General features: G+C 41.5%; 3 protein-coding genes and 1 pseudogene across 4 annotated transcripts; all 4 read left to right on the top strand.

Moving 5' to 3' along the window:
• The first annotated feature begins 2,495 nt into the window (after positions 1 to 2,495).
• LOC307046667 lies at positions 2,496 to 7,367 on the top strand (annotated as a pseudogene). Its single transcript, XR_013810533.1, has 5 exons — positions 2,496 to 2,846; positions 2,976 to 3,050; positions 3,397 to 3,475; positions 3,882 to 4,065; positions 4,193 to 7,367. The product of XR_013810533.1 is annotated as an uncharacterized misc_RNA (transcript).
• A 5,307-nt stretch (positions 7,368 to 12,674) lies between these two features.
• Positions 12,675 to 20,299, top strand: prpf3 (PRP3 pre-mRNA processing factor 3 homolog (yeast)). The gene is made up of 17 exons (XM_079692924.1): positions 12,675 to 12,853; positions 13,594 to 13,747; positions 13,928 to 14,058; positions 14,354 to 14,521; positions 14,627 to 14,713; positions 14,829 to 15,088; positions 15,199 to 15,317; positions 15,408 to 15,595; positions 15,713 to 15,879; positions 16,012 to 16,094; positions 17,910 to 18,053; positions 18,141 to 18,240; positions 18,370 to 18,483; positions 18,590 to 18,708; positions 19,118 to 19,195; positions 19,291 to 19,346; positions 19,433 to 20,299. Exons 2-17 carry the CDS (start codon positions 13,603 to 13,605, stop codon positions 19,583 to 19,585), a joined length of 2,112 nt encoding a protein of 703 aa, XP_079549050.1. The 5' UTR covers positions 12,675 to 12,853; positions 13,594 to 13,602; the 3' UTR covers positions 19,586 to 20,299.
• A 562-nt stretch (positions 20,300 to 20,861) lies between these two features.
• Positions 20,862 to 39,450, top strand: rprd2b (regulation of nuclear pre-mRNA domain containing 2b). The gene is made up of 10 exons (XM_079692360.1): positions 20,862 to 21,092; positions 27,466 to 27,595; positions 27,729 to 27,934; positions 28,051 to 28,103; positions 28,217 to 28,343; positions 29,777 to 29,952; positions 32,536 to 32,848; positions 33,221 to 33,469; positions 34,733 to 34,900; positions 35,038 to 39,450. Exons 1-10 carry the CDS (start codon positions 20,906 to 20,908, stop codon positions 36,981 to 36,983), a joined length of 3,555 nt encoding a protein of 1,184 aa, XP_079548486.1. The 5' UTR covers positions 20,862 to 20,905; the 3' UTR covers positions 36,984 to 39,450.
• A 1,885-nt stretch (positions 39,451 to 41,335) lies between these two features.
• tars2 (threonyl-tRNA synthetase 2, mitochondrial) lies at positions 41,336 to 52,966 on the top strand. Its single transcript, XM_079692361.1, has 18 exons — positions 41,336 to 41,520; positions 43,017 to 43,192; positions 43,294 to 43,408; positions 43,709 to 43,830; positions 44,289 to 44,397; positions 44,856 to 44,920; positions 45,005 to 45,083; positions 45,709 to 45,855; positions 45,951 to 46,049; positions 46,543 to 46,712; positions 46,793 to 46,955; positions 49,259 to 49,396; positions 49,870 to 49,947; positions 51,315 to 51,415; positions 52,042 to 52,143; positions 52,237 to 52,309; positions 52,450 to 52,564; positions 52,689 to 52,966. Exons 1-18 carry the CDS (start codon positions 41,437 to 41,439, stop codon positions 52,829 to 52,831), a joined length of 2,079 nt encoding a protein of 692 aa, XP_079548487.1. The 5' UTR covers positions 41,336 to 41,436; the 3' UTR covers positions 52,832 to 52,966.
• The last annotated feature ends 10,220 nt before the right edge of the window (positions 52,967 to 63,186 follow it).

The raw sequence follows: 63,186 nt of genomic DNA, 5'->3' as shown, positions 1-63,186 counted from the left end.
ATATGCTTGGCTGCCCCAGCACATTCAATTAATTAAGGAAAGCTTTCATTATTTTACTATGTGACATTTTGATAATGCCATGGTCTGTGTGGTGACGTTCGGCTGTACCCAGTTTTAAAAATGTTGTCAGCCACTAAATGATATTCTCTCTCGACACATAGGTCAAAGTCGAGTATTGTAACAATCATGTGAGCATTGGTTTAATGTGTCTGGGTGTATTTTACACACATTCCTTGTTTATCAGGCTTTTCCCCCCAACAACACAAATGCATCTATGCTTTTGTGTTGTCGGTGTGTTGTCATGCTGTTCTACTGTTAGTTACTGCTGCATTTGTTCAATTATCACAATATATTGTCACATATTGTGCATGTTGTGCCTGGCCGACGCCGTAGTGCGTGGCGTACGTGTGTTTAGACCACAACAGCTCCTCCTCGCTGTAGTAAACATGGCAGCCTGTCCCGAGACCACGCTCACGGACAGCACATGAGTAGGAAGAGGCGTGAGGGCCCGTGTGGCCGACCAATCAGCGGCTAGTAGAGCAATCACTGGCTGGAAAGCTCAGCCAATAGCGATCGACACTGCCGGGCCATCAGCCAATAGAATGCGCGCAAAGCGTGGGCACGTGGATCTGGGCACATGTTGACGCTCGTAAACTGCCGAGAGAAAGACCCAGCAAAGACACAAACCGAAGAGCTGCCGGCCGGGAGGTGTGTGTGCGTGTGTGAGAGAGAGAGGGATAGAGAGGGAGAGGGCTGAGGCTGGACGCCCCGATGCTGCTCCAGCTACGGAGTGTGTATTGACGGATCTGTCGTTTTAAAGCCGGAGATAGAGCTGTTTACTGTAGTTTTTGACAGCGGCTGTCTTATCTCACATTGCTGAAGGTGAGTAGCTCCTCGGACTTTATGTTTTTGTGTTTTACGGCTGAGTTGGTTGGCTAGCCTAAAGGAATTTCCTGCCCGGCTGTATCCTGTATGAGCTCCTGATACAATGTGTCAAAATAGCCAAAAGCAGTTCATTCTCACGTGGATTTGTTCCATGCATTGCTTTAATAAAAGATCATTACTATGTCATCAGGGCTTTAATGTTGCCATAACATTATAATAAAACATCTCTTATATAACTGATACATTTGTTGGCATGTCATCCCGGTTTATTTCTGAAATGTTATATGCTTCATAATAAATGTACGGAACATTTCGTATCATGATATTTTAGTTTATGTTGGCGGTGCGCAGACAGGCAGCCAACACCTGAGACGCAGCCTCATGGTTTGTACCTGTGCAGACTTTACACAGACAAATGCACCATCACTCCCACCACACCCCCCTCTATACTCACAGCACCATACCATCCACGCTCACAACTAAAACACATAGGGCGTGGAACATTTTGAAATAAAATTGAAATGTAGCTTACTTCCACTATTTGTTTCAGTTGACTCGTGCAGATGCATGTAAACAACGTGACATTTGGTTTTAAGAGGAAGCAGGTGGCTTAGAAGGAAGCCAACCATCAGATGGAAATAAAACATGAACGACATTTTGTTGTAATCTTGTATAGAATTATCTATACCTGATATTGGGACATTTTGTGGGTTAGTTAATGCACCTTTCATCGGATACAATCACAAACGTAAATATCTCTTAGTCCCCTTTGTCTTGGAGCGAGTTTAGTTATATTTCTCAAATTGATGAAAGCTGTGTTAGTGTGTATATTATTGTTTTTACATCTCTAATTTCCCCCTTTTATTTATGTTGGTGGGATGAAAGACCAGCAAGCACTCAGATTTTAGACAGAGTGGAAAAAAGCGAAATATAGATGAGAGAGAGGGAGGCACATGGCCCGAGATACAGAATGTAAAATGTGAGTAGGAGAGGAAGAGGAGGAGGAGGGGGGGGGGGGGGGGCTGGTCTGTGGAAGAGGAAAGGAAGAGGAGCACCAGGCTTGTGTGCATAACGAACAGGATGAGCTGAAGGGAGAGCAGAGATGAGAGGCATACAGAAATATACCCGTAGAGGAAGAGGTTTGTGTGTGAGTGTGAATCCAAGGGGGGATGGAGAGTAAGCCCGAGACAGAGAGGAGGGGCGAGAGAGGGAACCGGAGGCAGTGAGCGAGAGAGACTATTCTGATTTCACTACTTACACCCCATCCCCCTCACAGTTTACTCTGCTCTACAGTCTCCTATCTCCTCAATGGGAGCCAGACATGCACTACCATTGTGTGCCTACTGCCTACTCTCTGCACCATGTTTAAACTAGGGCACCAGGATACCCACCATTTTGGCTAATTATTTTTGGTAGCGAGATAGGGGAGAGTATAAAAAAGAGAAAGCCCGTTCCTCCTATGATCTTGTTTCCGTGCCTTTTACTTCTTCTTGGTCTCCATGTGCCCTGCCCCTCTCTCTACTAACAACTACTCAGTGTCCAGCTAAGCCTTTTTTTGTGTCTTCTCTAAGCCTAATTGAGTGTTATGATAACCCTCTGCCCCAACAGCAATGCAGTCCCAGGGCAGCACTTCCTCTCAGCCCTCCATCGATTCCCTGAGCTCCGGTGACAGCCTCCTGTGCAGCGACTCGGAGCATGCCGAAGACGGAAAGCGACGTCTTCCTGGCGGCTGGCTCTCCTGTCATCATCGGTGGCGTGGGCGGGGCTAAGGCCAATGGAGACGGAGGGTCGGAGAGTCCCGGGGTCCCAGTGGACGTGTGATGGCTCTACAGATAAAGAGGAAGAGGAGGAGTTGTACAAGTCGGAAAAAGGCGGCAAAGCAGCTCGCATCAGATTGGGACCAGACAGATCCGTCAAAACAGAATCCAAAGTCACAGGGAGACTTGCTGTTTGCTCAAAAGGTAAGTGACTGATGAGAAGAGGGATGACAGAACAATGTGTGCACAGGAAAGCCCGATAGACTGATTCAGACAGCAAGGACTGACTCAAACCCAGGAGTAATCTATCTTCTCTTCTGCTTCCTCTGTGAGTGTGCTGAGCTACAGGGTTTTGTCAGGCCCTGCTGGAGCTGCTGAATGGACTGAAGAGGGGTCGATTCGATCAAGGTAGCATTCTTTACATCACTGCTTTCAGTCAAGCATTGTGTGCCGCCTGGAGCTAGGGTTGTAGATGCTGAACATGGGTTTATGTGATCTGAATGGCCTCAGACCATCCAATGGAGAGTGTTCTTTTGTACAGCATTCTGTATTGACCCATCCTAATGATGTGGTCCAAAGTGCAGCGTGTGTGAAGCGACAGTCTTGTGGCTGACTCATCAGCTCACGAGTTTACTGATATTACAAGTGAAAGTGTATGTGATTATACTGTGTGTCTTCACATGCATGCATTTTTTGCGACTATGGGGTCTTGCATTGCAAATACCTAATGTGGGATTATGTTTGTGATTGACAGGTTTAACTACTTTCCAGCAGAGCGTCGCTATGGATCGTATCCAGAGGATTGTGGGTGTTTTACAGAAACCCCACAGCGGGTAAGATGCTTTCCACTATGTCCCACTATCCAACCTCAGTGTTAAGAACTATCTGCTACTTATTGTAATCTTGCCTCTGCATCACTAGGCACCACATCAAAGTTGGATTGTAGCATGTTAATGATAATCAAATTAAAGTTATAACAAGAAGTTTACTGTGAGGTAGTCCTGCATTTCAGGCCCCATCCTGGTCAATGTTTTATTGAACAGTTATCGGGATGGGTAGAGTTACAGCATTCACTGGCAGTGCAGAGAAACACCAAACCTTTAGAAATAGTGTATCTAGATGTATATGCAGGACTGTAAAAGACCAGATGTTTTCCTATGCTACTACTCAATAGCATTGCCATCTGTTCCTCACTGTCGTCTTTTTTTTTTTTTTTTTTACTTGTCCTGTGTTTTGTAGGGAGAAGTACCTGAACACTCTGCTCCAGGTTGAGGTGATGCTGAAGATTTGGTTTCCGCAGATCCACACTCAGCCTGTCTCTGCAGGCACCAGCGTCGTAGCGTCACTCGCTTGCTCCCCTCAGGAAACTCCCCCCGTCACCCCGCCGCACAAGTACAGGGATCAGTCACACATTCCCGTCAAGGTGAGAACACACACATTCCTGGATGTGCAAGAGCCTACTTGTGCACACGCATAAACCTCCCTCTCTCACAACACCACAAATTAAATTAAATATTCACTTGCAAACTACTTTCATGCTCATTTTTCAGAAGCGCAGACTCAGCTGGACGGGGACGGACTCCCCCACCCCTTCCCCGGTGCTTTTCAAGTGCTCTCGTATCAGTGTGGAAGAGAAGAAGGTGAATCAAGAGTGTGATGAAAGGAAGAGCCCTCTTTCTTCGTCATCGGCACCTGATGCAAACCCAGACTCACCAGTGGCGGACCAGCTAAATGGGGACACAAAGGGAAAGGACAGTGACAGAGAGGAACTAGGCAAACAATTAAAATACAAAGCAGGGCAAAACTCCGAGCCAAGCCTGACGTGGGTCCACGTTGCCCCCATCTTTTCCCCCCGGAACCCCTGCACTTCACATGAGGGCACAACAGTGGGAGGAAACAATGAAAACAAGCCCGTAAACGCCATCCTACTCCCGCCCAGGAGGAGGGGCCAACCAGCCACACAAGACAGATCCGTCACTTCTTCCTCCGTCGCCAAGCACCCCAAACATCTGAAGAAGCCGAGCCAGCCTGTCACTGGGCAACAGAGTGGGAGTGATACAGCTGAGATATGTCAGGGTCAAAGTGTGGCTCCTCAGGTCACGCTCACTCCTTCGCCCGAGGTGTGCCCCACCCCCTTAAAGACCTGAAGAAGATTTTCACACTACCGGGCTAAAAGCTGCCGTGGGAGGAAGAGGAGAAGAGGATGAAGATGATTATAGATGCATTAATGGGAGGAAGGGGAGGAAAGAATTATCGGTGATAAATGTTGATGTTTGATCATACATAACAACTCATCAAAACCTCCATTGAAACTAGTATCTCAAACAACAAGACAAAATGTGTTTATGAGGAATCAGATCTAGTAGAGTTGATAATCACAACTACGTTATAATATTAACATTTGCACAAAAACAGTTGTGGTTGAGGCAGATAGGAAAGAACATCTAAAGCTAAACGGCTATTACCAGCTTATTGAGTGATAATCTAAAGGAGAGATTTGAAGAATTTTAAGGAGCAGTTTCTCCTCAGCTTACAAGCAATCACTTTACTTAAAGATGACTGACAGACATCTTAACCGAGGCACACACTTTATCCAAAATGTTATGATGTCAATTTTCAGAATGAGAGCTTCCAAGGTTATTGTGATGAGGTAACTTTAATCCAGAGTGAGTGACACAGGGTGAGCTGAATCTAAGGCTAGTCACATTTGACGTTACATTCACTTGTAGATAGAGTTGAGTCATCCGGCTGGAAGAGGGATCGTGAGTTTTTTGTCATTGCAAATCTTGTAGCTAGAGATTTGAAAAACACAATGTACAGAGCGCAGCGTTATACTGTACATGTGGTCGGTGAGAGTCTTTGGAAACTGGAAAAAATGACGTCATTGATTCATGAATGTAATCCTAGAAATGTCTGGGCATAGCATGGAGAGGTGTGTCATCACAACGATCAGATCTCAACTTTTCTTGTCAAGCTGTTGATCAGAAGTTTCTTCCCGGTCCTCGACTGCAAACTAACTCATGTCATAAAACTCCAAGAAAGACTTTTAAACACCAGCCAGAGGAAAAAACAAGGACCACTCAAAGACATGCGACTCTCGAGTCCCACAGTTAATTTATTCTGGTGTTGATCAGACGCTGCATTTAGTTATTGTTTGTGTTTATTTATTGGGCAGCTGATATCGCCTGCTGTGCTCATGCACAGGTTGGCTTACAATTGTATTGAGTGGATTTGGAAGATGCTGTTGAAAGTTGTTTTTTTGCTATCATAACGAGAGAGAAAACTTGAAACGCTTTGATTGGACTATTGGACTACTGTGCCTTTTTACCAAATAGGATGTGTTCAGAAAAGCATTTGGTGCTTTCTCAGTGCATTCATACTGCATTTTGATTGTTTGCTTGTATTTCACAAAACCAGGACAAATTCAATCCTGAAAGCCAACATGTAGTCATTTTCATCTTGCTTCCAAATGTACACACAGCATCCAGACCTACAGTATCATCAACTATATTCAAAACCAGAGTCTAAAACTCCATCCACAGTTACATTAACTGCCTACATCTTCAACCTTTATACACACACTAACTGTGGTGTGCTGATATTTGTAGTATTCTCAGGGGCGTCCCTCCCTACAGGAGCGTGGGGCCTCACCTCGCGGAGGGAGCCTCAACTGAGCCGTAAATGCGGCGTACCTAATATACGTTTATGCGGCGCAATTAGTGTGGCGCAGCACGGCTCCACTAGCACCCCCGTCTGTTGACGCTCGCGAAACAGAGGGCCATCATCTAACTTTGCGTGGGGCCTCAACTTGGCCAGGGACGGCCCTGAGTATTATTAAGCGGAGCCTTCCTTTGGTGCTTTTCTTTGGGTGCTCTTGATAAACTTGAAAAAATACAGAGAAATTCTAAATGTAAGAGAGGAAATCTTTATTTGTACCACCCTCTACTGCTGCTATTGTTATTTGGATTCCAGTCCTAAGTTAGATGTTCGATAGGAGAAATCTGGAAATCTCTATCAATATTCTTCTCAAGTAGGAGGGGATTAAGCGATGTGATTGGATTTACCTATATTGCAAAAGTATTGTAAATATTTAGAAAAACATTTTTTAAATTGGTATGAGTGTGAATTGGAAATCTATGTACCTTTTTCTTCCCTAAAAGTGAAGACGTGATCACAGAGCCACTGGCAGCCTCCATTTTCCTGCCAATGTTTGTGGACTTAGGAGTGTACCCTCACAGACCCAGGGTCAGCGACTAACCCCATCCCGTCTGCAAACGTGACGGTACGATGAGCCAGACGCTGACTCTTGATCCGAGGCGGGGGGTGTCCCCCTCCCCACTCCTGTTTTTATACGGTTGTGGTATGACAGAGAAACCAATTGCACTTATTTTACATTGTTTGTGTCCTATTTTCATGTGTGTTTTCTACTGCAGCGACCACTGCTGATTGGCCAGAAATAATGTCTTATTTTAGCTGCCTTCGTTCTTCCTAAACTGTAAAAGCTGACCGTAGTTCCCTCCCCTCCCCTCCCCCACTCTGCTGCATTCGTCTGACCTTGCCCTCTCTCCTTCAACTCCCTCAATCCCGTTAGTATATTTTCTTTCTTAACTAAACCCTGTCTTTATCTCTTCCCATCTTTACATGCTATTACTCTTCTGGCTACTTTTTCAATAATGATAAACAGGAAAAACTCTTTTAATAAATTACACATTTTGGAAATCTGAACTGTCTGTCATTTTGTGCCTGTTTTGTGAACTTTTATACATTTTATTTGTGTATTTTCTATTTGATGTATTATGTGAGTGAGACTCATATTTGGGAACGCAGCTCTCACTAAACAGATGTGTGGCACAGTGGGGGGGGCAGATTTACAGACTGTACATTTTGGAGTGAGGGAGGGCAGAGGGGTGATGAGGGGAAGGAGAGGGTAGTGAGAAGGAGGGGCGGCATGGTGTGAGACTACAGCCTCGGTAATCTGACTAGCACTAATGGGGGGGGTTCTGGCTGATCCTCCTACCAGCTGCTTCCCCCCGATGTAGTTTATATGTGTGTTGTTTATTCCATGATATCAATGAGTAAATACCTCCTGGTAGCAGAGAAGAGCCTGGCACGGTGGAGTCTGCGGTGCATTCCTGATGCAGTCTGATCCCCGGCCTGGTGTTTTTAGGCTTCTAAAATAAACCACAGGGTAAAAGTAAAAAATGAACCTCACCCATCACTCCCAAAAGTGCCCTGTGCTGCCGTGACAGTCTGTAAAATCTCTGTGTTGCCAGGGATAGATTTTCTATAGAAACACAATATTATGTCTTTGAATGCAGCTGTTAACTCAAAACACACACTGGGTGCCAGTAAATGTAATATTGTGTAAAGCCCATTCATTTTTTCACTTAAATATACTATAGGTTATTGGTGAACATCAGTAAAGCTGTCAACACAACGCTGTGACTATTGGTGAAAATGTAATAATTCATGGGAAACTATTTTGACAATTAACTAATTGTTTCAGTTATTTACTGAAGCAAACAATCAAATATTCTTTGGTTAAAGCATCACGGATGAAGGATTTGCTGCTTTTTTCTCTTATTGATATATTTGTAAACTGCGTGACTGGGATTTGGATTATGGTCTGAAAAAACAACAATATGGACTAATTATCTGGCTTTTTATATAGCAAAACATTTATATTTTAAAATAGAAACTCTGGTGTCATATGTGTAATCACATAGTAAATATGATTCACATTCCTGAATTAAAGACAGGAGACATTCACCATGTTCTTTCCACCTCAGCATCACATCCATGGATACAGCGTGCACATGGGCACGAGAGTGGCACATTTTAGGAGGGTGTGGTTTGATTTATCTCTGCTCATAGGGGATGAAGTCAGCCAAGCCGCATACACACTCATACACACATTTACACACTCATACACACATTTACACACTCACACACAAAAAACATGCCCATAGCCAGAATCGTAAACACGCGATTGTGCCCCCTCACGCTCTGACACAGTGACTGGCTGATTTTGTGATGGGCCTGTCTCTGACACACTGACTGCTACGCTACAACAACAGAGAGTGCCCTCCCTCCCTCCCTCCACCCCCCTGCCTCCCTCCCTTCCAACCCCCCCTTGTATCCATGCAGTTTTTAGCAGAGAAGCCCTTGCCCTCCATCTCCCCCCTCTACTACTTCTCTCTTCCTCCTTTGTAGGATGGAAATGAGGAGCAAGAGGAAAAGGACGGGGAGAGGATGAGTGTAGGGCACAGGGAGGAGAAACGACCTCACTCCTTTTTGGGCAGCACGAAGGACATTTGTTGTTTTTCCCACTAAATAATAATCATAATTTTTAGAAGCTTGACTCACTTGTTTTCACTGTTTTTAAATTTTGTTTGAAAACATATTTTATCTTGCTACTAAAAAACTAAAATCGATCATGCTGTGTTTGTCTATATTGCACCACCAGTATGCAGAGTAGACACCATCCATTGAATTTCTTTATTGAGTCATACATGTCTTTGGCTGTTTTCACTTCTGTGAGTATCCAGCCAGCATGTGTTGGATTAGCTGAGCGTGTGTGTGCGACTGTGCGTGCATCAATAGGATTGCACATAATGAACTTACTGCCCCTTTTATCCCTCGCTGTGTTGGTTTTGATTGTGGTTCCAAGTCCTCTTATTGGTTTTAACAACTTAATGATTTAGGGGTGTCTGTGCTGTTCCGCTGCATGTGAAATGTACGTTATGACGGGATTGACACAATGAGGTGCTTATTTACTTGTTCGGAGCTCCCCTCCTCCACATTAGACTCACTGAACTCCAGTCAAACTCACGAGGGGAAGCCACGCTGTGATTTTACTACTACACAGTCGTGCACCAGCAAAGGCTCACACACTTGCTCTTACTCACCCAAAGTCCTGGGGGGTTTAAGTGCTGGCTAGTCCCAAAACCGCCCCGATGCTCATTAAAATGGCACAGTGGCCAGCCCTGGGATGGAAATCTGAGCTTCATGGAAGTCATATCTTCCTCGCTTGAGCTCACAGCGATCACAGGCCTTGATATGTGGGGTTGAAGATGCTGCTCTGCCCCCTGTGGACCCCATCACTGTGAGGGGACACGATAAAAACAAGAGATAACAGGACGACATTCTCAAGGACGCACGTGTATCTCATGACATTTGGGGCACAGCCGAGCTACAGGCAAATAACATCCTCATCATTTTCTTTGCCCTGAATGTGTTCAAGGCAGCCTGCTCGTGATGACGCCATCTTACACGACTGCTCAATTATTCAAGTGCAGTGAGTGAAAAGGAATCACCAGATAGAATATACTGAGGAGAGAAAAAAAAATGCATAAAGTAGGAATATTTGGCAAATAAGTGAAGATAAAAGCTTACACTCTTATGACTTGGGATTCAATGCAAGCACGTGCACTCACACTGATACTCACTCTGAGGTCCTTCTTCTCGGCCCATGTGTGAAGTAAAGACAGCTGATTCCCCTGAGATTATACCTTCCAAGATGATTTACAGACCTTGTCAGATATAATAAAATAAAACTGGGTCAGCATGATGAAATATACCATAACAACATTTGATGATTCAAAAACCTGTCTGATGAAACAGAAGGAATATCTTACTTAAAATATGCACTTGTGTAATATTCATAGTGTGGCAATAATGAACATCCAACTGACATACCATGTTGATTTTGCACATTTAGGATTAAATTGTTCACCATATAAAAAAGGGACAATGTGGCCATATGGGACTCGAAAAAAATGCAGGCTAAATGGCATTCCAGTAATATATGAATATATTAAAATTATAATAGATTCATTCACACAGCTATCTCCACATGATACTGTAACACTTCAGTTGCACAAACAAATGGATAGCACTGCCTGTGTGTGTGTGTGTGTGTGTGTGTGTGTGTGTGTGTGTGTGTGTGTGTGTGTGTGTGTGTGTGTGTGTGTGTGTGTGTGTGTGTGTGTGTGTGTGTGTGTTGTTGTTGCTTTGTGTACTTATATAGAAATATCTGTGGCATTGTTATAATATGGGCTGAGGTGTTGTTACATAATACAGTTGGCTGGAGAGAGAGGGGCAGACAGTAGCTCAGTGTGTAAATGTGAGTAAAGGCGTTGTTTACTGGCCCGCTGACTGTTTGATCACAACCAGATTAAGGATTAACTATAGGTTCTTGTTGTTTTACAAAAATTAAGCTCATAATTGGAACGAGCATTTCCCAATTGAAAGACAAGCTCTATATACTAGGGTTGCAATTGCTGTCTCAAAGAGTGCTGAAATTATAATCAATTTGATATTGATCAATATTGGTTCTGGTTTTTAATACATAAAGATTTGCTGTAATTCTAAATTTAACATCATTGTAAATTGCATGCAAGATAAAATTCAATCTGAAGACAATTAACTTATTACTCACATTATTAAGTATTACCACCAATTACTCGACTTGGGTAGAACCAACAATTCAAAGCCCCCCACAAATTAATGGTCATAGTAATAAAGAAAAGTAGCAATTAGTCACATTTGAGACGTTTTAATCAGTTTAGCTTAAAAAGATACACTTCATCAATGATCAAAATAATCGTTGATGAATCTCCTCTCTATTGACCTCCTATCTTCTTTGACCATAAAGTCTGATTCCCTATTTAGGTTTTTGTTGGCACACACAGCTGAAAGGTCACAGAGTTAACTGGGTCCAAAGTTGTGTTTCTATACACAGAGGGGCCTGTGGTGGTAGAAAGCTCATATTTCAGCATTGAGAAAAAGAGTTTCACAAATGTCCTCCTAGTTTTCTTTGAAACTTAAGTAGGGTTTCTTTTGGGCCACCATATATGATCTCATGTACGAAATTGGCTGACCTCTTCAAACTGAGTAAAAGCTCAAACTAGTTATTCACAGAGGCTGGTGTAGCCTCAGGCGTACTGCAGTAGTGCTCAAACTACTATCAATGCACTCAGTTGACCTACATCATGCAAAGATAGAAAAAAAAGGGGGTGGGCCTACAGAGTAAGAAAAACAGAGATCACCTGATAGTGGGATAATGTTTTTAAAAGGGTTTTTCAATGACTAGTCTGTGTTTAATTTGGCTACAGCTACGTAATGTTTCACTATATTGGACTGATAAAAAGGAGATTATGGATATGTTTTATTTGATTGTAAACAAAGACTCGAATCATAACCTTAGTGGAGGCAGTTGGAAATGTGGAGTAGCCTACTCAAACCCATATTGTGGACTGTTTGCTTTAGTTTATCCTGTATTTTCCAGTTAATAGGCTATTAAATGCATTTAATCAACTTTGTGAAACAAACCAAATTACAACTCTGACAACCTTTGCATTACAATTATAATTAGACCTGGTTAATAGTTGCAACCAATAATAGTTATTACAAATGATTAATTATACTAAAATATCATACAAATATTAACTTTGAGTTATAGTAAGTACTGAGTTTTTTTTTGTAATTCTAAAGGTGTGTAGGCTACATGTGTTGCGGATATAGTTACCAGCTAAAGTGGTAGAAGTTAACTATGGTTTGTGGTTTAAAACAAACTTATGAGCTGATTCTAGTTTCCCCTTTCCCTATAGTTAACTTGCTAGCTAGCCAACTCACATTACATTACATGTCATTTGTTAGACGCTTTTATCCAAAGCGACTTACATACATAATACAATCAGTACTGTGGACAATTCCCACAGGAGCAATTTGGGGTGAAGTGTCTTGCCCAGGGACAAAACGACATGCTGACTGTAGTGGGACTCGAACTTGCCATATGGGACATTTCAACCTGGTTGTATTTGACAAATGAATGGATGAAGATCTCTGTCAATCCTACTAATACAAACATGTAACTATTTTGGGTAAATTAAACTTTTAAAAGATAGATGACTTTACTAAACACTGATTTTTCACCACATTCCTACCTTGATACTTTCCTCCATGTGCAGCTAGGTGGAAACGACGAACATTTGACCGAGAAGACTACGCAGAAATGGTCACGAAGAAATAACATTCTCCATTTCCGGTTCCGGGTCTTGAAACAGTAACGTCGTGTGAACGGCGCGACCAAACAGAAACTTTTACAGAAAACTTAAGCATTTTTGAGTTATTTACGCTACCGAAACCTGCTTGTTTCTATTTAAAGTATACAACGTAAACCCGATAGAGGATAAAGGCAAACTCAAAAGGTTTGTAACTCTTTATTTAGCAGTTATTTGCTGATTGTTAGTGGTTCGCAGACAGCACTATGCTAACATGAATTAGCATTTAACGTTAGCCGAGAAGTTGTGGCGGTTGTGATTGATTTATGTTGATTGTGTTGCTCATGTTTGCACATTTTCAGCCAGTCGACTCACAAACTACTGCATGCTTTAGACTGTTTGTGTGTATACATTCATATCATTATTGGATTGGATGTTTGTAAGTGGATGAGTGAGAGCGGATGTATGGTGTCCAGGGCATGCGTGTTCTGATATACCTACATTGTTTATGATTGGTTAAGGCTATATTTTACACTGCAAAAGAACGAAGGGAGATGTTTTAACTCCAGTTTGAATGGCAAAACACTGTTCAACCACTGTGGAGATTTAAATGTCAAAATTCAAGAAAGCTGTCTTGCATGCACATTTTATTATAGCATAGTCTACAGCGGTAAGCTGTAAACTGTAACTAGTGTTGAACAGTCAAAATTACATTCCTGACAACCATAAATCGTTTGAAAGATCTCCTTGATGCGTCATATTAAATGTATACCGATCAGGACTCTTGGAGTAGACACATGTTGCTGTTTTTATTATTATGTAGCCCTGTTAAGGACTCTATTAATACTCAAAGAGGGTTAGAGTTCACGGAGAAATAGGCTGATTATTTTGTTGATCAGCATTAACAAACAATTGTTATATATCATAAATGTTGCAATGTTTTGTAGGATTGGAAGATGTCTCTTCCCAAGCGGGAGGTGGAGGAGCTGAGGCCATGGGTGGAGCGGACTGTGAAGAAGGTGCTTGGTTTCTCAGAGCCCACAGTGGTTACTGCTGCTTTGCACTGTGTTGGAAAGGGACTCGACAAACGAAAGACTATAGGTAACTGTATTGACCTTTTTCATAACTAATGTGTTTTATCCAGATACTTGAAGATGTAATCAATATAGAATTATGACTTGTTTCCTTTTACACTTAACTACAAAGGTTACAAATAATTGAGACAATGATCTCAGGACTCCTACATTTGTGCACATTTGTTGACTCTCATTCTCACCTCAGACCAGCTGCGCCCCTTCCTTGATGACTCGGCCGGAGGGTTTGTGGAGCGTCTTTTTGAAGCTTTGGAGGAAAGCCGCAGTGCACGGGGCCACAAAGGATCAGGAGAAAAACACCGCAAGAGAGACCTCAAGGTAAGCAATACATTTCCCTTGAATTTGCTAAATCTGCATAATCCCAAAATACAAAATTGGATTCATAGAAATAGAAAAATGACAGTCACCACGTGATTTATATGAGCTGTTATGAAAGTGAGAATGTCTGTACACATGCATAGTTTGATTCCTCTCAAAACTCTGTGTGGAGATTATTGACAAAAACATAATCATATTTGATAAATATATATTTAATCATATAAGTAGACATAGTGTATCAACAATGTGGTTTAATGATGACGTTGTTGTTTCTCATTTGGCTGGTTGGTCTCAGGATGTATTTGGTGATGAATCTGAGCCGGTTGCAGTGCGAGAAACTCCAGAGATAGTAGATGTGCCAGCCCCAAAGAGGAAACGCGTCCCCCGCTTCGAGGAGGTGGAGGAGCCCGAGGTCATTCCTGCACCTCCAGCCGAGAGCCCGGGCATGCTCACCAAGATGCAGGTATAAGATTATCTTCTTATGACTGTTAGGATTATACCTGAACAAGTTGTTTTTATTCAATTTGAATTATTTTTTAATCTACTAACCTCTTCTCTGTACTGTTAGATTAAACAGATGATGGAAGCAGCCACAAAACAGATTGAGGAGAGGAAGAAACAGCTGAGCTTTACCTCTCCAGTCCCAGCTGCACATGTAAATAAAATGTTCCTTGTTTACTTGAAGACTTAAAAACAAGTATCAGTAATTTCCGACAATGTTTGTGATTTCTCATTGATTTGAGTGGTTTTCTCTTGTCACACCATTGTAGCAGATGGAAATCCCTCCAGTCTCTCGGCTTCTCGGCAACTCTGCTTCTGCAGCTGGAGGCGGGGGCTCGTCCATCGCCCCCTCCCAGGCTGCCAGCTTCATGAATGACGCCATCGAGAAGGCCCGCAAGGCTGCCGAGCTCCAGGCCCGCATCCAGTCCCAGTTGGCCATGAAACCTGGCATCCTCGGGGCCCTGGGTAACACTGGCCCTCACAACATGGTGGCACTAGCTAATCTTCATGCCATGGGAATTGCCCCACCGTGAGTAATGGGACAGTATTTGGGTTTTTAAACTCTACTTTGAAAATAAAAAACATTTGTTAATGTGACACTTTAAAATAGACTGCTTTCTCTGTTTGTCTCTTTTATAGAAAAGTAGAAATCAAGGAGATAAACAAGCCAACACCTCTTATTCTTGACGACCTGGGAAGAACTGTGGATGCTAGTGGCAAAGAGATTGAACTCACACACCGCATGCCTACTTTGAAAGGTAAGTTCAACCTTGTCTAATACCTGTGCACACACACAATCTTTATTTCTTGATTTCATGTTCTTCAATGCATTTTCCTCTGCTGTGTAGCAAACATTCGAGCTGTAAAGAGGGAGCAGTTCCGTCAGCAGCTGAAGGAGAAGCCTGGGGAGGATTTGGAGTCAACGTCCTATTTCGACCAGCGTGTCAATATTACACCAGCTATTCGTGCTCGAAGGGGCTTCAAATTCCATGACCAGGGGCGCTTCGAGAAGATTGCTCAGAGAATAAGAACTAAGGTCGGTCTTAACTCCAAAACACTCGCATATCAGCCGTGTTCTTGTTTTTTTTTGTAAAGGACATACAATTAAAAAAAAATAAAAAATGTTTGTCCCTCTTTGCACTGACCTCACCAGGCCCAGTTGGAAAGGTTGCAGAATGAGATTGCCCAGGCAGCAAAGAAGACAGGAATCCAGGCATCCACCAAGCTGGCACTAATCGCCCCCAGGAAAGACATGGGAATCGGAGAGGTGCCCAACATCGAGTGGTGGGACTCCTACATCACGCCCAACAACATAGACATGTAAGAAACTGCAGCTATCCTAAGAACTTGTCAGTTTGTAAGGTTAAATGTTACTGCTGTGTTTTCTCATTCAAGTTGTACCTTCAATCTACTGCAGTTAACTGACATGATTTCCCCCCTTATCTTATTAAGATCATCCGACACAGCATTTGAAGAGATGGAGCTCTTCGGTGTGACCAATCTTGTAGAGCATCCTGCCCAAATTAACTCTCCAGGTGAGTGTATGAAAGGTGAAAATAAGGCAGTTGAATGTGCTATCAACCAATGCTGTCCCATCATGGGGTGGTAGTTCACTCTAAGCCAGTGGTTCTCAACTGGTGGGTCGAGGACCCGTTTCGAGTGGGTCGCAGATGTGAGTGAAGAAAAATAAATAACTTTTTTGTTTGTGGAAAAAAGTCAAACTTTTATTTTGAAGGCCCAATTTTCTTACGCTGTTCATGCAGTAGGCGTTGGACTGGAAGTACCGGAGACCATCAACGGTTTTTATGTTTTTTTGAGTCTTCTGGCCAATCAGAATCAAGATTGTTGCCTTAAGTCCCCACGGAGAATAACTTTGCGGTAGAACTATTCTTTATACATCCATGGGTACAACTTCAGATAAAAATGAACACATAATGAGATATGACCCCCGGTTCGATGATTTACAGGTCACAGAACAATGGGAGCTATCTACCCTTACCCACAATTTAAAGTAATTCACACAGACTCTTCTCTCTGTGTGGAGCAGTAGGTTTCAGCCGTCAGAACAAAGTGAAAAACAAACAATGGCATAACATATTATTAATATGTCGGGTAGTAATAGATTTATTTATTTTCTTCTCAGAGTGTACCAGAATGCCTAGTTTATATGTTAGTATTTCTAAAAACCTCCTGGGGGAGAATAGACCCCAGACCCCCTTCTGGGGATGGGTTTTCAGCATGTGTGCCTTTTTTGTGTTATACAGTTCAGTTTTGATTCCATCATCTCGTTAAACCTTTTTTTAAAGCATACTTTAGTTCTGTGAAGGGATATGAGGGATATATGCACTGTACTTCACTTTAATTAACATTGTATGCTGAAAAGCGTATAAATTACATCACGATTTTTTGTTGAATAGATTTGAGTGGTTAAAAATGTCGGGTCGTGATTTATTGACAAAGGAAAAAGTGGGTCCCGTGGCCTGACTAGTTGAGAACCACTGCTCTAAGCGATAACAAATGGTTTCAGATAGGGATGTCCCGATCACCTTTTATGCTCCCGATCCGATTCCGATCATTTGATTTTGACAATTAGCCGATACCGATTTTTCCCCATCCGATCTTTATGCAATGCATTAAGAAGAAAAAAAAAAAAAAGCATTCAAGTCTCTTAAGGTTATTTTTTTATTTAAATTGGATATTCTATCCAACATGGATATAGCTTCTTTCTTTCACAGCAGCATTGGATCAGTTCAGTTGTGCAGCATTGGATCAAAACAAAATAAAGCTTATCAGTACTCGTTAGCTTACTGCTACAATTAGACACTGCGCCCTGCCCACTCTGTTGCCAGATTTGAGTGAAATAAGCAACCAGGTCTATGAAAACAAGCCACAAAGAAGCAACACATACATGATGTTGTGTCATTTGAAACCAAAACTAAGGCCTCAGGATGACTTTAAGACTTGAACATGGGCATTTTTGTTTTCTAACAATAAAAAAAAAAAAAGAAGGTATTAAAAAAAAAAAAAAGAAATCCCGATCCCCGATTTTTTTCTCCCGATTCCGATCTTTTGAAAATCACGTGATCGGCTCCGATCCCCGATCACGTGTTCGGATCGGGACATCTCTAGTTTCAGACTACATACAAAAAAATGTAAAAAAGTATACAATTGATGTCGCTCAGTAGTGTGTTTGTTTGTGTGTGTGTGTGATACATTTTTGAGTCTCTAATATTTGATTGAACATTATACACCTTTACACTGACTGGAAGCAAATACAACTCCTTTAAACTAAGTATTTATTTCAATTGTTAGAATATATAAATGTCTTTAAAAAACGTTTTGTCCCTCAGTTGATACAGATAAGTCGGTAACGTTGGGAGTTTACCTCACAAAGAAAGAACAGAAGAAACTGAGAAGACAGACACGAAGGGAGGGACAAAAAGAAGTTCAAGAGAAGGTTCGTCTGGGGCTGATGCCTCCACCAGAACCGAAAGGTACCCACACACAGATTACTGTTATAAAAAAGGTTTGATAATTAATACTCTCCAGAATGTAACTGATGTTTTCCTTTATTTCACTAGTGCGCATCTCCAACCTGATGAGAGTGCTGGGGATGGAGGCAGTCCAGGATCCAACAAAGGTTGAAGCCCACGTCAGAGCGCAGATGGCCAAGAGACAGAAGTGAGTTGATATGTTTACCTCCACACAGCTTCACTCTCTCCTCATTTCCCCAAGAATCCATTGTAACATTGTGTGATCAAAACAGTAGCTTTTCTTGGAGGTTTTCGAATATTTTCCTCCTCTTTGCAGGGCTCACGAGGATGCCAACGCAGCCCGAAAGCTCACATCAGAGCAGAGGAAAGAGAAGACGGTCAAGAGGTTAAAAGAAGACCTCACTGACGGTGTTCACATTGCAGTGTACAGGTGCGCATCAGCAGCAACAGACCAAATACTGTTTTTAGTACATTGTGCGATTTGTGTTGCAGAATAGAAGTTTGTCTAATTCAGATGTATTGCCTTCCCTGTACAGGATCCGTTATCTGCAAAATCCTGCCAAGAAGTTTAAAGTGGAGGCCAACGCCAACCAGCTGTACCTGACAGGGACAGTGGTTCTGCACAGAGATGTCAATCTGGTCGTGGTGGAAGGAGGTGAGGCAACTCAGACCTGTCAATGCAAATAAATAAATAGCCCTCTTTAAAAAATCTAATTTTTCACAAGTAAGGTTGTCTTTTTCATCAGATTTTACGCCGTATTTATCCATTAAAATGTTGGAATGTTTTTATTTTTCTGTTTATAATTGTCCCAAAGCTTTTTATTGTTTAGTCTTGCATTTGGTTTGCATTTCTCTCTTACCCCTAGAGACATGAAAGAAGAGTTGGAAGATTTGAAAAAAAGCATATGATTATTTTGACTTAAATACAATTCTTAGGATTCACGACATTTGAGTGAATAATCAGTTCATCAGAAGTATTTTCAATTTCATTAGGAAGCGTATTGAAGTTATCATTGGATTTCGCAAGGATCTATACTAAACAAATGTTTCTCTCTCCTCTTAAGGCCCTAAATCCCAGAAAAAGTTCAAGAGGCTGATGATGCACAGAATCAAATGGGTGGAGCACAACAGTAAAAGAGAAGGTAAGAGTAGCTTGACTTAATGTTGTGTGCTAGTTGTTGTGCCTTTGTTATTTTTTAAAGGAAAACTAAACTCTTTACAACTGTTTCTCCATTAGGACTTGATGGTGATGATGATGCAAAAAGAAACAACAAGTGCTGGTTGATTTGGGAAGTAAGTGTTCACAAAATCTTATACAACTTAAATATAGATCTTTTTTTGATTGTATTAAATTCTAATGGTTCATCTTGGATCTCCAGGGCACAGCTAAAGAGCGCAACTTTAAGGGGGAGATGAAGTTCAAGCAGTGCCCGACAGAGAACATGGCCAGAGAACACTTCAAGAAACACGGCACAGAACAGTACTGGGATCTCGCTCTCAGCCAGAGTGTGTTGGACGGCACAGACGACTGAAACCTCCATAACTGAACCTGAACCTTCTACAAGTCCCCGGACCCCCGGCCTCACAGCCGGTCAGCCCTCACTGCTGACCGGCTGCCTTCAAATGAGGACATACAGACTTAATCAAGAGACGTGAACATAGCAAAAGGCGGAACAATAAACCTGTGTGGATGTGTCTGCAAGAATGTGTGACAGATGAGTGAGTGTGTTTATGCCTGCGTCGGTGTTCATCTCTTTGTTGGTAGGCTATTCTGTCAGCTATTGTGATGTCTGTTATTGAATACAATCTGACAGATTGCACAATCTGACAGATTGCACTGTGTGATGAAATCACTTACCCAAGGCTTTTTTGTGATGATGAGCAATGTTGTCAGATTATGTTTTGACTTTTGTGATGAAGTCCCCCTGAAAATATTCCTTATTTCAGTCAAAGCATTTACTACAAACCTCTCCATTAATGAATTACAATACTGCTATTGCAATAACACATGTAGAGTAAACCAATGCAACTAGATGTTAAACCTGGAAGGAGTCATGGGTAATGTAACTACATTGTCATACAAGTACAACCTATTGAGTCATTACAGGTACATTTCACAGAATGTAAAGTTAATAAATCCCTACTTTTTTTTAATGTTTTTGAGAAACAAACAAATATTTAACTCACCTGTAGCTTCTTTTCTCTAACGTTACAGTCACAGCCTTGAATAAACAACGTTCAACCGACTCCTGCCTCTTCTTTCCGCTAGTTTGAATCAAGCCAATCATATTTAAGTTTTATAATTATCAAGTTATAGTCGGTACATACCTCATTAACAAAGCCCACTGCCACCTATCCTCAGCCACCCCATATACACTATGCATTGTATTAATGCACACTGCGAACTACATCTCGTTTTTGTTTATTTCTTTTAAGAACTGTCAACCTTCTGAATAATGTGTACATGCAAAGCAAGCTCTTTTAATGTCTGCAAAGCTCTCCATTTTTCGTAGCAGTAATGCTGCACATATTTTATTTCAGTATTCCTAGTATTTTATCATATAACAATAGTCGTTTTGATTTATTTTTGAATATTATTTTTTGTTGGTCTTTTTTCTTCCAGTTTATCTTCTTTAACTAACTTTGTTTGATGTATGCCCCATAGGCCTATACACCAAGGCAAATTCCTCGTATGTGTAAACCTACTTGGTGATAAACCTGTGTCTGATTGTGATTTATAAATGCAGTCAGCAATGCGTTTAAAATAAAGTGCAACATGGGGGCGTGTTGTTTTCCCCCTCCTGCTCCCGTTAGCTTCTTCATGCGCAGCACCACAGCAGACAGACTGAAAGATGGCGGCTGGTTCTGGGGCTGCTGGAGCCCGCAGCTCCAACGCTGGTCTGGAAGGGTCTTTGGACCGACGGTTTCAAGGAGTTTCCAACACTATGGAGTCAATACAAGGACTTTCAAACTGGTGCATTGAAAACAAAAAGCACCACAGCCTGGTCGTTCGCTACTGGATGAAGTGGCTCAAGAAATGTGAGTAGCTGAGCCTAAATCCGCTAGCTTAGCTCACTCAAGCTAATTCAAATGCATTTCTGCCTTGACTGTGATCAGCTTGCCAAATTCAGCTACTGGTGATAGCTTTGCGAGAAGTGCAATACACTGCTTTATAGATGCATTCAGTTTTAAAACGTCTAATCGATGTTTTCAATAAAGACATGCGCTGCAATCGTGGCGTAAAAATAGTCAGTAATGTTAGCTAAGCTAATGCTAACCATGGTCTCACTAATGGCACTGTTTACAGTTAGGCCTCCCGGGGTTCATGCTCTATTTTTTTCAAGAATAATTGCCATGCACCACACTGCTTATCTCAAAGGACTGATTCTGGAGATAAATGTTTTAGAAGGTGTTTAGTTAGATTGTATTACCAGTTTTAGTTTAAGATGTGTGCAGGTTCAGTAATGGTCGTCTAACATGCATGATTGTCGAAGCGACCAAGTGGCTGATAGTTTATGTAAACATTTTAAAAGTGTGAAGGGAAAGGGCACTCTTAATGAAATATGCATTTAAGCAGTAGACGATTAACCTAAGATTCCAGGAGCTAAAAACGATGTCACGTTGTAATTTAAAGTAGTGATACACTTGACAGCAGTACCATTTCATATTTTTTCAAACTTTTCCAACGTATTGTTACATCGGTTTCTTACCTACTGATAGTGTTTGAATGTAACTACGTACAATTACTCAAGTGCTTTACTTAGGTAGAGTTTTGAAGATTTGGTTGAATACGGCATTGTATCTTTCACCAAATATTGGAAGGCAATACTTTATATTTTACTCCATAGAATTTCTTTTTCAACATTAGTTCATAACAACTTTGCAAATGTTAGATGAATACAACATACGAGTACATTAAGAAGTATCATGATAGATTAACCCTGCACTAACAGCACTTTTTAATTTTTATTTAAATAGGCTATTTTGATGCTAATACTTTACTAAAGGGAATTTCTTTAAGTGCATTCTTCTATTTTTGACACAGTCTTTTGTTGTTGTGTTATACCACTGCCTGCTGAATATACTTGGAATATCAAACTGTTTTTAGTTATAGGTTTATCAGAATAGGTTTTTACTAACCACCATTTTGACCTGGTGTTTGAGTGCATAAAGTAATCGATAAGGACAAATAACTGTCATTTTGAAAGCCCCCAAAGTTGCCATTGTCTAAAATGGGGTCTTTATAAGAGTTAATTAAATGTACTACATTTGTAAAGCCACTGAACTGCTGTCTTGTATTTGGCTTGTGCCTCTAAACAGATTATAGTATAATCCATTTATCGCTTGTTTTGTGAAATCACAGGTAGTATCTGTTGCTTTGGTATTCTTAAGTACTGAATAGTATTTTTGTTGTTGCGATTAGGATTTATTATACAATCTTATTACTTCTAATTTCAGTATGTATTTAGTTATCTTATAGCAAGTGTAGAGAAATGTGCATGGCTTCCAACCTTACACCAGTTTTATAATATCACAAAAATAGTTTACAATTTTCTAGAGAATTATTTTGATACTGGTTTTTGCTGATTGTGGCCAGAACAACAAATGTTTCGCTCTAACTGTTGATTTTGGTAAATGCGGACTTACTGAAGGTTATATCTGCTTTATTTAAGCATTATTTATAATGTCTCGATAGTGAGACATTTGAAGCATTTTCTAATTAAATGTCGCAAAACTTGGTCTGTTGGTTTTTCCTCTTAATAATTGTCAGACTAGGACCTACTGAAACCGAAGAATCTTTTTTTTATTTAGTCATCACTTGCAGGTTTTTCAAAAGTTAAGATTCTCATCTGATTTTGGAAATAAATTCTAGTAGGAATGTTATTTAATTTGGAGAATTTATCATAGCTGTAAGGCTATACACCTTGGTTACCTTATTACACATTGTGTTTGAAGCAGGATCTTTTAAAATATTTATTGGAATGCATTGCTTTTGTTTCATGATGCAGATTTGTTGTTTTTGTATGTATTGAAGCAAAGACATTGATCATAACCTCTTACAGAAACATTTCCATATATGCCAGTCACCATTGTTCATACAGCTGAATTCTTGAGAATGGAAGAGTTGATTGGAAAATAGTGTAAGATGAAGGACAGAAATGACTAAAAACTTTGACCGTTAAAGTGGGAATTCGCACATTATTACTTTAATTGTATTAAAGTTGAAGTTGATTGCATATGTTTGCTGCAGGAACAACATCAGAACATTTTTTTTTCTATTATTGTACCCTGCATATCTTTTATAGGCTTCAATCCTAACATTTAGGGATATTAATGATAAATTATCCATAGTTTCAAGTTAAACCGCCAGTGCCTGTCGAATCATAATGTGGATTTTCTTATCAGTGCACATCGCTGCCTGCAGAGCACAGCATGATGAAAGCTGACGGCACACAGGGAATGACTACTCGGCTCTGCTGAGCTGTTGTTTCTCAGGGAGAGCGCTGCCAACCAACCCAGAGTCAATCTTTCTGGCTGTACGCTAGGACATGTTTTCATTCGAGCTAAAAGAATAACGCTATAAAGTAGGTTCATTTTGAGTAAAGACAATCTATGCTAATCTCATATATTTGTTTTGTTTAACAGCAGCAACATTAGTCTGCATTAATTTTTAGTAAGATATGTCATATTTTACTGTTTGAGAATAGTTATGGTGCACATTTAAAAAGAGACCTAAAAGCTCTTCTTTGATATAAAAAGCTGTGCCAATCAATCAATCAATCAATCAATCAATCAATCAATCAATCTTTATTTATATAGCCCAATATCACAAATGTTACATTTGTCTCAGTGGACTTCACAGTTTGTACAGAATATCAGTATGACAATACGACGCCCTCTGTCCTTAGAGCCTCACATCGTACAAGGACAAACCCCACAGTTTGCAGATGTACAGTATGGGAGAGTGACATAAATGAAATGCTTGCAGTCACTTTAAGCACCACTGTGTGTCAAACATAATGTTTACATTGTCTTCGTAGCATAGGTTGTGTTTTTTAAACTCAAGTCTAAATGGTAATTATCGGTATCAGATCTTTCAAATAGAAGTGCTTATTTCATTGGATTGTTTAGAAATGTAAAATCTTTTTTTCTGTGCTAATCGGAGATAATGAGATGCAACCTTGTATGTATCCAGTCTAAGGGTGCAATCATTTGTTGATCAACGAAAATATTATATTCAATCCTATTATTATGTTAAAGGTCCCATGTCATGCTTTTCCGGTTATTACCCGTCCCCTTGTGTGTTATGTAGCTTTTTCTGCATGTAAACGGTCTGCAGAGTCACAAACCCTCAAAGTACACCCTGTAGCGAGTAAAACTCTAGTGAATACACATACTATACAGAGATGCTGTATGAGAAACCAATGTGAGTTTGGAAAATTGCACAATATAAATCTATTTTAGTTTACCTCAACATTGGAATTATGATCAGTAGAAATGGCCATGACATGGGACCTTTTTTAATTTGGGTTTATGAACTGAAAAAAATACATTTTAAAGGCAAATTGTGACCTTGGACATTTTATAAATTCAAACTACCGGTATTTAATCTAGAAAATAGCTTACTGATAATCAATCATTCCAATGACTGAAAGTTGCAGCCCTATGTATAACATTTACTGATAGTTATACAAGTTGTTATTATATTCTCTAAAAAAATTATTTTTTTATCAAAAGGGATAATTTGAAAAAAACAAACAATTTTGTATATCATCTTAGACATTATTGGGCAAAAGCTATATTTAGGTAACTAACCTTTTTATTATATTATTCATCAAAGAAAATAAACAACACAATATTATCTCACTGTCTTACTTTGTTTTTTATATATATATATATATATATATAAAACAAAACCTCTTTAAGTTTCTGCTCCAAAAGGCTTTGGCATGACATTTTTATCTCATCTAATAACGATGAGAAAAAACGATTTTAGGTTTTTTCCAGCACGTTTGCTTCAGCAGCAAAATAATCTTTTAACTATTGGCACATACTCTTTTTGTAATGAATTATACTTTTAATGTCGGAATCTTAAGAGGTTAAAGTTGATGCCGTCCATGGCTAACTCAAGACACTTTTCATTGTTTGGATGTTTTCCATGGTGGCTTTTATGTAATTTGTAAAGTTGGTGACTTTTACACACTGTTTCAGAGTTGAATGTGTTTTGAGGATCTTACCGCGTGTTTATCAGAGCTGTCTCCCTTTTCAAGTGATGAATGCAGTGTGTTGGGATCTGTATGTGAGTGTGTGTTGACTTTGCAATGTTGTTCAAAGGTGCATTAATATTGAAGTGGCACATGCAAACCCCTTGAATTAGTTATGGCATTAATGGGATTTCCTTTAGTAAAAAATAAAATAAATCAAAACCAGCCCATGTATTACTGATATTTTGTGATTTTAAAGAAACCTCTTTTTAGAAATGTGTATTTGTTAAATAAATGTACGAATTAGTGTTAAAACTAATATCACAGTAAAATAGAGGGGAAACAATATTATTGTGCTTAGTTTGAAGAGCATATTTGCCTTTTTTCAGTATATTTTGATATGATATATTTAATTACATTAACTTCCCTAGATAACATTTATCTTTTAGACTAAATGAGAAGCTAATCACAAAGATTTAGACCTTTTTTATAGTTGTTGCTCCAAAGCCGTTAATAGCAGAACTATAAAAAGCAGTGGAAATCATTGTATCCTTGCCAGTGTTGTATTTCTTTAAGAAATGGAAACATATAACTGATATTAATACTAAAGTAAGACTGTAAGAAACACGTTTCTGGGTGAATGAATAATCATACAAAAACAGGCCCACTCTTTTGCCTTCAGTTTTTCTGTGTTATTATTATTCACTGACACTAGTTTAATTTATGAGAGTACTTGAATGTAGGGCTGAACGACTAATCGATTTTAAATCGAAATCTTGATTTTAAATGATGCCATTATCAAATCGCAAAGCCTGCAATTTTTTTTTACCTATTTTTTGTTGTTACATATTTCTTTTGTTCTTCTTGTGTGTCAGTCATCCACACCAATCAGAAGTGCTGTGCTCCACATGTACCAGCCATTGTTAACCAATCAGAAGTGGCCCATGATAGGAGGTGATAGACAGATTGATCCAATCCAAAAGTGCCTGACCTTTCCAAATGGCTTCCAATGGAGCTTTCTTAGATGGTTTGGGTCAGGTTAGTAATGCTCCATCACATGTTTTACATATATAACAGGGTGAATCTTAAACTGAAGCTTGACTTTAAAGCAACCCAACGGAAGTTTGATGTAAGTTTAGTTCTTTCACTCATAGCTCAGGCTGCGGGGTTGCTAGGGACGGGAGCATGTTGATACGTCCTTCCTAGCCGGAGATATGGCCGCATTTTACAATAAACTTCCGTTGTGTCGCTTAAAAACCAATATCGCAAATCGAATCGCAATATTTGTCAGAAAAATCGCAATTAGATTCTTTCCCAAAATCGTGCAGTCCTACTTGAAGGCATTTCAATGAAACACAAGTGACATTGAAGAGCTGATTTTATTGGATGATATTCATTCATGTGACGGATGTATGTGTATCGGTGTGTATACAACACAAGTCGTCACTGTGACAAGGTTTTGACCATTAACATTATTCAATGTTAATATTATAGCCTGCTTGATACCGAGTAAAATATATATATTTGAAATGTACTTGCTGGTACAGAGTTATTTGTATTATTAACTTTAACGCATGTTTAACGGTCTAGTTTTTAAATGCATACTGAGCAGGACACTTTACAAATCAGCTATGTGATGCATCATTACTTGTTCTAAATGAACACAAACAGTATTTGGGTTATTCCTGTATTGCAATAACTTGTTCTTTATCCTCCAAACATAAAATACCAATGTAAATTGATCATGAGTTATTCCTTAAAGAAGTTGGCTACTTGTATGACACACTTGATGTTTTTTAATCTATTTTTTAAATCTGCGATGCTAAGGGCGGCCGAAACCTGAAGCTTTGGCTTTCTGGAATGACGATACATGACATCGAATGTTAATAACAGCACATTGGACCTTGAGAAACTAGGATGGATTTGGTTTTTACTATTTTCTAACTTATAATAGACCAAGCGATTAATTTCTGAATCTAAAAAATAATGGGCACTTCAATTGATGATGAAAGGGATCTGCAACCCCTTCTTCAGCTATCAAATAATCTGCTTATTAATACCAATCAACTTGAAAGGGTTCTGGTCAGGAAAATGTTATCCCCGAATATCTGAATCAGCCACATAATGCTAATAAACTTTATACATGTTTAATTATTTCTAAGATTAGGAAGCCGTGGGAATCTAATTGTTTGTTTTTGTTTGTTCAGCTGACAACCCTCATCGTTTGAATCTCTTCTACGTTGCAAACGATGTGATACAGAACTGCAAGAGAAAGAATGCTATCGTCTTTCGTGCGTCCTTTGCAGAGGTCCTTCCCAACGCTGCTCAGTTCATCAGGTGAGTACAGTTTTTATTCAGCTGTAGTATTGGACCAACATAACTCAAATGTCCGAAGCTACAAGTAAGAAATGCTGAATCTTCTCGTGTTTAAAATAAATCGTCTTGTGTTTCGGTTTTGCATTATTTTCAGAGATCCGAAGGTCCGCAACTCAGTGGAGAGGATTTTTGGGATTTGGGAGGAGAGGAGCGTGTATCCCAAGGAGGTCATTGCCGGGTTTAAGGCTGGCATAAACAAAAAGGAAAAGGAGCGAGAGAAGCAGAAGGAAAAAGAGAAAGAAAGGAAGAAGGAGAAGCAGAAAGAAAAGGAGAAAGAAAAAGAGACGCCCCCGGCAACTGGTCAGTAGTGGTCATGTTATAAAATCAAAAGTTTAATAACTTCCTAAAGTTTAACATTTTGAACAGTTGCAATTATGGTTGTTTGTTAATACGTTTTTGACCTTTTTATTCTGTAGCCCCAGCCAACACCAAAGCTGCGCTGAAGTCCAAGATCTTAGCGGAGTTCACCGTGAGTCTTGTTCCTTAGTGTTGTCCTGCATTACTTTGTCTTTCATGTTGTGTTTAACCGCCTAAAACATTTGAATTACTGTCAATCATTTCTTTGCATTCTTTCTTTTCCAGCCGCAGTCCCTCATCGATCAGTTGTCGAAATATAAGCAGGTGGTTGCAGAAGAGGAGTTCAGGGAGAACCAGCTGACAGCTCTCAGGGTGGACGTCTGCAGCACAGAGGCTCTCAAGAGACTGAAAGGTCAGAGGTCACTGGGCCCATTTCTGCATCATCACACACTCATTGTCCTTTGTACTGTATGTATTAGACCACATACAGACTTGTCACTTGATGTGTCCTCTTCAGGTCAAGTGCAGGATTGAACACAACCCAGTAGAGGTGTAGCAGTGAGAATATTTCTTCCATAGAAAGTAAATTCAATTAAAACAGGTCTGTGGAGTATCCTGAGGGAGCAGGATATTTGCTGATGGGATATATTATATTCTGATGTGTTGAGCACCAGCACTGGCCACGTAACTATTGCAGTTTATTCAATAAATGTGTCAACAGAATAGGGCTGTACCTGAATATTCGAATATTCGTTCGTTGGCCAACTGTTCGGGTTTCAATTTCATTATTCGGATATTCGGTTTTTAATTTTTTTTCTATTTTTTTCTAAATGTATGCTATTAATAAAGGCGGATTTCCATATTCTTATACTATATTTATACTTTTGAATTGCACTGTTAAAATTCGGAAATATATACAATCTCAGCCTGTGCTCCTGACATCGCGTTCACTCAGTCACAAACGCAAACGGCACGCTTCACCTCGTTTCACCCACAAAATGCCAAAGGCTTCAGCTGTGTGGGACCGTTTTTTAAATTGGACGACGGTAAGAAGAATATGTGCCAAATATGCGATAAGAAACTGGCCTACCACGGTGGCACAACAACTCTGAAAAGTCACCTGGATGCTGTAAGTAGTAGCTTAGCTTAGCTGTTGTCAAGTTGCCATGATGAAGCTGCTTTATCCGCCGTTTAAACAGTAATGTTACACATGATAAAAACGTGCACTTAGTTTGCTTGGAAAATAGTTGCAAGCAACCGAATTGTTTTTTTACATTAGTTTTTTAATTTTATCCGAAAAAAATAAATAATCTCTCCGCACCGAATATTCGAATATTCGCTGCTGATTACTACCGAATATCCGGAGCCCGAAAAATGGTATTCGGGACAGCCCTACAACAGAAGTCATTACAAAGCTTTTTTGCACTGGTTCTGTAGTTTGATTACCTAAATTCAGATAAATCAGCCTGACTTATTTTTTTCCATTTTTTTTAGTCATACTTTTAAAGTGATTTTAAGATGCAACGATTGCAATTTTAGTAGCTGATTTCAATTTTTTACAAAGCCTTTTAGTGATGGTACAAACAAAAACTTGTGTAACCTTTCTTTAATAGAAAATTATAGAGGTGCAAGGATGCTTTTTGCAGAAGTGGCATTGGCAATGAGTTGATATATATTACGGTCTCAAGAGGTTACCGAAACTCTCAATCAAGCGAGAAAGTCTGAACACTATTCAAGAATCGTTCACCGTCACCTCCTCTCACGATGTCTTGGAGGAACCATATGAAATCTGTATAAACCTTGTTTTTAACTTTTTGCTTGTTCATCAACTGTTTCCTATTCCAGACAAGGCTGGAGGGAACAAGTTCGCGACGGACTTTGAGGAAGGCAGTCTGAAGCTGCAGGAGTTTGTGGGCTTCATGGAGACAGAGCTGACGACGGGGCCTCCTCTGCTGGAAGCTTTGGGAAATGCAGATATTTTCTACGAGATGCAGTACAAGGAGGTTAAGATCGTGGCCAATGTAAGTGTTCCGATCCCCTTTCAGAGAGATTGCTATGCCAAAATCATGATTTTGTTTCTGTGGATTGAATTTAAAGACCCAGTGAAGTGCATGTTTTTGCACCAAAATGAAATGGCAGTTTCATTCCTTACATATCATTGTGCCTGTTCATGGCTAAAATAATTTTTAATAATTCATAATTAATGAATTAATGAATTATTAATTTTGCCGTCTGAGCCTAACGGAAGTTGCAGACGATAGTGGCTGTGACGTCACAAGATGTACCCAGTTGCGATTGTAAACATCGCGGAGACTTTGGAAAGTGATACTAGTGTGAGAGAAATGATTGATTTGGACAGCTTTTCGGACAGGATAGATGAGGAAAGTGATCAATTTGGTGCACTTTGAGGGCAACATTAAGAGATTTATGGATACAGCTCTCAACACTCATATGAAACATATATTTCAATAATCAAAAAACATTGGAAGGATTTCTTAACCTATTTTATACAACTAATATTACATAGATGGAAATATTTGTTTACATAGATGACCAAACCCACTGAGATAACTTAGGCTACAGTTTACCTCCCTGACCTGACGTTATCTCTCTCAGTCCCACAGGAGAGCACTCTCCCTCTCCTTATTGTTGAAACAGCTAATCTCCGTTAGCTCCGAGCTAACACCAGATGCTAACAACAACCCTGTAACTATCTCAGTCTCTCTTTCTCTCTCTCTCTCGAATCGACCAGTGGCCTTTATTTATCATGATCAATCAAAGAATCTACGAAACAATGACACCAGCCAGGCTCACCTTCATCTTTTGGGAACAGAAACATCGCCACTTCGGCAGACTTGACATTACTACAGCCAGCGGCAATGCATCGTTTCCCCTGTGTTTTTCATCCCTCTTTCTTCACTGTCACCTCCATTGTCAGGTTTTCTCGATTGGCAATCACTTCCAGTCGACTCCGACACACTTTCCAGGAAAATACTAGCTCAAAAACGTTGAGAAATTCGACTTTGAAAAAGAGAAAAAACGAACGGTGGTGAATGTAAACAGTGCGGCGGCGTCCATCTCGTGACGTCACGCAGTAGATCGCAAGCCACGCCCACGAAGGCGAAGGTCGACTGCAGATTTCCCCGGCAAATTCAAAACTCGTCAAATTTGTTGCTATTCCAACATCCTTTTATATGGGTTCCAATGGACAATTTTTCTCATTACTATACGTATTAGCATAACAGATCATGCACAGGTGCACACTTCACAGGGTCTTTAAGAGTGATTCAGCAAAACATTATAGGTACTTGATTCATGGTAAATTGCACATTTTCTCTGTTTAATGGAAAATGCATTATCGAAAATGGTGACCCAGACATCTTTCATTGTTCCTAGTAGGGCTGCACGATATTGAAAAAAACTGACATCGCGATTTCCCCCCCCCCCCCCTGCGATATATATTGCGTTTTTTTTAACTATATTTAACCGGATGAAGGTATTGTCCTCCTGTGCCTCGCTCATTTTTTACCGGTGTTTTGATGGTCTGCAAACTAGCGGGGCGGGGCCTGCTGTGATCTGATCAAGGATGATTGTGATTGGTGGTTTGCTGTGCATGCAGAGCCTGCATGTCACTCACGTACCCCTGACATGAGAGCCGCGCAAGTTTTCCTTTTGTAGCAAGCAGCCACAGCAGCCCTGCTGCTGTACTGGCTTGTAGTTCGTTTATAGCATAACGTTGGCATTTTGCTTCTGGCGACTAGATTTATGATTTAAAAAATTATAAAAGTAGGGTTGACATGTGGAGATTATCCAGCTGAACAAAACTTGATCCCTCTCTTCAATGTGTGTCAACCACAGACCTTATTTCGAGCTATTTTCCAAAATCCTATGGAGAATTTGCATTGGTTTTTGACGAAGGAACCGAAAGAAGTTTACTTCCGGGTTTAAGGACGCGTCACTGCGGCTGAGTGACGCGTAGCCAAAACCGGATGCTGCATACACTCTGGTGGCTACCATTAGCAGCTAACTTTTGTGCTCCGATTTTTACATAAAAATGGAATTATGGATTATAAACAATTGCTTCAAAGCCACAGATACATTATTAACCTATGGATCAACCGATTCAGCCGCGTTTTTTCTCGTTTTAATGCCATTGAACACGTCTTTTGATCAGATTGACAGCTACGGTGAGACGATCTCCCATAAAAGCTACGTAAAGCTACGTGTTGTGATGTCTGTGTTTGCTTCCCCTGTCGCGAGATCGAATCGCTTAGTGATGATACTATACTTAAATAATCTGTGGAGTCTCAGCTTTAATCGGATATATTGTATGTGCAGTTTCGATAAGTAATAAGGGTATCTTTATTTTTAAGTCTGTGCTAAAGTGCATTAGCATTTATTTATTTTTAAATGAATAAAACCGCACGTCCCTGCGGTGTGAATATCGCGCATGCGCATATCGCGGTTATCGCCATGACACGATATATCGTTCAGCCCTAGTTCCTAGTGTCCTTTGGGGAAATGATCTCTCAAATTGTTCCTTAAAAAAAAACGTTCTTATATCTCCCATTTTATTCCTCCCTTCTCTTTCCGCCATCTTCCAGGCGTACAATGCCTTTGCCAACCGTGTGGCTAGTCTTAAAAGGAAACTGGATTCCCTCAAGTCGACTCTACCTGGATCTGAGGACTCTCCCATCCCCTCCCCCTCAGAAGACGCCCCCTCTCCCACCGGCTCTGACTCCCCCTTCATGGGTCTGGGGTCCATCAGGGCCCAAGTGGACCCAGAGCTGGATGGCAAGGCCATGGATGAAGGAGAGCATGCCAATGACAGCAGAGAAATGGAGGACATGGAGGACATGGAGGACATGGAGGACATGGAACTGTCTGATGAAGAGGCTGACGCTGCCACAGCAGAGGGTCAGTGGGTCAATAATAGTCTTTCCCATGTAGTCAAAGTCAACTTTATTGTCAATCTTCCAGTTTGTGTGTACGGACATAGAGATCGAAATATCGTTTCCCACAATCCCGAATATAAAAATACAAATATGTATATCCTATATATACACAATCAACAGACACATTTATACATATGCACATATTAAGTTAAAAAAGCACAACAATCAATATATACAAAATAACAGTCATTTCAATACCTTGGGAATGTACATTAGTGCAAGATCGTCCATAGCGGCGTAAAAAAGTGTCTGATGTAGATCCATATGTGGCTGCCCAGTTGTAATGTTTTGATTCAGATTTGTAAATATATCTGCTTTTGATTATATTTACTAGCAGGTGACAAGAAGGACAATCCGTCCACTGCTGTTGCAAAGTCAGATGCACCATCAAAGCTTCCCTCCGCACCGACGAAGGCTCCGAAGACCATCACCACTGCTGCTGCCACGGCAACCCCATTGACTCCCACCTCTGCTGCTGCTCAAAGCGCCGCAGTAACCACAATGGGAGTCAATCTGGACAAGGTGGACCTGGGGAAGATCAGCTCCATTCTGAGCTCCCTCACATCTGCCATGAAGAATACAGGTGTGTTCAAGGGCTGGGTGAAGATGAGTGTTATGGCGCATTTCCACTGCGAGGCCTCGCACGGCTTAGTACGGTATAGTTAGGCCTTGGTAGGCCAGGCTCACTTTATGCTGCGTTTCCATTACAGTTTAGTAGCTGGGGCAGTAACTATAATAACGCATTGTAGGTGGAGCCGTGACGTCATCTTCAATGCGAACCACAAAACCAAACATCAGCCGTTAGCTGTTAGCACTCAGAGCTCACAGCTCCTCATATCTGTTCAGAAACTAGACAAAAGTTAAACAACAGACTGTCTGTGTCATGGCGAATACAGTCGCTGGTTTATTTATGTCTGTATAGGCCGTTGTTGTGAGTGTGGACGGTCGGAGCATATACTGCGTTAGCTTAGCCAATCTCCATTCAGAAAACACGCATTTTAAAAGGTTTTTCGCCTGCCGTCTGTCTGCAGACTTGTCAAAGCATTAATTCATGATTTTTACTAACCGGTATCAGTATGTTGTTACTTCGGCATCATTTTGAAACGTGCTTTACAATTAAATCACGGTAAAATATGTTCATTTTGTTGTAGTTGTAGCCACTCATGTCACTAGTTTAGCATATTCATCCCGGTTGTTGGCCTGGAAAGAACCACGATTTTTGGAGGGCCAGAAATACTGTGAAAAAGTACCCGTTAGCCGGAACTACCCCTAGTGGAAAAGCAACAAAAAACGGGCCGGGTTTGGCACGGCACGCTTAAACCGTGCTACGCGCTGCAGTGGAAATGCGCCATTATACTGATCAGAACCTGCAACGAAATGTAACGGGGTCATGTCCAAAAAAAAGTACAAATTAATTAGTATTTGCTCTTTCTGGGCCTCGAGGAGATCTGTCGCTATCTGAAATCGGTGTTCCTCCACAGTAGCATCAAAGGGTTTGTACAGTAATTAAAAAAAAAAAAAATGTATATATAAATTGTACAATGACCACTACATAATTCATGTTTTAAGGTGGTTAATATTTGACTATTAGTTTGAAATAACTAATAACTTATACATTAAGTTAATATATAATGCCATATTCAAACTGTCTGAAACTATACAAATAAATGGGTATGCGGTATTGTATAAATTATTAAGGACCCTTTGGTTGTAGTAATAGAGTTGAAATACTTTAACAATGTATGTAGCACAGGGACATTTAGTTTGGATTATTGTTTGATTTAACTCGGAATTTCTGCGCTTCCCTTTTTAAACCTATTATTTTCTGTCTTTAAAATGTCTCCAGCAGCTAGCCCCTCACCTCGCCCGTCTCCAGGAACCCCCACCACTCCTTCTGGCCAACCAGCAGCCTCCAAAGCGACCTCTTCGAGCCCTCGCCTGGCGAGCATCCTGTCACGAGTTGACATCACACCTGAAGGCATACTCAATGCTCTGACTAAAACAAACACACCAGGTAAGACGCATGTAGGAAACACACTAATACATTCCCTTTTTAATGAAAGAATGTACATAAACAATAACTAATATGTCACTTTTTCTTTTTTCATCTCTTTTGTCTCTGGCTCCCCACCCTTTTTCTGTCCCCTGTAGGTTTGTCCTCTCTCCTGCAAAGTGTGTCAAACAACTCCTCTGCTACTCCCACCCGAACCTCCCCAGAATCCTCAGCAGTTAAAACCCTGCTCTCCCCCACCACCCCAAAAGCAAAACCCACCATAGGAAGCAGCCTCAAAAGAGACACACCTGGGAGAAGCAGAGATTGGGAGAAAGAGAGGAAGCTGTCTCCTCCCCCTCCTCCCCCTCCTCCGCCCCCTCCTCGTACCTCAGCTCCCTCTGTCTCTCCCCCCAGCCTGGAATCAAAAATCAACAGTTTCCTGCAGGGTAACCCCGGCTTCAGTCTCGCCATGGGTGATGGCAGTCCTGACGGGGTGGACGGGACCCCGGTGAGAGACGAGGCCGCTGGCACCCCCACCCAGGACGAGATCATGGACACACCTGGGAGTGTGCCAGAGTCTTTAGGGTCATCTGGAGGTCATACCCTCTCACCCACAGCCTACCGCAGTGAACCCTGGGACGCTGTGATCACCCCGTCAGGGAGCAGCAGCAATGGAGACTTTCTGAGCTCCTCCTCCTCCTCCTCCTCTCGGTATGGAGCTGACAAAAAGGGGGCCACAAAATCAAAGGACGATGCAGTGAGGAAGCAGGTCTCCTCTTCTCCCAGCAGTGACATGAAGGGTAAGAAAGATGGACACCAGCTGAAGGTCACGGGAAACAACAGAGGAAACGGTGAACGGAAACACTCAGCAGGCTCTCGTAGGGCCAGCAGCGGGTCGGAGGAGGGGGGGAAACGAGAGGGTCCTGAGTCTCCGGGGGGGAAGGGGAAGGAGGGCCAGTACCATCGCATTGAGACTCTAGTATCCCCCTGCACTGAAGGGGCTCCGATCCAAACTCTCGGCTACTCGAACCGCCCCCACGCCGGGGAGCGCATCAAGACGGTGGAGAGCATCCGCCTGATTGGCCGAGACTCCCGGCGGGGTGGAGGGGCCGGCGCTCGACCAGGGGGAGCGATGTGGTACGAGGAGGAGGAATACATGGACGCTCAGTCTCCCTCCCCCCACGACGGCCCACCTCCTCTTAACATTGGAAACGACGACATGAGCCCCTCCATGCCTCCTCCCCCTCCTCACCTCCTCCACCAACATCTCCACCCTCCTCCGTCCCACCCCCACGCACACCCTCCTCCTTTCCAAATGCCCTACCACCCCGAGAACATCCAGTCTCCTCCCCCCTCCCATCTCCACCAGCATCCTCCCCCGTCCCATTTTTTCGGCCCTCCTCCACCCATCCCCAGACCCCCTCCGCCTCCCATACCCCAGCGCCCTTCCCCTCCACCTTCCCACCATTCTGTGCCCTCTGCAGTCATGGTAGGGGGAGTGTTGGTCCCTATCGACCGTCCCCTTTCTCTCCCCCTCCCACTGAGACCTGAAGGTGTAGAGCGAGGCGGAATGGGGCCCAGAGGAAACAAAATGCCCCCCCCACCCCTCATGGCCTCGTTGCTAGGTGAGCCCCCCAAGCTGCCCCGTCCTGGTACAGTTAAAGAGCCTTTTGGCCCCCGCCATGCCCCCCTCCTGCACCGTCCAGGTGTTCCTCTTCCCTTGCTGGGCCGAGTGAAGGAGCCGCTCAATCTACCTCTTCCTCCCCCCTCTCCCACATGCTCTACACCCTCTCCCTCCACCCCCAATCCCCCTGCACTCGACTCCCACCCCCCTCGCCACCCTGCTCACTCCTCTGGCCCTCCCACCAGTCCTCCAGCTCATTCCCGCAACCACACCTCCAACCCTGTTCCCCTGCTTAACTTACCCCCGATTCTCCCAGTTAACCTCCAACAGAGACCTATGCAGCGAGACCGAGCCCCCTCTCAGCAGTTTAACCAGCACCGACCCCGTGGGGGATATCGAGGGGGCAAGCGGCAGGGTCCTCCATTCACAGGTGGTCCCTTCCATTCGCAGAAGAGACCCTTCCTACCCCCACGATACTGAAGTGGTCGTCTGTCACATGCTGAATGAGAAGTGAAGCGCCCTGCCCTGAAGAGCAGAGTGTGTGTTAGCCCTGCTGGTATGAGCCTAGATATCTTTACTCTGTTAATTAGCTTGAATTAAATCTACCTTAGGTTGTGTGTAAATGGCTGATTTAATCTTTATGCTTCAGCTAAGTAGCCAGCCAGTCTTCTTACACTGTACAGTGCAGCTTTGAGGTTAGCAGTTACATAGAGTGTTGTGTCACAACCTTCAATCTTTCCCTCCTTTTTTTTTATCCATTTCTCCAACTCCTGTCTAACCTTACAAACAAACACAGATAGTTCAAGCAGATATTACACTTTATTTTGTTTGGAGCTTGCCTGCCTGTGTGATTGTTGAGTTAACTGAGAGAGAGAGCAGGAGAGAGAGAGAGAGAGATGTATGGGTCTAAGTTTGACATTTTGGGAAATAGGCTTATTTGCCTCTAACTGAAAGCTGTATGAGAAGATCAATACCACTCTCACATCAGCGCAGTAAATTAAAAGCTAGAGCTTAGCATAACAACTGGAAATGGGGACAGCTACCCTGGATCTGCCTGAAGGTCAATAAGCCATCTTTTACCAACTCTAAAGCCAATGTTTAATGTTTAATCTGTTCAAAATGTAAAATTATTTGTAATGGGGGTGATATGTGAGACAAGTGAGGAAGTCACAGCCCATGGCCACAAAACATTATTATTTAGTTACCTTCAGACAGGTTAGGCCCCTGATTTGAATATTTATGCTAAGCTAAGGCAATTGTCTAATTTCTGCATCTTATTTAACACCCAGATAATGTCACCTGACAAACCCAATAACCATATTTCCTAAAGTGTCCAATTATTCCTTCAAAATTACAAGTAGTTTCCAAATGAATATCTTCATTCATGAGTGTGTGGGTGTGTGCTGTGTGTGCTAACATGGTGTTTTTCTCATTAGAAGGGATGAGACTGGTTCTGCAGCTTTTGTTCTTGCTGTAAATAATATTGTTCTCTTGCTCGACCTTTTTCACCCTCCCATCTCTCCCACTGTATATTTCTAAACTTGTAAATATAAAATCTGAGATGACACAGCTTTTTTTCTTTTCAAGCTCTTATTTCTGTTAATGAGGACAATGATCGTCATTTTTGAACCCCGTCTTTACTGTGATTGAGGCCTCGGCTAAGCTTTAGCTTCAGAAGAATTTCTCTGCAGTATCTGTCGCAGCTTTCTGTCCTCCTTTTGAAACCACCATGCAGAAGAGGAGGGTGAAGATAATTATGTATTTTTATTTCAACATACTTGTCTGCCTATGCGGGCTTCACATTAGACTGAGTCATGAAGACCCTCGGTAGTGGATGGCGGGTGGGGGGGAGGTTTTTCAGTTCTGAAACACACTCTTGCCAGGCTTCATCATGTACTGACTTGAATAAAATCCAGAGTTTCAATTCAACTGGGGGGGGGGAGGTATTTTATTTGGTCACTAATTATCACTTGAATTGCGCTGTTGTAATTTTGTTGCGCTGTTCAGCTGATTTCTGAGAATTTGTTGTCATATATTTACATAGCTGCTGCCATTCTCATAGTGCATACGTATTATTTTTTGGCACTGTATTTTTCTAATAGATTTAGCAATTTCCCGTTTGCAACAGCGCACACAGGTGGCATTAGGGGGCGAAAACATATGAGCTAATAAGGGTTGTTTTGAAAATGGTTTATTTAAATACTCCAGTTATTATGGCCCCTTCCTCTGTTTTTTTTCTTTGCTAATTTCATGCTTTTGCCCTCAAACCCCTGTGCTTATCTTGTGCTCACAATGGCTTTGTTCATTAACACTTGTGCCCCTCTCAACACTTCTGAGGGTAAAAAGAAAGGGCACAATGGCAGTAATCCTTCTTTTACAGGAGTTACTGCCGTAATGCTTCCCTCTGTTCTACACTGATGTAGTTTCCCTCCACAGTGAGAGGTGCATGGTGGGAACTGCTGCTCAAAGCCTTGTGTGTCCTGTGTTTGTGTGATCATGGAGTGTGTGTTCTCGCCTTTGCTCATTTACAGTTCATCAAGAAACACTGAGCACCCCATGAAGTTAGATACATTGTAAAAATGTAACCATGAAGAGCATATCTGTCACTACAGTGTTGGCAGATCATCAGAGTACGATGTGTCATTCAATGTTATACAAGTCTGTTACCACCTGTAAACTGTCTGTCTTTTATCTCATCGAAACAGCTAAATATCAAATCAGTTTGGTGTGTTCATGATGCACAGCAAGAAAGCTAGATGTATTGTTCCCTCACACTAAGCGGCTACCAAGTTCCACATTTTCAATTGTCTCTGTAAATAACCCCAGTCTGTTAACTCTTTGACAAATTAAGTTTCAAATTGACTGAAGATGTGACGAAGATGATGGTCTGTGAATATTTGCTAAGTTGAATTTCTGCTGTTCTCATCAATGATGCTATTACACAGGTCTTTGAGTGTCCAATCCTTTCTGGTGTGATGAACATGCACTCATTATATTTTTGGAACAGTTAACATATGCATAGCTGTATACAGCTTCTTATTTATTTATTTTTTAAAGCTTTTTTTACACAAAGCACATTGAGGAATCCATACGGGAGACAACATTTTTTTTAGTGCTTTCATTGAGTTGGTTTTTTCACAAATTTAAAGAAAACCCCTCATTTTGTTTCTGGTGGCACTGTTGACTGTAAGCAGTTGGTGCACCATTTGAATTGACAATGGAGGCGATTTCCTGTTTGCTCTGACTTTCTCCTTTTGCAAAAATCCTCAACTCTACCCTTTTTTTGATTGTTGCTAAACATATTTGCACTACAATGTACTGTTTGAGATCCACATTTTAGAAAGGCCAATTTGTGACACTATTGAGTTCAGCTTTAGCCTTACATATTGACTATTGTGGTACATTGGCTCCATTTAAAGATTTCACTTAATACATTGTGACACAGAAACAGTTTGATGACCCACTTCCAGTGAAACAGCCCTAACCTCCTCATTAATGGCTGTACACTTTCATAGCATGTTTTAATCTTAAGATGTCAGCATTCATGATGCTGCAGCACATTTAAAGAAAAAAACGTCATGGTGGCCTCTGTGCCCCTATTCCACAGTAACCAGTTGCTGATGGTTAATTGTACAGACAAGTTAGGGCTTTATTGTGACATACTTTTATCATTAGACAAATGCATCGGCTCATTTGTATTGAGTTATCTGACAAAGGCCACCCTCTGCTTGTTTTCTCTCACCAAACCTCTACACACAAACTAGTATAATGTCTAGTGTATTTCATGTACATAGTGAAAATAATAGCAAATAGTGAAGGGTCCCACGTTTAAACATCCATAAAGAGTTGAACTATAATCGGTTCCAGTAAAACTGTCTGGAAGTGGCCAGTTAACAGTGGATAGTCAGATAAAAACGTAAGAGCTTTCTGAATGCACGGTATTTTATACAATTAGAGGCCTAAATGTATTTTAACATTGATAATAGTTGGTATTTATGACTGAAGATGGAACATAAACCTCTTGGAAGTGATTTAGCTCCCCTTAGTGGCAGTTAAGTGGTATTTCAGCTCTTACTCCAGGTCAATGACAGCCCTCCATGCACTGCTGTTACCGCAGTGCCTCTTGTGCTGTGCTTATTCTTCCAAAAAATTTGAACGCTAAAATTGATTATCTTCCCATGTCAGATTTAAGTTCATAATTAACCTAGCTATAGCAGTCCACCTGACAGTCTTTACTGCAAGATACTATTGAATGATTAATGCATGTAGTTAACATTTCTTAACTTTTTACATTGCGTCTCTTGTTGTTCTACTATCCGCTGGGAAGGCTTATCATGATGTATATAAACTGTATTGAGTAAGACTTATCGATTTAGTAATTGATCTCAAATGCATCAGGCACTAACCAGGCTTTTAATGCAGCTGTAGTTATCAGGCGGGGTTTAAAGCAAAGTGCGCAGCTCCGTAATGGAGCATCGACTGTGCTGTTCAGCCTGGCTGCCAGTCATGATGCTGCAGGTCTCTGTGAAAATACTGTGACAAGTGGATCACTGGATTACTGGTTAGCTGATGTCCTGTGGTTATAGCTGAGCTTGTGTTATGTTGCACCTGTCGCCAACTCCCGGATTTTAAATGCAATGTTTCGTTTATATTTCATCATATTTAAATATGTGAGAAATTCCTGATCTGCATGTGCATGGCTCTATTAGCCCTCTAACAACTGCAGAGCTCCCGTATGTGCAGATGTCATGTGGATGCGCGCTCTGGTGTGTACGCCCGGGTGCGCGCACGCACTGAGCTTCATAGCAGCGTCATATGTTTACGCCCACAACGTCAGCGCGTACTTCCTAATCTGTGCTTCCGGTGTTATGGCCGCTCACAGAGAAGGGTGACAGAAATGTGTGATATTTGGAAATGACCGAGTGTGTTTAGGATGGCGGTGACACAGCTGTTTAGACTGGTTGCCTGTCGCTCGGCAGCTCGTGCGACACTTCGCGTGCACAGGAGGTACAGCCAGGTGCGCGAGTTTGTCCTTTCTACTGTACAGTAACTCGCGTGACAGCTAAGGCTAGCTAACAGTGTCAGTGTGCAGAGATCAAGTGTATGAGACTGCTGTGTAACACTTATTCATCTCTATTTTAAATGTCATTTTGACTTGTATATTTAACATGTTTTGGTACTTTCTTGAAGTATACCTGTAATAATTTCAGAGGTGGGAGAAGTACTCAGGTCGTGTACTTAAGTAAAAGTAGAAAGTGTATGACAACTGACAAGTAAAAGTCCTATTTTCAAATTGTTACTCAAGTAAAAGTGCAAAAATGATTGGCATCAACAATTCTTAAAGCACCAAAAGTAAAAGTACTCATGCAAATTCGCCCATTTCAGAATAATATATATTATGTTTTAATTATAATTATTGATGCATTCATGTTTTATTAAAGCTGGTAAAGGTGCAGCTAGTTTTAATCACTTTGTAGTTTGTATACTGCAGGGTGGATTCACTGGATTGTGAATGTAACTCCAGGTGTAACTAACTTCTCATTCAAGTCTTGTTTATATTTCACATTACTCATTAATTATCCAAATCTGCAAAGCAACTAAAGTTATTAAGAGTAAACGTACGTACATTATTTATTTGTGAAGTAGAGAAGTAAAAAGTAGCTAAATATTCAGGTAGAGAGGAAGTCTCCTACATTTTGACTTAAGTACAGTACTTGAGTAAATGTACTTTGTTACTTTACACACTGTCATTTATCTACCAATACCCAAAATATTTTTACTGAATACCTCCAAATCGATCATTTGGGCTGTGGGTGTCAGCTGTTCATATACAATTAATGTAAATAGGAAGTGGATTATAAAGTTAGTGCGAAGAACATCATTAATGTGATGTGTAAAAGGCAATTCCTGTTTTGATTAATTTATTACTTTTTCTAACAATACTGTGTTAAGCGAGTCACTTAACAAATGTCTGGAGCTTTTTGTGCTTGGATGCACCTTGTTGATTTGAGGCTTAATGTGATTTTCAGTTGATGGGACATGTCCTGGTACTGGGTTTCTGGACATACTTGTGATGTAGTTAATATACAGTACAGTGTTATATAAGTGAAATGAACCCAATCTTACCTATATGTCTGCTTCCTTGCTCACATTTGGTTCCCTAATATAGTAGGAGTAAAGTAGTCCTCGTATAATAATAACAATTCATCATTTGGTATATGGCTGTTTTTTTCAGTTTGTCATCTATTAACTGAAGTAAACAAGGAGTGAGTGAACATAAATGAGAAGGAAATCATAAAATGTGTGTGTTTAAGACTTTTCATGTATTTATATAACTATTACTGCACTCTGTTACTGGTTTATTAATTACAGTTAGGTTGAACTAATGCGTTCTAGTCCAGCAACCCAGCAGTAATTAAATGTAATGAAGGTCATAATATTCACAGTGTTACAGATGCCATCTTTTCTACCTTTTTTAAAATCCTGATCTAAATGTTTCCTTTGTCCCTACAGGTGTGCTCTGCTTTATCTGAGCGACTGCGGGTCTTTGAGTCCCTTCGAGAAAAGCAAGGCAATAAGAGCCGAGCTGAAGCTGCAGAAACTCGCCTTAGTATCCAACTGGCTGACGGCCGGACAGTAAAGGCAACAGCCGGTGTCACCACACCTCTCTTTATTGCTCAGAGCTCCCGGTAAATACATTTTGCAGAAATCAAATGTTATAATGATCTAATGTCGTATTGTGTTTGTTCTTACTAAAGTGATATAACATTGTTTTTGCATCTCTTTGCAGTGTGAAGGGAGCGCTGGTCAGTAAGGTGAATGGAGAGCTGTGGGAGCTTGGACGGCCCCTAGAGGCAGACGGTGAACTACAGCTGCTGGGGTTTGACACAGATGAGGGGAGACAGGTAATCACTTTGCATGTGCTTTCATTCTCACATTGCCTTTTAATAAGCTAATACAACTCAGACTTCTTTTCACATTCCCGTTGCCAGTGTAACTCCTGGATATTTATGATTGCGTCTCGAATATTGCTTGAACAAGTAATTAAAAACTTTTTTTTGTTTACTAAAGGAGGCACTGAAGAACATCTTCTTAGTAATTACTGGATTCCAATTGAAGATATTTAGATGTTTTCATGTTAGTGAAACTGTTTAAAACACGCTCTATATCTCCACACTTACTCTGTACCACCCTCCCTCTCTCAGGCAGCATGGCGGACAGGAGCCTGCGTCCTGAGCGGAGTGTTGCAGACGGTGTTCGGTGCCGAGGTGTGCAGAGAAGGAGCGTCAGAGCTCGGGCTTTACTGCGACCATCTACTGGAAAACAGGTGAGCCGTCACAATCTGTCTCAAGATCTGGCTTTGTGTGGACCACTTGCATTTCTAGAGTGCTTTAACACTTTAGCCTAAATTCTGCTTAATACTTGGGCTTCATTCATAATATTGACATGCAAACAACATTCATTCTTTTTTGCATGCCTATTTATTCTGACTAATCCCAGTATATTTAGCGAAATGATGAAACAGATTAGGCTACATAAATGTTATTATTATAATGCTATTCTTAGAATTAGATACCAGGGGTGACTACGTGAGATTGTGTCCAACTCGGTTTATCTAAATATTTCCAGTAACTCTAGAGCTTTGTACAGACAAAATAGTTGTAGTGATTCCCAAAATTCACAATAGGTCTTGTTTAGCCTTTTTTAAAAACAACATTTTCATTGCCGCCAAGTCTGATCACGTATTGCTTTTGATGTTTTCGTGTCTCTGTCCTCTCCACACAGTGCCTTGTCTCTGAGTGATGTGGAGGAGAAATGTAAACAAGCCGCAGCCCTTAAACTTCCTCTGACCAGACTGGAGCTGAACACTGAAGAGGTCCGAGAGCTCTTCCAGGTCAGAAATAACAATGTTCTATATTTTATAACAATACACAGTTTTAACAGCATACAGTTTAACTTGTCATCGTAACTAAGGGCCTAAAACCATGTCCCTGAAACTGGCCAAACGTAATAGACTGCTGTCATTAATTTTAATTTGCATATACATTTTCATGTAGAGTTGGTTAATATGTTCCACCTGTAAAATGTAAGAATTAGCAGAATCATTATTCATACATTAATAAATACAGGTCCTTGTTCTGCCATGCTGAATTGCTCTGTACCTGTTGCAATTTGTCTGAGTGTTGATGTTGCATTTGATAACATATGAGTATCAGTGATATTACTCACTGTGTAGGAGTGGCTCCTGATGCTGTGCCGGTTATATTTACTTACCGATGTCAGGCCCCTTCATATTGTCCTGCTCTCCATATGTGACATGTATGAATGTTCTGTGTTTTTTTACTTCTACAGAACAGTAAACTGAGACTGCAGCTCGTGGAGGAGCAGAGGAGCGGCCCCACTGTCACAGTGTACAGGTATTAATACTCACACGCCTGATGTGGATTTACCTGCAGTCTCTTCCAAACTCAAACATGTTTATCCTTTCTTGTGTGATTCAGATATGGAGACAGCCTAGCGGTCTGCGACGGCCCCCTCCTCCCACACACTGGGCTCCTCAAGGTCTTCAAGACACTACAGGTGTGTGAGTGTGTCAGTGTGCCTTTTTTTGGTTTAGTATATTAAATTATATAGTATATTTTTATTGTACAACTGTTCCCAATATGTTTTAATTAGCCATGTTATCCAATCTCCTCTTGTGAATTGTTGAAAGCTCAACAATATTTAATCTATTATAGCTCTACATTTTTTTAGCTGTGTATCTGTATAAATATACATATTTTTAAGGTTTGAATAATACTTTTAATAATTTATATTTTATACATGATGATCCAAAAGGGTGGCCTAACCTCATCTACCCTCTAAAAGTGTGTTTAATTTGGACTCCTTTGGCCCAGTGGGACACATGCCGGGTTGGAGGAATGTCCCTTGTCTGTATTGATCCAGGGAGAGGGAGGAGTTTTCATTCTGGGCATCCACTGGGCAGGAAATATCTGCAGCAGGATGTTGTGTTTGTCAGAGGCCAGTTTCCTGTTCTCAGCCGCTACAAACACACTGCCATCTATCAGACATGCTGTCACTCTCATGGTTAGCCCTTCTCTCCTGGCAGACCCTCACTCCCCCTTTGTCTTTTGCCGCCTCTTTGTTCACTCGTGATTTTCTCTCTTCCTCTTCTCCTCCTCGCTTCACATCGATTACATCCCAGCTCTCGCCTGTGACCCTGAACAATGAGACCGAGTCCTCAGGTTTGATGCGTCTTTTAGGTGTGGCCTTTCCAGGAGAGAAGGACAAGGAGGAGTGGGAGAGGGAGCGGGAGGAGGCGAGGAGGAGGGACCACAGACGCATCGGGACGGTGAGACAAAATCTAAATTAGGACAGTTTCATAAAATAAGATCAGGAAATTGTGTTTTATGGTCATAAATATTCATGTGTATGGTTTTTGTTCAGGACCAGGACCTGTTCTTCTTTAATGATGTGAGTCCAGGCAGCTGCTTTTTCCTGCCTAAAGGCGCCTACATCTACAACACCCTCACCGACTTCATTAAGGTGAACATAAACTCTGCTCAGTCTGTTTAAATAACTGAACAAATAAACTCTACAGTATAACTTCACCTGCAGCCTCGGTCACATCTGCAGCACTATTCCTAAAATGAACCTAAATGTTATAACTCTGTTCAGCCCAGCTTATGTGACTCGAAAGTGAAATACCCCACAGGTCGTCATTTAAATATTAAACTTCAACTCTGACCTCAGTATGGTTTGGGTAATCAAAAAATGCAGCTTAAAATGTCTTAATTTAAATGGTATCCCCTTTTGGGTTAAAATGATAATATCGTGCATGTTGGCATCCCTCACATAAACATGTACATACATAAAGAAAACAATAAATGCTGTGTTGATGGTATCCTGAGGTTAAACATGTTCATACCAGCCGTCAGGATATTGCTCTTGTTAGCCTTCAATTAGTGCTCTGTTGTGACAGTCTGCCCCCCCTCCTGCACTCACTGTCACACACATCCTTCCTTCCTGCTTCTCGTAGAGTGAATACCGAAGGCGAGGATTCAACGAGGTCGTGACCCCAACCCTGTACAGCACTGCATTATGGGAGCGCTCGGGCCACTGGGAGCACTACAGCGAGCACATGTTCACTGTGACGTCCGAGGGCTCTCAGACCTACGCTCTGAAGCCCATGAACTGTCCTGCTCACTGGTAAACACACACTCACACAAAGACACACCCAGTTTAGCACCTTCATAGAGACCGAGCCTCACTCGGCTTCTTGTGTTTAGTCTGATGTTTGAACAGCGTGTGCGCTCCTGGAGGGAGCTGCCTCTGCGGTGGGCCGACTTCGGGGCACTGCACCGTAACGAGCTCTCCGGAGCGCTCGCGGGTCTCACTCGGGTTCGAAGGTTCTGCCAGGACGACGCTCACATCTTCTGCACACCTGATCAGGTACACATAACCCTTCTGAATATGCATACATTGTTGCAGTTTTTTTACTAGACCACAGCAAGTTTCACCCAATAATAAGAAACACACATTTTTCCACTTGCCTGTAGTCTAACTGTATCAATCTAGAATGTTTTGGTCTGAGTTTCCAAGTTTTCAAGATATCTTATTCAGAGATATCTCCCTCCTTTCAAATATAATGGTATGAGATGGCAACATTTTTCCAGAATTCATGACAATTATGTTGTGCATTTCTATTTTAGAACAATCTTTCCTGGCTAAAAAATCTGAATTGAGTTGCATTCTGTATTATATAATGATTCAAATAGATACAAATACCTCATTCACACCAACGGTGATTCAGGGCCGGTTCGGAGTTGGAGCTTGAAAAGCACCCGGTTTTCCTCTTCACACCGCAGCGGAGCAGCCTCTTAGCTCCGGAATCCGGTTCATTTCAAGCACCAAAAAATTGTCCGGCCAGAGCAAAAGCACCACATACGTCACGCTTACGTCGAGGCAGGGGCAGGGGCGGGATCAACTCCTGAACAACATCAAAAAGCTGGCGTTTTATCCAGTTTGTACACAACGATGGAGAAACTTAAGAAGCAGCAGTGGTCCACTAAAGAGACCAGCTACCTATTGGGAATCTGGTCTTCCAAAGAGGTACAGAGGAAGCTGGAGCACAATCGGCCATTGTTGTTGTCGGTGTGAGCTGTGAGGGGTTTCCGCGCGGTTTGGCTTTATGAAGCAGGCATGCAAACGGTTACGTCATGACGCAAACGATGACGCAATGACGCAGCACCAGTCGGACTCTGGGCAGTGTGAAAAGGGCCGGAGCTAAACCGAAGAACCGGTTCTGAACCTGAAAAGCTCTAGCACGGAGCTTGAACCGGAGTGGCGTTGGTGTGAATGAGGTATTAGTTAAATCAGCAAATACAGATTCTCCAGAAAATCAATATAAAATTGTTGCGTCATGATAAAACTAGTGACATTGTGGTTTGTCAGAAAGAAAACAACTAAGTCTGCGGATTCTCTTGAAAAACGAGTCAAGATTTCTGGAAAGAGAAGTAGCTGTTGAGTATGATCCCCACAAGCCAAGCACCATCTAGTTTCATTCCACTACAAAAGAGGCTGAGACTTTGCAACTCACACAGAACAAGCCAACTAAGCAATAAGCAATAAGTTATTTTTATTCTGGGTTGAACTTTAAAGGTCCTTACACACCAAGCCGACTTCAGCCCTCGATAGATGTCTGGCCGTCGATGAGCGCCCTGTCGCCCTACTCAGATTGGTGTGTCCCGCCCCATCGTGTCTTTTCGGCCGTGCCGACACCTTCCGCCGCCGATTCAACAGGCCGTCGGCCAAAGAAATCCCTCTGATTGGCTGTTCAGCTTAGCGAATCAGTGCAAGAGAAGCAAAACGGAAGTGAGGGACCCAAACAAACTATTAAGGCAAATCTGAGATTTAATTGAACTCCAGCTCTCGACACAGGTTCGGGAAAGCCCCATGAGCTTCTCGCTGTAGAGTGAAAATGGAACGCACACGCTATCTGTTTGTTTATATCACGCAGTCTGTTCTTCTTCTCTCGGTTATCACGCAGTCTATCTTCCGGTTGTTGCCGCTTTTGAATGACGAATACACACTACTGCTGGTAAGGAGAGTTATTGCCACTCACGCATGCGCAGTTCGTACGTGCTACTTGGCCGTCGGCTGAAGTCTTTGCGGTGTGTTCCAGTGCGACTGTTGGCCAAGACGCAGCAGACGTGAGGCGACACAACAGTCGTGTTCCGTCGGGACGTGTTCTTTGGTGTCAGTTTGGTGTGTGGGCCCCTTAAGGTGCTGTAAGTGTGGTGGTAGCTTTGAATGGGACACATGTGGGACCACATTACAGTGATTAGATGGGCTGTACAAATAACTTTCAAGACATTCCAGGAGGCCTTGGTCTGTATGAATGAAGGTCTTTGTCCTGTTTAAACATTACACCTCAATATGTGCATCACTGCGGCTGAACAGGCTCTAATCCTGATTCCCCACATAGTGCCCTGTGACGTTCCCATGATGCTGCCTGGATCCTGATAATTCTCCAAGTTCCTATTCACAGGATAATCAGAGCTCTGTACATTTCTTAAATACTGATTCAATCTATGGAGGCCTTGCAGTAAAAACACCGGCAGATTTATTTTTCTTAATCCTGCCTTGTTGAAATGTAAACTCCTCTAACCTATGTTGATGTCCCATTATTTGTATTTCTTATGTCCTCTTGTTGCCTAAGTCGTCACATGTTTTACTCTTTCTCCCCCCCCCAGCTGGAAGAAGAGATTGTGGCATGTTTGGACTTTGTGAGGAGTGTGTATCAAGTGTTTGGATTTTCCTTCCACTGCCTCCTGTCTACACGTCCTACACCATGTCTCGGTGAGCCTGAGCAATGGGATAATGCTGAGCAGGTAAACACACACACACACACACACACACACACACACACACACACACACACACACACACACACACACACACACACACACACACCTTCCCTGGACCATATTGTGCCATGATCACACAGGCCCAGCTATTCAAATATGTATGCACTGTAATCTGGACCCAGTTAATCACAGTTACAGAAAGACATCCTAAAACTAAATGACATGATGTAATGATATCCACAATGAGCTCCACTCGTGGTACTTTCCAATTAGAAATCTGCTCTGTGCCGAGCTGCTGGGTAGATGCATATCTTTAAATCCCCACAGATGCCCTTAAATAGGCACAGCAGCAGTTTAAGCTGATTCAATTGACTGTAATTGAACATATTGGTTCCAAGCTCCACACACAGAAAGGCCATCATGGTGGTAATGTGCATTAAATCTTACATGAACTGCTACGCCTACTTACTTACTGAGCTGTGTTTGTGTGTGAGCAGCAGTTGGAAAGGAGTCTGCAGCACTTTGGGGAACGATGGGAGTTGAACCCAGGAGACGGAGCCTTCTACGGACCAAAGGTCAGTGGGAAGGGCAACACGCAGTAAAAGAAACTGAGTGACGCACACAAGTGTAAATAATGCTTATAATATTAAAAACATGCTGGGTTTGTTATGATAAGCCAATCAGCTGTTGGCTGTAGCTTCATATATAATGGACGGACATGAGAGTGGTATCAACCTTTTCATCTGACTCTCTGAAGAAAACACAAAATGAGTGATTTTCCTAGAAAACAATGTATAAACTTGTACAATAATAATCCCTCTCAATCAAATCTAATGACCCACTACAAGTGTGTGGCCATGTCTTTGCCTGCAGAGACCCTGCAACCCTCTGCCTGAATCTATTTTATTTTGGTGATTTAAAGGTCCCCTATTATACTGTTTTTCATCAATATATTATAGGTCTCAGATATATACAAAACATGTCTCTGAAGTGTTTGGCTCCAAATACCAAACAGATCATGCATTGCAGCATCCCATAATCCCCTCTGTTTCAGGCCTGTTTCAAAAGTACACATGTTTATGTAGAGGAGACAGGAAAAAGTGGATTTTGCATAATAGGTGACTTTTTAAGAGAAAGTATAGATGACTCGTCACAGAAAAAACACACACATATGCTTGTTCAAAAACAAGGGTGCATCTAGCATTGGTTTCGCCTGTTGGCCAACACCGAAACCCTTGTTAAACCAGGGAGGTGGAATTAATGTTAAATGTTGTCTTCAAACTGCAACTGACAAATCCTACTCATTGTTCCTTTACCAATTTTACAATCTCATTTCCCATTTTATCAGGGGATTCTTCTATAATGAGTTTATTGGTGTTACGTCACAGATTAGAGAGCAACACAGACGTCTTTGTGTTCCTCCTGTTTCTGCAGGGAGACATTTTTTAGCGTTAAATTATAGTTCACACTGTCCTCAACCGCAGCAACTGCAATAAAAACAGAAATGTGTGACATTTGTTCATAAAAAAATGTTATAGCTACTATGGTTTTATGAAAATAGAAAGAAGCTGGACTCGAGAAAGGTCTTTGTTTTCTTTGAGGCGATTTTCATTTTTACTTTTACTCGTGCAAGCAGTCAGTAAGCGTCAAGAGGAAGTCAGCTTCAGACAGACGGTGCATGCTGGAGCTCATGTGGAGGGACAGAGAGTGGAGGTAGGTTAAGTCAGGGTGGGGTTAGAAACACACTAACACGCTCCATGTAACAAACAAACATCCCTCACAGCCATCTAGCCAGGGTGTGTAAGCCACAATGAGCTGGATCAGCTTCTCTTGGAAACCATTTGTAAACATTTCTGTCCACAAATATGCAGTTTGTCCCCAGCAGTGTTAGGGTAGAGAAGTGAAGCCTGATGCTAACTCTCTCCCACGTGTTTCTTTATAGATTGACATCCTGATCAAAGATGCAATTGGCAGGCAACACCAGTGTGCCACGATCCAGTTAGACTTCCAGCTGCCCATCAGATTTGACCTTCAGTATGTCGGGTGAGTCGGTTATAAATGTCTGCATTTGGCTCTTAACCTCTTAAACATTCCTACATCTGTAGTGATTTAAAACTGCACATGATATTTTTAGCTTTTTCTTTTTATGAACCCACATGCTTACTGTGGTGTCCTGTAATTGTCAAGGTTAATATGGCATATTCATCGGGATCTAATTGAATTATGAAAGATGAGTCCTATTTGAATTGATCACTTTTCATTGCCAACGTGCTCCCTGTTTCTGCCTTAGACCTCTTTTTGCCTCTTATCAGTCTGCTCCACTTCCCTTACAGTTTCCATATATCTATATATATAGATATATATATATATCAATATATATCATTTTGGTGTTTATCATGAAATATGATATTAGACATTGCTAAATTGACATTTGTAAAGATACGATAGAGTAATTTTTATAAACTATTTATGCATTAAATAACCAAATGGGAATGTCTGACTTTGCTTACTCCAGCATATTAAAAGGTGCCCTATTTATTTTAACATCAAAGTTATGATCTATTGCTTTTACTTTTTGATTGACCTTTCTTGTTTTTTTTACAAATCCTAATATTACCATGAACGTCTTTCTTTCTTGATTTGAATGTATTTCTTTACCACCTCTGTAGTACGGACGGACAGTTGCACAGGCCGGTGATGATCCACAGAGCAGTGCTGGGATCTCTGGAGAGGATGATCGCTATACTGGCTGAAAACTTTGGAGGGAGATGGTGAGAAGACGTTAATAATAACATGGGCTCATATTCATTATATAAGTATTTAAGTGTATCTTCACTGTTACCAATTACCTCTCTCCTCCCCAGGCCCCTGTGGTTGTCCCCAGCGCAGGTTATGGTGATTCCTGTAGGGGGCAACAGTGAGTCGTACAGCAAACAGGTACGTTTATTTTGAAGATTTATTTCTGGTACCCAGTGTACTTCCTCCTCTCTGACTTTTATTTCTTTCTGTCATTATTAATTCACTTGTTGATGTGAGTAGAGATTCAATCTTTAAAGACGTGCCTCTCCTCTATTAAGGTGGTCCGGCAGCTCCGTGAAGCTGGCTTCATGGCTGACCTCAATGACGATCAGGGAGCCACCTTAAACAAGAAGATCCGCTCTGCTCAGCTGGCCCAGTACAACTACATATTTGGTAAAGATCAGAAAAATAAGGAAAACTATGGCTATTATCTTTAACTAAAGCTCCCTTCTAATCTATACAGATCTTACCATTACTGATAATGACTACTGAACATTATTTGTGTGCTTTTGTCTAGTGTTGGGGGATAAGGAGAGTGAGAGTGGGACAGTGAATGTGAGGAGCAGGGGCGGTAAGCAGCTCGGGAGGAGGCCGACAGAGGACGTGCTGACAGCCCTCACACAGCTACGAGACTCCCGGAGCAACCTAGAAGACTTTTGAGGAAAACACCCTTTCAAAAAGATGTCACTGATGAAATAAATGTTTGTTTTACATGTTCAAGCTGTTGCTGTTATACATTGGCTCTATCTGAGGAGTCGGCTGCCAACATTTGTAATAAAAGTTTATAAAAGCTTTCTCACTCGTTGATTGGTCCATTAATGGCCTCCTCTGGCAAGTCTGTGATGTATTTTAAGATCACTATCAGTCTTCTATCAGCATTACTCTGCTAAAGTTGCAATTTGTTCACTAAAAGTCGTAAAATATGTATACCTCCCACTTATGTAAGTATGTGTCATGATGTCAGAATAGAAAACCAGGCAGACCTTTTAAAAGAGAGGGAGGATACGGAGGGGGATTTGACTAAAATAGGAGAAGGAGCAGCAGCAGTGTCAGGGCTGTGTGTTTTCATCTGTGTTTAGTGGAAACAGCCAAGTTAAGGTAAAGGTCAGAAAAATGTGAAGTTTTTCCTTTTTAATTGAGAGAGGGCAGCAGAATGGAAAATACATCAGTCACAACAATGACACGAGAGAGAGAGGGAGGCGTCAGCTAACAGACTGGACAAAAGCAGTCTCTTCAACAAAGCTGGTTGTGAAACAGGTGAAGTGGATTGTGTGTTTAGTTCTTCTGGAGATCATTTAGTGTGGAAAGGTGAAGCAGGTTCATGATGAAGCTTCCGCTCTAAGTCATACCCAGGTCACCTCAGATAGAAAGAAGGTCCTAAACACGCTTAGATCAAACTAAAACAAAAGAATGACCATGCTTTGAACTCTACAGATGTATTCATTGGACCGTGTTGTTTCTCTGAAGAATGGAGCTCGTAAGAAATGCTACCAAATCCTCTTATTTGTTCATAGGCTGCTGCTAGTACTGTTAAGTATTGGAATCACAGGAGGCATGAGGCTCAACAGTGATAGTCAGTAAAACAAAAATTCCTACTTATTGAGGCATGTTGACATTTTTGGTTTTAGGGCTCAGTTTTTGACTTGTCTAGCTGAGCTTTCTGCTCTTACCCTCATTTATTGGAGGTGAATTTAATTTGTGATTTGTTGTGCTCACTGTAAAAAGACTAGGAACATCTACATCCATGCGAGCAGCTCAGACTCTACTAACACAACTGTGCTGCTAGCTAACATGCAACAAAACGTTCTATCTTAGTTCAAGACATTAGTGGATGCATGCAAATATTTGCTAATTGTCACTTAACGCAAAATAGCTTAGGCTGATCGTAATGCTATTAGTTCTGCAGGAATTGGGATATAAACCAAGAAGTGAAGTGATGTTTTGATCGGCGATACAAATCAGGAGAGTTTAAAATTGTTACAATTAAACCTGAAGGGAAGTCGAATGTCTGTACCAAATTAAGTAATAATCCATTGAGATGTTTCACTCAATAATTTAATAATACTAGCGCATGCAGGCACAACCAAAAATGGCCTTATACCACAAGAGATAGAAAATAAAATGTTTTGGGAATTTGGGTGCATTGACCCTTTAAGACTAAACAAACTAAGGTCTTTCTCTCTGATTCTGTATATTCTCGATATCATACCATGTTAGTATTTATAGTACTGCGTGTTGTTAGCCTGTGCTCTCACTCTGCTGTCGGCTTTGTGCTAAATGAGAAGATAAAACCCAGCTCAGCCACCAGCCAACATTGCACAGTAGTTGCGTCGTGATGACACACACCATTAGCTCCGGTAAACACTGAAATCTTTGCCTAATAGATAACAATATCAGGCTCCCTTCTTACATCCCCTCTGCTCTCACCCTCTATCGGTGTACACACACACACACACACACACACACACACACACACACACACATCACACACACACACACATCACATCACACAGCAATCCTTCATTCAACATGAGGAGTCGCAGAGTTCATAGGAAGTTATATTTAAACAGGTTTACCGCAAAAGAAGGCAGCTTTGGGGGCAGTAAGGAAAACAGCTTTTTACTACAATATACAAAGACAATACAGAAAATTCATTCTGGGAAACAAAGATGGATATATATTTCAGTGTTATATGTGAGGTCCTCATGGGAAAACCATAAAGATCTGTCCATCTCCCTAAGAGTTTAAAGCCTTGAAAAAGTATTTCCTCAATAAGCTTGAGTGATGGAGTTTCAAATGTGCACACTATTTTCGGCTGCTTTGGTTATTTCACATGAGAACTTACTGTATTCCCTTTCTCTCTCTCTAGTATTTTTACCGGGAACAATTGATGGCACATACTTCCGTGCACCAATCAGGATTCAGCAACATTTGAGTTGGATGGTTGTTTGGTTGCTGTCAATCAGGGCTGCGAGTAGAGATTATTTTTATAATTGAATATCGGTCCATTCTTCTAATTTAATAATCAGAAAAATAATCTGTGTCGTGTCTATTTCCCAAAGCTTAAAGTAGGGTCAAATGTTGTGTTTAGACAGTCGAAAGCCCAAATATATTCTATATACTATCAGTAATGACAAAGAAAGACATTAAATCCTCAAATTTCAGAATCTGGAATAGTTGATGTTTGTGCTTAAAAATAACAAATGAAGATTACTTAATCCTCAAACAGTTGCGGATTTATTGTTTGCATATTCATTTATGAATATCAGTGTTTTAGAGAATACTTTACATTTTAAGCAACATTTTTTGGGGGCTTTTTGGGTTTTAGTGTTTTGCACCACTAAGCTGGAGGTTAGAGAAACCATTTCCTAATTGAGAAGCATTTTAGGAGCCCAGCAGGCTTGTAAAGTGACAGATGTTGAGTTGACCGTTGTCCTAAAATTCCAGTTTTCCTGGAGGCAGGCAGGATCACAGTGACCCAGGCCGGGAGGCAGAGCCCGACAGGAAGATAAACAGGCAGCTCTGTATTGTTCTCCTGGTATCACTGAGAAACTGTCAGCCTGACTGATTGAAGGCTGAACCTCCCAAAATAGGCTCTGTGAGGCCGGCCTGCCTCTCCCTTCCACCCCGTTATAAATAACCCCTGTGTGTTTGTGTGTGTGTGTGCGTGTGTGTGTTCATGCATTTTATGTGTGTGTGTGTTATAGATTAGGGGCAAGAAAGAAAGAAAGAGAGTGTGAGCGAGAGAGAGAGAAATGTGATCAGTGCCAAGACCTTAGAAAGTGAAGCCACTGAAAACAATAACAGGAGGTCTGGGGGGCTCAGAGCCAAACTGTGACAGGGACCCAGCGGTCGGGACCCTCGGCTGACCTCTTAACACACACACACACACACACACACACACACACACACACACACACACACACACACACACACACACACACACTGATGTGGACTTATAATACACACCCCCTCCGTCAAATATCCAGGTTCAATGGCTTTGTGTGTTTGTTTGGATAGCGGCTTATAAATCACCACATGAGGAAATATTTATTGATCATTTGGAGTATTTACTGGGTTGAACAGGTGTGGCAGGGGAAATAGCACACGTATAACAAAACTACGTTGAATCATAGTATATGTATGGTCAATGGCTACATTTAGTTCAAGGGATAATGTCTATTGAGAATTTTCTTTTGTACTGTTCCTCTGCAATATTCTGCTGTGGTCCCATTATTATTTGCTCTCACGTGTACTGAAGTCATTATGGTTAATCTATGTCAAGTAATTGGGCATTCAATATGATCATGCTATTTCTCACTTGTTGCTCGTACCTATCTAAGTAACATTCATCTGTTATAAATGTTACTTTGTTCAGCAGTCTTTGTAAACGTGCCAACAGCCTCAAATGTGCTGCTGTGTTTATTCATACAAACTGAAACATACGCTAAATTTACTACCACTTGACATCTTTACTGCTTATTTCTCATCTGCTCCGATCGCTAACACCTGCCAGCTCTGAGCAAATCCACCTCGCTCTTTCTCGCTCACACAAAATCAGTGTAGACACCCTACAATGAAAGTATTTGACCACAATTTAGATACGTACTGGAAAATATATTTATGTATGTATTTTAGACACAAAAAAACACATACAATTGCAATACTTATTCCTCCCTCCATGATGCTTTCTGGGTTGAGCTTTGCACAGCAACAACTTCTCATTTATGGAGGATGTGGATCAGTTGATTTATCTCAGATGCAGAGCCATTACTAGCAGAAGCACGGTCTGGCCTTTTTCATTTTGAAAGAGCAACAGCAAAAAACACCTACCTAAACTGCTGGGTTGGAACTCGTTTGTTTGTTTGCAGAGCAGAGCAACCATCAAGCTAAATTCCTTCTTTTACATGTAAAACAGGGGAATAAAGTTGTCAGAATGCTTTCTTCTTCTTCGACCACAGACCCTCAGCCCACCCGCACTGCTTGGCCTTACAGCCTCAGCTCTCTTCCCCTCTTGCCAACTCCCTCTCCGTATCGCCTTTCCTTCCCTCTCACTGTTCAGGGTCCAGTAACTCAGCTCAGCACAGTCCCAACTCTCAGTTTATACAAGGAGTTTTTTGGGGTACGTTGCATCTTATTTGAACTGGCTGCTCTCTCAGCCCGTCAGACCGTCTCCGCTTTAATCCACCCGTGTGCACTTCACGCCTTTGATTTTGTCTATGCTTGCTCTTGGCTTTAGATTAATTTAGCAGTAATAGATGCTCACTGAGCTGGTGGTGACTGTGCCAGGCCGGGAAAGTCTCACACACAGATAGCTCATAACTCAGCACAGTAGTGTACAGTCTCGCCCTGGCCCTCGTCTGCTCCAAAGTATGTCTGCTATGCTCTGCTCTCATCAAAGTAGGATACCTAGAGAGAAGAGAGAGCAGACAGAGGCCAGAGAAAGAAAGTCTCTGTGTGAAAGAGGCATTTGGTTTATTGTTCTAGCCAACCTGTTGAATCGCTCTCAGGAGGGAGGAGTTAATGAGTTCAGGAGAGGGTCAGAGGTCATGTTGACTCTCATGCCTGTTTAGTAAGCGAGGAGAATAAACCAACCCCTCTTCAAATTTACAAATATTTACAGTTGCCTTTCTACCCCAGCTGCAACTCACTGTAAATTCTTACATTTTGTATGTGGGGGAGGAGAGGGAATGGCTCCGGAGGCAAGCATCAGTTTTGAATTTGCTCGAATGACTTTGTGCCAACCCATGTGAAAGACGCCCATGCTCTGATATCCCACACTGCTGCTTGTGTTTTAAATTTGACAGGACGCAAAAAAACAAGGCAGACTCAATAATCAATGGGCTGACAGAAAACCTGTGGGCTTGTCATGAATCCAGACTCAGACACTTCCAAGATGCAAGTGAACTACTTAAAAAACGAAAACTGATAGCTAGAAAAGAACATTTTGGACATGTGGAAAATCGAAATAATGTGATTTAGTTTAGTTATGGAATAATTATTAGATGATTTGCTAACCAAAGTCTTTAAAGATCTTTTCCAACTATGCTCTAGCTGTAGTTGAAGCCAAAGTTCATTGTGTTCATTTAGAAATGCAGCCCTTCCCATATCTACTGAGCAGTATTATATCCAGAGCCTGTTGGATAAATGTTCGCCCCTTTTCTCCGTTTCAGTTTGTTGTGGAGATACATGTGAGGCCTTGGAGAGAAAGAGGAGGAGACGCTGCCCTCTGACGTTGACCTCAGGTTGTTTTCAGGATTCCTGCTTGTGGAGGGTACGGTAACTTAAACCTGGCCGTGGGTAGGAGAGACAGACCGTTCAGTTCATACAAGGCTAAACTAGGAGGGGGGGCTGACTGCACGGCCAAGTCCTTGATGTAGATGTGGCTCAGATTTGATTTTTTATCTAGGGCTTTATCATGAAACGCAGGTATTTTGTGATTGTTTCTGTGATTTGTATTATTTTTTCCAACTGATGTGTATCCATTTGACAGAACAACAACTGTGTGTATGCCTCTTGATATTAAGAATGACGTTGTATGTTGTTTAGATTACAGATAGACAATCTAAATAGTTAGTTATTTTAAAGATATTCTAACTTAATCTGTTGAAGAAGATTGAAGATTGAAGATCTTGCCTCCTAAATTAAGTTATATGTCCAAGAGTTTGGAAAACAAGCTCATTTGCTTTTTTGGTGAGATTTTGATGAGATGATTGGTACCACTCTGATATCTGTTCATTAAATCAACAGCTAGCTTCTACCTATATGAGCTTATCATAAAGACTGTAATCAGCTAGCCTTGTTCGCTCTATCCACTTAAGCTGACAGAAAAATATGTCCTTTTTAAATAATCCGTCCAAAACCAAAGCGTAAAGTTGCAAATTTCATCAAGGCCATTTTTCCATCTTCTCATAAGCAAAAACGATGTTTCCCAAATGTTGAGCTATTCCTATAAACAATATTTTTTCTGTATGCACACTGAGTGTTATTTTTTTATTTTTTTTTATTTTTTAGTCTTCTAGACTGTCTATCTATCACATACTTTTCAGACCACAGATAATATTTAGGGAGTAGTATTACCATTGAGGTTGGATTACAACTCAAGCAAGCCAGTCCACTGCTGCAGGGCTCCAAATGCCGAGGCGCCCCCGTACTTCCCAAATTCACCTTGTTTCATTTGTCATTTGGTAACTTGATTAAATGCTAATTTGTGTGGGAATATGCACTATTCAGGCACAGTATCAACTGAAGTGATAGGGGCCTCTCTCAGAGTCCTGCATTATTATCCTGCCTTGGGTCTCTGTTGTGTAGAAATCCGGGCCCCTTCACACAACAGTGGCTGGGACTCACGGTACATTTTTGCCCTGGGGCTGCCACAGCGAGTTAATCTGGCCGAGGTTTATGTGCATAAGTAAAAAGGCACAGAAGAGTTTGTTAGTTTGTCTTTTTGAACCAATAACATTTTGATAGAATAGGATAGGATTAAGGCATTTAGACCTTATTTACCATGCAAGTGGCATGTCTCTTCGCATTCTGTTGGTTGGTCCAACCAAAACACCACTTTTGTCTAGACTGACATTTTTGAAGTATCAAAGAAATTGATACGTTTGTTACAGATGTTCATGTCCCTCTTTGGATGGATTTAAATAACTTTTCAGCTGAGTTAGTTGCTTCCACAGTGACTTAAATGTTCTGTTTAAATATTTGAGAAGGGAGAATGCATATTAACATTACCATGTGCCAGAGTTAGCCACACAGAATAACTTTGCTCCTGCCCTTTTCATCACGTAAAGAATGTTAATAGTTTTTTACATTGATTGATGACCTCCAAAACAAATAATATCTTAAATCCAGAGTCTCTGACCGTTTGGCAGTCTTCAAGTTTAACAAAACTTTCACACACTATGAAGTGGTGAGGTACATGACAGGAATTCTCCATCAGCAGCAGTTCATTGAAATTCAGGTTGTGATACAACACAGTGGTCTATAAGCACTGGACCATAAACATACCAAGGCACTTATTACCCAGCTGCAGCCTTCCAAAGCTCTTTTTGGTGGCGTGTCCGATGCCAAACATGGCTGCACTGTGCCAAGCTGTATCTTACATGCCTGTTCACACAGACATAGATCCTGTTGTTTGTTGTTGTTATGTGTACATATGTGGCCCAGTGGCTTCTATGAATGGGCAACAATGGCTCTTTGTGTGAATAATTGGAACATGGTTATTTCAGCAGTTTCGTCAGCCAATTAGGAGTCCGACTGAGCTGACCTCTCTCTCTCTCATGTCCTCTTCTCTCCCACTGACGACTGTAACTCCTCATTAGAGTTTTCCACTCATCCCCTTCTTTGATCCCTAAGTTTCCCTTTTCTTTTTATTGTCACCCTTACCGATCTTCCTACCTGAGGTCCATCAGGGGCCTTTGCTTTCAGTCTCACATAACTTTAAAGTGAAATACTTTTAGTGAAAAGGCATCTCTTGGTTTTCTCAGCCACATTCAGACGAGACTGTAAAGATGTCCACTGTTTTTCTCCTCTGGCTCTCTGTGCCCTTTCCAGAGCACACACGCCCTGCTTTGATCCGGACCCTGGCACAGGATTGGTGGAATGGAGCAAATATTGACTCCATCTGAGCCTGACAAATCTCTCCCCCTTCCTGCCTTCTTTCTCTTCCCCTCTCCTTTACACTTGCTCTGTTCCCGTCTAATCTGCCATTACCTCTTTCTCTCACATTCGCCTTTCATCCCCTTTCTGCTGCTGCCTTTCTTTTCACTTCCATTGTGTCGCCGTCTGTCAGCCTCCCTCTCGCTTCTCAGGCTGTCTGTACTGTTGGGTCAGGACTCTCTGAGGAGTAAGGAAGCATCACAGCCATCACTGTTTCAATTTCACACTGTCCAAATGGTTATGGGTCACCTTCATGTGCTGTATGTTGAATAACATGCTACTGCCTTAAGCCTTGAACATATTTGTACACCTGCCAGTCCTTTAACATGCACAGGCAGAGTGTGAAGACATTTGTGAAGGTATGTGCTACCATACTTTCATGCAATGTTCATATGTGCTCCAACCTGGCTGCCACATTTACAAAACCAGACTACACAGAAGCGTGAAGAAATCTCTGTTAAACAACAACCCTTTATAACCTACATTTAGAAATTATCCATCTTTGTGCTTTAACCTTCGTGGTTCTTTGTTTTGCTTTCATGTTGGCAAAACCCCAATGTGAATGCAGCTACTTGATGCATGATTGATGCTCTGCATTGTAGATATGACTATAGATATACGTCAGTAAATACTGGCAGAGGAGCTGACCTACACCCCTGCCAAGTCCCAACAATATATTGTACGGACCTGCACGCCAAGCCATCTCATTGGTAATCCAAATTCCTGTTTGAAGTCTGCTTCTAGAGAGAAAGAAATTATAAACGTTAGACCAATTGTAAGTACAATAAAAAGTAAGCCATGTAAATGTTTCAAATGGTACCCCGTTGAAGTATACAGATTAAAAGAGCATGTTTTGGCCAGAAATATCCATCTGAACTGTCCAAATGTTTTCCTATCCTCCCAGTAGAGCTATTTGTGAAGGCTTTGGCATGTTGGTAGGGTTAGAAGAACATTCAGGGAATTACTTAAGTCCTTAGGATCCATTAGGGCTCCCTGAATGTGGGCCAATCCTGACAAAACATAAAATAATTGCGAAGACATATCACTAAAAAACTAAATTGTATTGGTGGTACTGGAGAAATAGTAAGGGGTATTCCAAAGTGGGTTAGCTCTATCCCTTAGAGACCATGAACAGTTTATTTAAACAACATCACATGGCAATCCATCTCAGAGTTGTTCAGCTATTTCAGTCTGGACCAAAGAGGTTTACCGACGGACAAACTGCACCCTCTCCTACACAAAGACAATTACATACATCTCTGTTGATGCATGTTTCAGCCCTGACTCCTCTTGAGTGATTTTATATTGAGTTATTCTGTCATCATTACAGGAATAATGTTACATGAGCAAGGATTACTGGGTCCAGTGGTCTGAAAATAGTTAATTATAAACATCACACAGGTCCTTGTGCTCTTCCCCTCTGTTTGACCTATTTGAGTCCCACTGCTGTCCTCACAGGCTGCAGCCCTGACCCTCTGCTGGTCTGCAGAAGCCTGGAGGCCTCATTAACTTTAGCAGTAAAAGGGTTGCGGGCCTGCTGTGTCCGGGCCTGAGGCCGGGGTGTGAAATTGTTTTCTGGAGGCAGGGTGTGTGTACATGCAAGGAGTCTTCTAGTGATGTATCACTCCCATGGGGCCTGGCTACTCTGATCTGCACTGCAATTACTCAGATCGGTCATCCGAGTCGCATAACAGATCTGCGGCTACATGGACACACACACACACACACACACACACACACACACACACACACACACACACACACACACACACATCTGTGTATTGTGGTGACCGCTTGATACAGACATTTTGGTAATCAGGATTTTGTGGTTGGTGTTGCGTGTCGGCAAGCCAACACGTTGGTTATTGCTTCTCAGGGATCCAGAGAGAGAGGGAGGTAGGAGTGGAGCAGAGGGCTATAAGTGGTCATGGGCCAATGGTGGCCATGGCAATGACCTCTGGCTAATTGTAGTTACTGATAGACATGCTGCTTAAAAGTACAGAGATATCCATTTCACTAATCTCACGTATAATACACACACACCCTAGTCTAGTGCATGTGTCTATGCATGTGCATTAACTTCTGGAATCTACCATCGTCATTCCTGATACGCCTTTAACATTAGCTTGTTTTATTTTGACAGATCAGATCATGAGCCCGCTTTGTAATGTGGTTTAAGTCCTAAATTGTGGGATCGCAGCGGGCTTTGAAGTCACTAATCTCCGTCACCATCGCTGCGTCCATGTTGTAGGATGCCTGTCCAAGAAAAGCAGCAGCAGCTTGGCCCTGGGACGTCTCAACCCCTGGGTGTGTTAATATGCGTCCAACCATAACTCACTGCGGACCCGCCCTCC

This window comes from Notothenia rossii (genome assembly GCF_949606895.1).
Source record: "Notothenia rossii genome assembly, chromosome: 7".
Lineage (NCBI taxonomy): Eukaryota > Metazoa > Chordata > Actinopteri > Perciformes > Nototheniidae > Notothenia > Notothenia rossii.
This window is presented reverse-complemented; position numbering and strand designations above follow the sequence as displayed.

Coding starts and splice junctions, on each gene's coding strand:
- rprd2b (XM_079692360.1), top strand. CDS start 20,906: ATGGCGGCTGGTTCTGGGGCTGCTGGAGCCCGCAGCTCCAACGCTGGT. Junction 28,344..29,776: donor GGCTCTCAAGAGACTGAAAG/GTCAGAGGTCAC, acceptor TTCCTATTCCAG/ACAAGGCTGGAGGGAACAAG. Junction 29,953..32,535: donor AGGTTAAGATCGTGGCCAAT/GTAAGTGTTCCG, acceptor GCCATCTTCCAG/GCGTACAATGCCTTTGCCAA.
- tars2 (XM_079692361.1), top strand. CDS start 41,437: ATGGCGGTGACACAGCTGTTTAGACTGGTTGCCTGTCGCTCGGCAGCT. Junction 49,397..49,869: donor AATGGGATAATGCTGAGCAG/GTAAACACACAC, acceptor GTGTGTGAGCAG/CAGTTGGAAAGGAGTCTGCA. Junction 49,948..51,314: donor GAGCCTTCTACGGACCAAAG/GTCAGTGGGAAG, acceptor GTTTCTTTATAG/ATTGACATCCTGATCAAAGA.
- prpf3 (XM_079692924.1), top strand. CDS start 13,603: ATGTCTCTTCCCAAGCGGGAGGTGGAGGAGCTGAGGCCATGGGTGGAG. Junction 13,748..13,927: donor CGACAAACGAAAGACTATAG/GTAACTGTATTG, acceptor TTCTCACCTCAG/ACCAGCTGCGCCCCTTCCTT. Junction 15,089..15,198: donor GCCATGGGAATTGCCCCACC/GTGAGTAATGGG, acceptor TCTCTTTTATAG/AAAAGTAGAAATCAAGGAGA.